This window comes from the organism of the source record quoted next, unplaced genomic scaffold (assembly GCF_019419815.1).
Source record: "Pyrus x bretschneideri cultivar Hongxiangsu unplaced genomic scaffold, Pyrus_bretschneideri_v1 Contig7, whole genome shotgun sequence".
NCBI lineage: Eukaryota > Viridiplantae > Streptophyta > Magnoliopsida > Rosales > Rosaceae > Pyrus > Pyrus x bretschneideri.
In genome coordinates this window covers 4,012,031-4,082,536 of record NW_025999809.1, presented here as the reverse complement: position 1 = coordinate 4,082,536, position 70,506 = coordinate 4,012,031, and the positions used below count along the sequence as shown (strand labels likewise).

The 70,506-nt window shown below is 38.3% G+C and overlaps 6 protein-coding genes and 1 pseudogene across 6 annotated transcripts; 4 read left to right on the top strand and 3 right to left on the bottom strand.

The window, feature by feature from the left end:
• Positions 1-30,453: 30,453 nt before the first annotated feature.
• LOC103961391 (probable glucan endo-1,3-beta-glucosidase A6) lies at positions 30,454-33,164 on the bottom strand. The gene is made up of 3 exons (XM_009373928.2): positions 32,870-33,164; positions 31,482-32,780; positions 30,454-30,837 (listed from the first exon to the last, which is right to left on the bottom strand). Exons 1-3 carry the CDS (start codon positions 32,922-32,924, stop codon positions 30,800-30,802), a joined length of 1,392 nt encoding a protein of 463 aa, XP_009372203.2. The 5' UTR covers positions 32,925-33,164; the 3' UTR covers positions 30,454-30,799.
• Positions 33,165-35,454: 2,290 nt separating this feature from the next.
• Positions 35,455-37,228, top strand: LOC103961390 (pentatricopeptide repeat-containing protein At3g25210, mitochondrial-like). The gene has a single exon (XM_048574249.1). The coding sequence runs from the start codon at positions 35,455-35,457 to the stop codon at positions 36,643-36,645; it is 1,191 nt and encodes a 396-aa protein (XP_048430206.1). The 3' UTR covers positions 36,646-37,228.
• Positions 37,229-39,208: 1,980 nt separating this feature from the next.
• On the top strand, positions 39,209-41,998 carry LOC103961388 (peptidyl-prolyl cis-trans isomerase FKBP15-2). The gene is made up of 6 exons (XM_009373927.3): positions 39,209-39,344; positions 39,447-39,490; positions 40,084-40,146; positions 40,806-40,896; positions 41,461-41,565; positions 41,695-41,998. Exons 1-6 carry the CDS (start codon positions 39,278-39,280, stop codon positions 41,772-41,774), a joined length of 450 nt encoding a protein of 149 aa, XP_009372202.2. The 5' UTR covers positions 39,209-39,277; the 3' UTR covers positions 41,775-41,998.
• Positions 41,999-43,137: 1,139 nt separating this feature from the next.
• Positions 43,138-44,453, top strand: LOC108868240 (annotated as a pseudogene).
• A 3,647-nt stretch (positions 44,454-48,100) lies between these two features.
• Positions 48,101-51,712, top strand: LOC103961387 (peptidyl-prolyl cis-trans isomerase FKBP62). The gene is made up of 13 exons (XM_009373926.3): positions 48,101-48,452; positions 48,552-48,638; positions 49,155-49,415; positions 49,510-49,584; positions 49,684-49,764; positions 49,856-50,050; positions 50,137-50,229; positions 50,309-50,484; positions 50,596-50,718; positions 50,804-50,950; positions 51,036-51,163; positions 51,258-51,378; positions 51,482-51,712. Exons 1-13 carry the CDS (start codon positions 48,272-48,274, stop codon positions 51,530-51,532), a joined length of 1,719 nt encoding a protein of 572 aa, XP_009372201.2. The 5' UTR covers positions 48,101-48,271; the 3' UTR covers positions 51,533-51,712.
• A 544-nt stretch (positions 51,713-52,256) lies between these two features.
• Positions 52,257-56,095, bottom strand: LOC103961386 (probable xyloglucan glycosyltransferase 6). Its single transcript, XM_009373925.3, has 5 exons — positions 55,171-56,095; positions 54,555-54,863; positions 53,717-54,007; positions 53,524-53,637; positions 52,257-53,336 (listed from the first exon to the last, which is right to left on the bottom strand). Exons 1-5 carry the CDS (start codon positions 55,894-55,896, stop codon positions 52,701-52,703), a joined length of 2,076 nt encoding a protein of 691 aa, XP_009372200.2. The 5' UTR covers positions 55,897-56,095; the 3' UTR covers positions 52,257-52,700.
• A 7,807-nt stretch (positions 56,096-63,902) lies between these two features.
• LOC103961385 (transcription factor bHLH62) lies at positions 63,903-67,531 on the bottom strand. The gene is made up of 8 exons (XM_009373924.3): positions 66,267-67,531; positions 65,715-65,942; positions 65,544-65,609; positions 65,301-65,369; positions 65,105-65,176; positions 64,813-65,016; positions 64,533-64,617; positions 63,903-64,429 (listed from the first exon to the last, which is right to left on the bottom strand). Exons 1-8 carry the CDS (start codon positions 67,212-67,214, stop codon positions 64,392-64,394), a joined length of 1,710 nt encoding a protein of 569 aa, XP_009372199.2. The 5' UTR covers positions 67,215-67,531; the 3' UTR covers positions 63,903-64,391.
• Between the last annotated feature and the right edge of the window lie 2,975 nt (positions 67,532-70,506).

Below are 70,506 nucleotides of genomic sequence, written 5' to 3'. Positions count from 1 at the left end.
ACACTCTCGCACTGAACAGCAATTAGTTTATCCTCTCAAACTGGAGAGCAGACCCAAATGGGTATTGAGGAATTAATTTACCCTCTCGCACTGGAAAGCCTTCCCATATGAGTGTTAGGGAACTAGTTTATCTTCTCGCATTGGATAGCAATTAGTTTACCCTATTGCACTGGATAGCTTACCTAGATGGGTGTTGGGGAATCAGTTTACCCTATCGCAATGGAGAACATACCCATATAAGTGTCGGAGAATTGGTTTACCCTCTCGCACTAGAGAGCTTACCCAAATTGGTGTTGGGGGATTGGTTTATCCTCTCACACTAGAGAGCATGGAAGTCGTTGTCGTAATAGCAATTGAGGAAAGCTAGACATCACCCACCTTTAATTTGTTGTTGCAAAAAATTTCCCCTTTAATTCGTCAAATTTAATTAGCGTTTTGATTTGGGATTTTGAATGGGGATTAGAATTTCTTTTTTGTCCATTTCTATTGATCTATATCTTCCAAAATAAAAAATAAAAAAAATCTGCTACTCTATTCGAGCACAACATTACAAAAACTTCTCTTTCTTCAAACTTGACACCAATTATAAATCAACCAGAGTGTGATTCGAAAAAACCTACTATTTTCGAAAAAACCTACTATTGTTAGGTAATATGTTGTTCTTTCAGGTATCTTCCAAATAGCAAAAAAAAAAAAACTAAAAATAGGTATCTCTTCGAGAGATTTTCAAGGTCCTAATTAGGTGTAATCTAGTGCGTGCGTGGTTTGCACGCTATTGATGAGATATTTATTTAAGCTTTAACCATGTTGTTGACACAGAGATAAGTGCTCAACCATTGACTAAATATTTGGCCTTTAAACAGTAGTGTGTTAAATAATTGTTGTATATACCTGTCAAGATCAACAATAAATACAACCGTATAAACAAACAGAAAAATTTGTTAAAAACCAATGTCTTTGACTCATCTGCGGCAAAACTCTAATAAATTCGTAGTCCCATCTATTCCATTAGTGAATACAAATACAAACTATTAGAGACATATTGAGAATACTAATCACGGGCATTTCAAACATGAAGTCATTCATCCTTTGTTTCCTCCTCATTACCTTGGTGGTGCTAAACTCCGAAGTCCAAGCTCAAAGAAAGCGCATTAATTATGGAGTTGTCGACCCATGCACAGCACCAGGAGGGCCACGTCATGGTTGTGAAGGTAAAGCCCAACCCGTGAAGCCCTATCACCGCAGTTGCTCAAATATGCTTTGGTGTCGCGATGGTAATTGATTAAGGGCCACGATCACAAGGGTTAAAGATGATAAAGGAGCTGAGTAGGAAGGTGAAGATGGTGGGAAAACATTGGCATTTTTATGTAGCAGCTCTCATGTACTTGTTTATATTCTAAAACAATAATAACGGCCTTTCAAGGTGAAATAAGATTTAAGGTGTATTATTTCTATTGTAAGCGAAAGTGTTACAGAAAAAGAAAAGTATTCTACTTCCTATAGTGTTTTGATTTGTAAATCACCATTCAATTTGTTTGTATTAGATGCAAATTCCCTAGTATAAGGATAATATCGGATGCTATAAGGACAATGTATCTTTGATTTTGATGATATGGCATGATCTCTCTTGTTGCTACTGAACTCTATGGACTTTGTTTATGGAAGCTTGACCCTGTAAAACTTTTTGTGTATAGCAAGACAAGGAAAAATCACACCGAATCTGGACATGTCTAATTATTACATGGCCCTTCATCATATTTAATTCAAACTGTATTCAATGTTTTTTGGGTTTTTATCACAAGTAGTCTCTGAAATTGACACGCCCCATCAAGATGGTCCCTAAAATTAAAATTCAATCGATGTAGTCCATAAAAATAGGTATTACAAATCAATATGGTCATTCTGTCACTATTCCGTTAAAAATTCAGTTATGTGCTGATGTGGCACATAATAGAAAGCGATGCAACCAGGCCTGTAACGTACTGATGTGGTCCTTCCATCACTATTTCGTTAAAAATTCTATTATGTCTAATTCTTACCCAGTTGATGAATTCGTTGGGTTTCTGACCTACGTGCTGAACGAAAACGGTGAAACCAAGCCGGAAATCTTGACGAGCTTTTCGCTTTGTTCAAGCGGAATCGATTTCGTCACCGAATTTGAGTTTATTTCGGTTTTTTTTTTTTTGTTGTCAAATTTGATCCCAATGGAGGCGTTGACAGAGCTAGTCGGCCTAATTTCATAGCACCCGGTGCAATTCACTCCAATTTTCTACGGCCTTCATTTTTCGTGAAACTTTGCTTGCTTAAAGAGTCTTGCAAAGCATTTAGCCACAAAATAACCATCGCTTAAGCACTCTAGTTCGAAAAAGGCTGATGATCACACGGAGTAATTTCGATCGTGAGCTTTGTCTTCTTGGGATGTCAAGCTGTTGAGTTCGTCGTTTGCTGTTGCACTCTGACCATCTGCTGCTTAGCTGGTGTTTGAGTATTCTATTTTTTGAGCTGTGTGGCTTACATCACAACATGATAAAGATCTATGGAATATGGAAATCGTCAACTAATCACATCAAAATGAGTAGTTGCGTGGAAATTCATAGGCACTTTGCCAGATTCCATTGAAAAGTAGACGAAGAAAGGTCTCAGAGAATTGGTTTATCCTCTCACACTAGAAAGCTTACCAGATGGGTGTCGGAGAATTGGTTTATCGCCTTGCATTAGAAAGCTTACCCAAATGGGTATAGGGGAATTCGTTTATCCTCTCGAACTAAAAGGTTCACCCAAACGGGTATCAGGGAATTGTTATATCATCTCGCACTTGAGAGCTTACCCTGATGCGTGTCAGAGAATTAGTTTGCCTTATCGCATTGGAGAGCAATTAGTTTACCCTCTCACATTAGAGAGCAATCATTTTACGTTCTCGCACTGAAGAGCAATTAGTTTATCCTCTCGCACTGGAGAGCAGGCCCAAATGGGTATTGAGGAATTAGTTTACCCTCTCGCACTGGAAAGCTTACCCATATGAGTGTTAGGGAACTAGTTTATCTTCTCGCACTGGATAGCAATTAGTTTACCCTATTGCACTGGATAGCTTACCTAGATGGGTGTCGGGGAATCAGTTTACCATATTGCAATGGAGAACATACCCATATAAGTGTCGGAGAATTGGTTTACCCTCTCGCACTAGAGAGCTTACCCAGATTGGTGTCGGGGGATTGGTTTATCCTCTCACACTAAAGAGCATGGAAGTCGTTGTCATAACAGCAATTGAGGAAAGCTGGACATCACCCACCTTTATTTTGTTGTTGCAAAAAATTTCCCCTTTAATTCATCAAATTTAATTAGGGTTTTGATTTGGGATTTTGAATGGGGATTAGAATTTCTTTTCATTTTTTTTAGTTCATTTCTATTGATCTATTTCTTCCAAAATAAAAAAAATAAAAAATAAAAAAAATCTGCTAATCTATTCGAGAACAACATTACATACACTTTCCTTTCTTCAAACTTGACACCAATTATAAATCAACCAGAGTGTGATTCGAAAAAACCTACTATTTTCGAAAAAACCTACTGTTGTTAGGTAATATGTTGTTCCTTCAGGTATCTTCCAAATAGCAAAAAAAAAAAAAAACTAAAAATAGGTATCTCTTCGAGAGATTTTCAAGGTCCTAATTAGGTGTAATCTAGTGCGTGCGTGGTTTGTGCGCTATTGATGAGATATTTATTTAAGCCTTAACCATGTCGTTGACACAGAGATAAGTGCTCAACCATTGACTAACTATTTGGCCTTTAAAGAGTAGTGTGTTAAATAATTGTTGTATATACCTGTCAAGATCAACAAGAAATACAACTGTATAAACAAATAGAAAAATTTGTTAAAAGCCAATGTCTTTGACTCATCTGTGGCAAAACTCTTATAAATTCGTAGTGCCATCTATTCCATTAGTGAATACAAATACAAACTATTAGAGACACTTTGAGAATAATAATCACAGGAATTTCAAACATGAAGTCATTCATCCTTTGTTTCCTCCTCATTACCTTGGTGGTGCTAAACTCCGAAGTCCAAGCTCAAAGAAAGCGCATTAATTATGGAGTTGTCGACCCATGCACAGCACCAGGAGGGCCACGTCGTGGTTGTGAAGGTAAAGCCCAACCCGTGAACCCCTATCACCGCGGTTGCTCAAATATGCTTTGGTGTCGCGATGGTAATTGATTAAGGGCCACGATCACAAGGGTTAAAGTTGATAAAGGAGCTGAGTAGGAAGGTGAAGATGGTGGGAAAACATTGGCATTTTGATGTAGCAGCTCTCATGTACTTGTTTATATTCTAAAACAATAATAAGGGCATTTCAAGGTGAAATAAGATTTAGGGTGTATTATTTTATTGTATGCGAAAGTGTTACAGAAAAAGAAAAGTATTCTACTTCCTATAGTGTTTTGATTTGTAAATCACCATTCAATTTGTTTGTATTAGATGCAAATTCCCTAGTATAAGGATAATATCGGATGCTATAAGGACAATGTATCTTTGATTTTGATGATAAAGCATGATCTCTCTCGTTGCTACTGAACTCTATGGACTTTGTTTATGGAAGCTTGACCCTATAAAACTTTTTGTGTACAGCAAGACAAGGAAAAATCACACCGAATCTGGACATGTCTAATTATTACATGGCCTTTCATCATATTTAATTCAAACTGTATTCAATGTTTTTAGGGTTTTTATCACAAGTAGTCTCTGAAATTGACACGCCCCATCAAGATGGTCCCTAAAATTGAAATTCAATCGATGTAGTCCATAAAAATAAGTATTGCAAATCAATATGGTCATTCTGTCACTATTCCGTTAAAAATTCAGTTATGTGCTGATGTGGCACATAACAGAAAGCGATGAAACCAAGCCTGTTACGTACTGATGTGGTCCTTCCGTCACTATTTCGTTAAAAATTCTATTATGTCTAATTCTTACCCAGTTGATGAATTCGTCGGGTTTCAGACCTACGTGCTTAACGAAAACGGTGAAACCAAGCCGGAAATCTTGACGAGTTTTTCGCTTTGTTCAAGCGGAATCGATTTCGTCACCGAATTTGAGTTTATTTCGATTTTTTTTTTGTTGTCAAATTTGATCCCAATGGAGGCGTTGACAGAGCTATTCAGCCTAATTTCATAGCACCCGGTGCAATTCACTCCAATTTTCTACGGCTTTCGTTTTTCGTGAAACTTTGCTTGCTTAAAGAGTCTTGCAAAACATTTAGCCACAAAATAACCATCGCTTAAGCACTCTAGTTCGAAAAAGGCTGATGATCACACGGAGTCATTTCCATCCTGAGCTTTGGCTTCTTGGGGTGTCAAGCTGTTAAGTTCGTCGTCTGCTGTTGCCCTCTGACCATCTGCTACTTAGCTAGTGTTTGAGTATTCGATTTTTTGAGCTGTGTGGCTTACATCACAACATGATAAAGATCTATGCAATATGGAAATCGTCAACTAATCACATCAAAATGAGTAGTTGCGTGGAAATTCATAGGCAGTTTGCCTCATTCCATTGAAAAGTAGACCAAGAAAGGCCTCAGAGAATTGGTTTATCCTCTCACACTAGAAAGCTTACCAGATGGGTGTCGGAGAATTGGTTTATCGCCTTGCATTACAGAGCTTACCCAGATGGGTGTAGGGGAATTCGTTTATCCTCTCGAACTAGAGCGTTCACCCAAACGGGTATCAGGGAATTGTTATATCATCTCGCACTTGAGAGTTTACCCTGATGGGTGTCAGAGAATTAGTTTGCCTTATCGCATTGGAGAGCAATTAGTTTACCCTCTCACATTGGAGAGCAATCATTTTACGCTCTCGCACTGAAGAGCAATTAGTTTATCCTCTCGCACTGGAGAGCAGACCCAAATGGGTATTGAGGAATTAGTTTACCCTCTCGCACTGGAAAGCTTACCCATATGAGTGTTAGGGAACTAGTTTATCTTCTCGCACTGGATAGCAATTAGTTTACCCTGTTGCACTAGATAGCTTACCTAGATGGGTGTCGGGGAATCAGTTTACCCTATCGCAATGGAGAACATACCCATATAAGTGTCGGAGAATTGGTTTACCCTCTCGCACTAGGGAGCTTACCCAGATTGGTGTCGGGGGATTAGTTTATCCTCTCACACTAAAGAGCTTGGAAGTCGTTGTGATAACAGCAATTGAGGAAAGCTGGACATCACCCACCTTTATTTTGTTGTTGCAAAAAATTTCCCCTTTAATTCATCAAATTTAATTAGGGTTTTGATTTGGGATTTTGAATGGGGATTAGAATTTCTGGTCATTTTTTTTTAGTTCATTTCTATTGATCTATTTCTTCCAAAATAAAAAAAATAAAAAATAAAAAAAATCTGCTAATCTATTCGAGAACAACATTACATACACTTCTCTTTCTTCAAACTTGACACCAATTATAAATCAACCAGAGTGTGATTCGAAAAAACCTACTATTTTCGAAAAAACCTACTATTGTTAGGTAATATGTTGTTCCTTCAGGTATCTTCCAAACAGCAAAAAAAAAAAACTAAAAATAGGTATCTCTTCGAGAGATTTTCAAGGTCCTAATTAGGTGTAATCTAGTGCGTGCGTGGTTTATGCGCTATTGATGAGATATTTATTTAAGCTTTAACCATGTCGTTGACACAGAGATAAGTGCTCAACCATTGACTAACTATTTGGCCTTTAAATAGTAGTGTGTTAAATAATTGTTGTATATACCTGTCAAGATCAACAAGAAATACAACCGTATAAACAAACAGAAAAATCTATTAAAAGCCAATGTCTTTGACTCATCTGTGGCAAAACTCTTATAAATTCGTAGTCCCATCTATTCCATTAGTGAATACAAATACAAACTATTAGAGACACATTAAGAATAATAATCACAGGAATTTCAAACATGAAGTCATTCATCCTTTGTTTCCTCCTCATTACCTTGGTGGTGCTAAACTCCGAAGTCCAAGCTCAAAGAAAGCGCATTAATTATGGAGTTGTCGACCCATGCACAACACCAGGAGGGCCACGTCGTGGTTGTGAAGGTAAAGCCCAACCCGTGAACCCCTATCACCGCGGTTGCTCAAATATGCTTTGGTGTCGCGATGGTAATTGATTAAGGGCCACGATCACAAGGGTTAAAGTTGATAAAGGAGCTGAGTAGGAGGGTGAAGATGGTGGGAAAACATTGGCATTTTGATGTAGCAGCTCTCATGTACTTGTTTATATTCTAAAACAATAATAAGGGCCTTTCAAGGTGAAATAAGATTTAGGGTGTATTATTTGTATTGTATGCGAAAGTGTTACAGAAAAAGAAAAGTATTCTACTTCCTATAGTGTTTTGATTTGTAAATCACCATTCAATTTGTTTGTATTAGATGCAAATTCCCTAGTATAAGGATAATATCGGATGCTTGATTTGTAAATCACCATATATTCCATTAGTGAATACAAATACAAACTATTAGAGACACATTGAGAATAATAATCACGGGCAATTCAAACATGAAGTCATTCATCCCTTGTTTCCTCCTCGTTACCTTGGTGGTGGAAAACTCTGAAGTCCAAGCTCAAAGAAACCGCTTTGATTATGGAGTCGTCGACCCATGTAAAGCACCAAAAGGGCCACGTTGTGGTTGTAATGGTAAAACCCAACTTGCAAACCCCTATAACCACGGTTTCTCAAAAATTCTTGGGTGTCGCGATGGTAATTGATTAAGGGCCACGATCACAAGGGCTAAAGATGATAAAGAAGCTAAGTAGGCAGGTGAAGATGGTGGGAAAACATTGGCATTTTGATGTAGTAGCTCTCATGTACTTGTTTATATTCTAAAACGATAATAAGGGCCTTTCAAGATGAAATAAACTTTCGGGTGTATTATTTGTATTGTATACGAAAACGTTATAGAAAAAGAAAAGTATTCTACTTCCTATAGTGTTTTGATTTGTAAATCACCATATATTCCATTAGTGAATACAAATACAAACTATTAGAGACACATTGAGAATAATAATCATGGGCAATTCAAACATGAAGTCATTCATCCTTTGTTTCCTCCTCGTTACCTTGATCGTGGAAAACTCTGAAGTCCTAGCTCAAAGAAACCACTTTGATTATGGAGTCGTCGACCCATGTAAAGCACCAAGAGGGCCACGTTGTGGTTGTAATGGTAAAACCCAACCTGCGAACCCCTATAACCGCGGTTTCTCAAAAATTCTTAGGTGTCGCGATGGTAATTGATTAAGGGCCACGATCACAAGGGCTAAAGATGATAAAGAAGTTAAGTAGGCAGGTGAAGATGGTGGGAAAACATTGGCATTTTGATGTAGTAGCTCTCATGTACTTGTTTATATTCTAAAACGATAATAAGGGCCTTTCAAGATGAAATAAACTTTCGGGTGTATTATTTGTATTGTATACGAAAACGTTATAGAAAAAGAAAAGTATTCTACTTCCTATAGTGTTTTGATTTTGATTTGTAAATCACCATTCAATTTGTTTGTATTAGATGCAAATTCCCTAGTATAAGGATAATCTCGGATTCTATAAAGACAATATATCTTTGATTTTGGTGATAAAACATGATCTCTCTTGTTGCTACTGAACTCTATGGACTTTGTTTATGGAAGATGTACCCTTTAAAACTTTTTTGTGTACAGCAAGACAAGTAAAAACCACACCGAATCTGGACACGTCTAATACTATATGGTCATTCATCATATTTAATTCAAAGTGTATTCAATGTTTTTAGGGTTTTTATCACAAATAGTCTATGAAATTGTCTCGCCCCATCAAGATGGTCCCTAAATTGAAATTCAATCGATGTAGTCCATAAAAATAGGTATTGCAAATCAATATGGTCATTCCGTCACAATTCCGTTAAAAATTCAGTTATATGCTGATGTGGCACATAACAGAAAGCGGTGAAACCAGGCCTGTTATGTGCTGATGTGGTCATTCCATCACTATTCCGTTAAATTTTTTGTTATGTCTAATTCCTACCCAGTTGGTGAATTCACTAGGCTTTTAGACCTAGGTAATGATTGAAATGGTAAAACCAGGCCAAAAATCCTGATGTGCTTTCCGCATTGTTCAAACGGAATTAATTTTATCACCGAATTTGAGTTTCTTTCGATTTTTGTTTTCGTTCTCAGATTCGATCTTAATGGAAGCATTTTCGTTCTCAGATTCAATCTCGATGGAGACGTTGATGGAGCTATGTAGCCTGATTGCATAGCACCCGGCACAATTCACTGAGAAGCCATTACCACTATTGCACATATCTTAGCTGAAGAAGATGAAAGATCATTCTTCTTCGCTTGCCCATGTGAAGTACCGTCTTCCTTTAGTTTCTTTGTCGTCTCCGCACTGTACCAAGGTAAGAAAAGATTAATTTTCTTTGTCTTCTTCTTGGGTGGTGCTGCTTCGAGACAGCCATCGAGGTGATGCAGGCTTTGTGGCAGGGGCCACGACTTGGGCTGCTCGACTTGGCCAAAGCCAATGGCTGGCTCAGTATGGGCAGAAGAAGTGGTATGGCATGGGCCATGGTCTGGGCTGCCACGTCTGTGCTACTTGCCAAGAAGAAGAAAACTACTTGAGTTTAATTTCTCAATTGCTATAGATGAAGTAATCGAATATGGTGTTGCCAAGATTGGAGCTACTGAAGATAAAGTGTCGAGTGAGCAAACTGCTGAGTGCGAAGTGGCTGGTGAAGGCAGGATAGCTACAGGAGAGCCCAAGGTCATCCAAGCTGCTAAATGAGTAGCCTGCTCTATTTAGCTTGTGTCAGATTTCTGTGACCTTCGTATAAGTTTATCAATTTGCTAGAAATTTAATAAACTCCTTTCGTTTTATGCCATCTTTGTTTTTCTTGAAACTTTGCTTGCCTAAAGCGTCTTGCAAAACATTTAGCCACAAAACCGTTGGTTGGGCACGCTGCTTCGAAAAAGGCTGACGATCACACAGAGTCACTACGACCGTGAGTTTTGGATTCTTGGGGTGTCAAGCTGTTAATTTCATCATCGGATGCTGCCCCCTGACCATTTGTTACTTAGCTGGTGTTTGAGTATTCAACCTTTTGAGTTGTGTGGTTTACATCACATCATGATAAAGATTAGTGGAATATGGAAATCGTTAACTAATCACATCAAAATGAGCAGTTGTGAGGAAATTCATGGGCAGTTTGCCCCATTCCATTGAAAAGTAAACCCAAAGTGGTGTCGAAGAATTGGTTTATCCTCCCGCACTGGAAAGCTTACCCAGATGGGTGTCAGAGAATTGGTTTAACCTCTTGCATTATAAAGCTTACCCAGATTGGTGTAGAGGAATTGGTTTACCCTATCGCATTAAAGAGCTCACCCAATGGGTATCAGGGAATTGGTTTATCCTTTTGCGCTTGAGAGCTTACCCGGATGGGTGTCGGAGAATTAGTTTACCTTATCGCATTGGAGATCAATTAGTTTACGCTCTCGCATGGGAAAGCAATTAGTTTACCCTTTCGCATTGAAGAGCGATTAGTTTATCATCTCGCACTAGAGAGCAAACCCAAATTGGTGTCAGGGAATTAGTTTACCCTCTTGCATTGGAGAGCTTACCCATATGGGTGTCGAGGAACTAGTTTACCTTCTCGCATTGGATAGCACTTAGTTTACCCTATTGCACTGGATAGCTTACCCAGATGGGTGTCGGGGAATCAGTTTACCCTAATCCAAAAAACCTACGATTGTTAGGTGATATGTTGTTCCTTAAGATATCTTCCAAATAGAAAAAAAAAATACTAAAACTAGTTATCTCGTCCAGAGATTTTCGAGGTCCTACTTAGGTGTAATCTAGTGCATGAATTGTTTGCGCGTTATTCATGAGATATTTATTTAAGCTTTAACCATGTCTTTGACACAGAGATAAGTGTTCAACCATTGAGTAACTCTTTGGCCTTCTAATAGTAGTGTGTTATATAATTATTGTATATATCTCTCAAGATCAACAACAATTACAACCGTATAAATAAACAGAAAAATCCATTAAAACCTAATGTCTTTGACTCATCCATGGGAAAACTCTCATAAATTCATAGTCCTATCTATTCCATTAGTGAATTCAAATACAAACTATTAGAGACACATTGAGAATAATAATCCCAGGAATTTCAAACATGAAGTCATTCATCCTTTGTTTCCTCATCATTACCTTGGTGGTGCTAAACTCTGAACTCCAAGTCCAAAGAGACCGCATTGATGATGGAGTCATCAACCCATGCAAAACACCAAAAAAGCCACATCATGGTTGTAACAGTAACACCCAACCCGCGAACCTCTATAATCGCGGTTGCTAAAAAATTCTTCGGTGTCGCGATGGTAGTTACTTATGGGCCACGATCACAAAGGTTAAAGATGGTAAAGGAGCTGAGATAGGAGGGTGAATATGGTGGGAAAACATTGGGATTTTGATGTAGCAGCTCTCATGTACTTGTTTATATTCTAAAATGATAATAAAGGCCTTTCAAGGTGAAATAACCTTTGGGGTGTATTATTTGTATTGTATACGAAAACGTTATAGAAAAAGGAAAGTATTCTACTTCCTATCGTGTTTTGATTTGTAAATCACCATTCAATTTGTTTGTATTAGATGCAAATTCCCTAGTATAAAGATAATCTCGGATGGTATAAGGACAATGTATATTTGATTTTGATGATATGGTATGATCTCTCTTGTTGCTACTAAGCTCTATGGACTTTGTTTATGGAAGCTGCACCCTGTAAAACTTTTTTGTGTATAACATGACAAGGAAAAATGACACCGAATCTGGACACGTTTAATTATTACATGGCCATTCATCATATTTAATTCAAAGTGTATTCAGTGTTTTTAGGGTTTTTATCACAAATAGTCTCTGAAATTGACTCGCCCCATCAAGATGTTCCCTAAAATTGAAATTCAATCGATGTAGTCCTTAAAAATAGGTATCGCAAATCAATATGGTCATTCAGTCACTATTTCGTTAAAAATTCAGTTATGTGCTACTGTGGCACATAACAGAAAGTGTTGAAACCAGGCATGTTATGTTCTGATGTGGTCATTCCGTCACTATTCCATTAAAAATTCTGTTGTGTCCAATTCCTACCCAGTTGAAGTCACTGGTTTTTAGACCAAGGTAATGAACGAAAACGGTGAAATTAGGCCAGAAATCCTGACGAGCTTTCCACATTATTCAAGCATAATCAATTATGTCACGGAATTTGAGTTTATTTCGATTTTTGTTTTTGTTCACAGAATCGATCTCAATGGAGGCATTGATGGAGCTATGCAGTCTGATTGCGTAGCACCCGGCGTAATTCACTGAAAAGCCATTACCACTACTGCACATAGCTTAGCTGAAGAAGATGAAAGATCATTCTTCCTCGCTTGTCCGTGCAAAGAACCGTCTTTTGTTAGTTTCTTTGTCTTCTTTGCGCCGTACCAAGGTAACAAAAGTTTAATTTTCTTTGTCTTCTTCTTGGGTGGTGCTGCTGCGGGGTAGCTGTCAGGGTGGTGAAGGCTTTGTGGCAAGGGCCACGACTTGGGCTGCTCGACTTGACCAAAGCCAAAGGCTGGCTCGACATGGGCAAAAGCAGTGGTGTGGCATGGGCCATGGTTTGGGCTGCCACGTCTGTGCTGCCTACCAAGAAAAAGAAAATGCTTAAGTTTCATTTCTCAACTGTCGTAGATGCAGTAATCGAAGATGATGCTGCCAAGATTAAAGATACTGAAGATGAAGTGTTGAGTGAGCAAATTGCTAAGTGCGAAGTGGCTACTGAAGGCATAATGGATGTAAGAAAGCCCAAGGTCATCCAAGCTGCTAAATTAGTAGTCTGCTCTGTTTAGCTTGTGTCAGATTTCTACGACCTTCATATAAGTTTATCAATTTGCTAGAAATTTAATAAACTCATTTCGCTTTACTCCATCTTTGTTTTTCTTGAAAGTTTGATCGCTTAAAGCATCTTGCAAAACATTTAGCCACAAAACCAACGGTTGGGCACGCTACTACGAAAAAGGCTAACGATCACACAAAGCCACTATGGTTGTGAGTTTTGGCTTCTTAGGGTGTCAAGCTATTGAGTTCATCGTCGGCTGCTGCCCCCTGAAGATTTGCTCCTTAGCTAGTGTTCGAGTATTTGATCTTTTGAGTTGTGAGGCTTACATCACAACATGATAAAGATCTGTGGAATATGAAAATCGTTAACTAATCACATCAAAATGAGTACTTGTGTGTAAATTCTTGGGCAGTTTTGCCCATTCCATTGAAGAGTAGACCCAGAGAGGTGTCAGAGAATTGGTTTATCCTATTGCACTACAAAGCTTACCCAGATGGGTGTCGAAGAATTGGTTTGTCCTCTTGCTTTAGAGAGCTTACCCAGATGGGTGTAAGGGAATTGGTTTACCCTCTCCCATTAGAGAGCTCACCCAAATAAGTATCAGAGAATTGGTTTATCCTCTCGCACTAGAGAGCTTACCCATATGGGTGTCGGAGAATTAGTTTACCTTATCGCATTGGAGAGCAATTAGTTTACCCTCTCGTATTAGAGAGCAATTAGTTTACCTTCTTGCACTGAAGGGCAATTAGTTTATCCTCTCGCACTGGAGAGCAAACCCAAATAGGTGTCAGGGAATTAGTTTACCCTCTCGCACTAGAAAGCAATTAGTTTACCTATTGCACTGGATAGTTTACCCAGATGGGTGTCGGGGAATCAGTTTACCCTATCGCAATGGAGAACAGACCCAAATAGATGTCAGAGAATTGTTTTACCCTCTCGTACTAGAGAGCTTACCCATATGGATGTCAAGGGAACTGGTTTATCCTCTCACACTAGAGAGCATGGAAGTCGTTGTCGTAACCGCAACTGAGGAAAACTGGACTACACTCACCTTTAATTTTTTGTCGTAAAAAATTTCCCCTTTAATTCGTCAACGTTAATTAGGGTTTCGATATAGGATTTTGAATGGGGATTAGAATTATTGACCTATTTCTACCAAAATAAAAAAAATAAAAAAATAAATCTGCTAGTCTATTCTAGAACAACATTACGTACACTTGTCTTTGTTCAAACTTGACACCAATTATAAATCATCCAAAGTGTGATTCGAAAAAACCTATTATTGTTAGGTGTAATCTACTACTTGCATTGTTTGCGTGCTATTGATGAGATATTTGTTTATGTTTTAACCATGTCGTTGACACAGAGATAAGTGCTCAACCATTGACTAACTATTTGGCCTTTAAATAGTACTGTGTCATATAATTGTTGCATGTACCTCTCAAGATCAACAACAAATACAACCATATAAACAAACATAAAAATCTGTTAAAACCCAATCTCTCTAACTCATCCGCGACAAAACTCATTTAAATTCGTAGTCACATCTATTCCATTAGTGAATACAAATACAAACTATTAGAGACACGTTGAGAATAATAATCATGAGCATTTCCAACATGAAGTCACTCATCCTTTGTTTCCTCCTCATTACCTTAGTGGTGCTAAACTCCGAAGTCTAAGCTCAAAGAAACCGCATTGATCATGAAGTCGTCAACCCATGCAAAAGACCAGGAGGGCCACATCCTGGTTGTAACAGTAACATGCAACCCGCGAACGCAGTTGCTCAAAAATTCATCAGGGTCGCTATGGTAATTGATTAAGGGCCACGATCACAGAGGTTAAAAATAATGAGGGAGTTGAGATAGGAGGGCAAAAATGGTGGGAAAACATTGGCATTTTGATGTAGGAACTCTCATGTACTTGTTTATATTCTAAAATGAAAATAAGGGCCTTTCAAGGTGAAATAACCTTTGGGGTATATTATTTGTATTATATACGAAAATGTTATAGAAAAAGAAAAGTATTCTACATCTTATAGTGTTTTGATTTGTAAATCACCATTCAATTTGTTTATATTAGATGCAAATTCCCTAGTATAAGGATAGTCCTGGATGCTATCAGGACAATGTATCTTTGATTTTGATGATATGGCATGATCTCTCTTACTGCTACTGAACTCTATGGACTTTGTTTATGGAAGTTGGACCCTATAAAACTTTTTTGTGTACAACAAGATAAGGAAAAATGACACCGAATTTGGACTCGTCTAATTATTACATGGTCATTCATCTTATTTAATTCAAAGTGTATTCAATGTTTTTAGGGTTTTTATCACAAATAGTCTCTAAAATTGACTCATCTCATTAAGGTGGTCCCTAAAATTTAAACTCAATCGATGTAGTCCCTAAAAATAAGTATCGCAAATCAATATGGTTCTTCCATCACTATTCCGTTAAAAATTCAATTATGTGCTGATGTGGCACATAGCATAAAGTGGTGAAACCAAACCTATTATGTGCTGATGTGGTCCTTATGTCACTATTTCGTTCAAAATTCCGTTATGTCCAATTCCTACTCAGTTGATGAATTCACCGGGTTTTCAAACCTAGGTAATGAACGAAAGTGGTGAAATCAAGTTAGAAATCCTGACGAACTTTTTGCATTGTTTAAGCGGAATCAATTTCATCATCGAATTTGAGTTTATTCTGATTTTTGTTTTTGTTCTCGGATTCGATCTCAATGGAGGCGTTGATGAAGCTATGCAACCCGATTGCGTAGTACCCGGCGCAATTCATCGAGAAACCATTACCACATTTGCACATAGCTTAGCAGAAGAAGATGAAAGATCATTCTACTTTGCTTGCGCGCACAAAGAACCGTCTTCCGTTAGTTTCTTTGTCTTCTCTGCGCCGTACCGAGGTAAGAAAAGCTTAATTTTCTTTGTCTTCTTCTTAGGTGGTGCAACGTAGAACAGTTGTTGAGGTGGTGCGGCACGTGAGCTAGCAAGGGCCAGGAGTCGACTCCACATGGGCCTCTCAACTTGGCCAGAGCCAAAGTCTGGCTTGGCATGGGCAGAAGAAGTGGTGTGTCGTGGGCCATGGTTTGGGCTGCCACATTTGTGTTTTTTGCCAAAAAGGGGGAAATAGCTTGAGTTTAATTTCTCAGCTGCAGTAGATGAAGTAATCGAAGATGGTGTTGCTAAGATCGGAGCTGCTGAAGATGAAGTGTCGAGTGAGCAAACTGTTGAGTGCGAATGGCTGTTAAAGGCACGATGGTTGCTAGAGAGCCCAAGGTCATCCAAGCTGCTAAATAAGTAGTCTGCTCTGTTTAGCTTGTGTTGGATTTTTTAGACCTTCGTATAAGTTTAACAATTTGCTAGAAATTTAACAAATTGCTAGAAATTTAACAAATTGCTTTCGCTTTACTCCATCTTTGTTTTTCTTAGAAGCGGATGTCTCCTGAAAACCTCCAGAGTTGTAGTAGCCGCTTCGGGGATTTCTACATGCACAAAGTTGGACTCATGACAGGAATGATACTTGGCAATGGTCTCGAGGGTAACTCGGCATACGCATGACTAATGATCCCTTGATCCACAGCGGTAGCACATGTCCAGTTCAGTGGAATCTGATTGAAAGGTAGCTTTTCCTTTGTTCTTGAAGTTTAGGGTCTTCGGGGCAAAGGGTCGGCGCTTCTGGGTCAAGTTTCCTCCATTAAATAGGCCTCTATTCGGTGGGGCTTGGGCCCATGGTGAAGTTTGCCACCCTTTTCCAAGGCCACATGGGATCTCTATCGGTTGTGGCTGTTCGACGTTGTTACGTGCGCTTCAGGCACGGCGTTCAAGTTGGTAAGTCGAGCCTGGTGATTCTTCATCAAAAGCTGGTTTTGCTTTTCATTAAGAAATAGAACATATATCAAATGCAAAAATTTGGTGAACTTTTATGCTCTATATTGTTGTTATAGGACAATATTGGTGGCATTGAAGGTCGAATAGGTCTTCTTTAGGAGATCATGTTCGGTTAAGTCTTCGTTACAGAACTTAAGCAATGATCGGATTCTACAAACTTCAAAGTTGTATTCATTCACAGACTTAAAGTCTTGGAAGCGTAAATGATACCAGTCGTGTCTTGCTTCAGGCCAAAAGATGTCTTTCTGGTGATGGAAACGATCCGCCAGAGCGAGCTAGAGGGTACGGGGATCCTCCTCTGTGAGGTACTCAGTCTGCAGTGCATCATGGATATGTCTTCGGATGAAGTCATGGCAGTAGCTTTCTAAGCTTCGTCGACGGGTGCATCGTCGATTGGTTCCTTAATGGTAGCTCTAAGACTCTTTGCAGTGAGATGGAGCTTCACGTCTTAAACCCATTTCAAGTAATTTCTTCCAAAGACTTCCAGAGCGGTGAAATTGAACTTGTTCAAGTTCGACAAGACAGAGGGTACACCAAAATGTGGATAGTCATATAGACATATATCGTAAAACATTCAGGTTCTATAGACATGTATTGGTTTAATTTATGGATGAAAGCTACAGGTTTCATGTGGTAAGTTTTGAATGAAAACTTCAGGTTTCAAAGGCATTGAATTCGAAACTACAGGTTCGATTTAGTTTATGAACGTTTAGTTCATATTTAGGGGTACCTGCAAGAACACAGCAATAAAGTGTAGTGGATTTGGGGATTGCTTCAGGAACTTAAGTGTGAGTGCTTCGGGACTACGAAAGATAGTCAGTGGTTCAAAGAGATGAAATAATTTATTGAATCGTTAATGCCAAAAAGTGAGCTTTAGGCCAATAATTTTGGATTAATTGTAAGATTAGTGGACTACTGGTCACTTTAATTAATTCAGTAGATTAAGACCATTCGAGGTCGATCGTAGAAGCAAAAATAATTATAACATTTGGGTTAAAATTATTTAGAATGCCAAAAATTAGCATTAGGTTCAAAAAACCATAGCCCAAGCATGGTGGGCATGGGTGCCGTGACTAGGGCAAAGCCCTATAAGGTTTATTGGGCTCGAGTTATGGCTGCAGGCCACGGGGCCGAGAGACAGTAAGCCCAGCAACAAGCTGCTGGCGTGGTTTGAGCCAAAAACTGGTGTGGAGGACGTGGGCCTAGCTCAGGAGCTGGCCCAAGGATGTTTGCGTAAAGCCCAACCATTGGCTGGCTTCAGTTTTTGGACCAAGGGAATAAGCCCAGCCTACTGGGTTGGCTTTGTGGTTGCGAGTCGGGGCTAAAACAAAGCCCAGCAAGCATGAAAGCTTTCTGGCATATCGGGCCAGGCTGCAAGGTTTCAGCCTAGCAAGGCTACAGGCCTGCTTAATGGGCTCGAGTCTTTAGGCTCGTGTGAAACTCAACCCAGGCTGAAGCCTGGTGGTCGCGTGCAAATGTAGCAAGCCTAAAGAGTCGCTGCGAGCGATTTATCCTAGAGTGATCCATGCAGTTGGTGTTGCAGCTCGGCCGCAAAAATTCCTAGTTTTTTCTTTATTTTTTTTTTTAGAATTCTAGGGTTAAAAACCCTAATTGCTTATAAATTAATTTCAATTCTTTGACTCACCATTCCACATAACATATATGCGTAATGCATGAACAATTATATATATTGACAAAATATATGAACATATATACGATATATATAATTGGAAGGAAAATATAAATATAGAGAGTTCATGCATCATGGGGAATGTTTTCATGCTTCAAGGTTTTTTCAAATATCTTAATTTATTTTAGAAGAACCTGATTGGCAGACAATCATGGAGAGCCCTTGAATTTGTAGAAGATAGCCTCCTCCTACGATGCGTCGATTCCTCAGTTTCTAGCAAGAGCGTGCTGATAACGTGTTGTAGGCCTAATTAACTGAGCGATCTAAGGAATAAAGAGAGGGGGCCGGCGGCAACAAGAAAGAAAGAGAGAGATTTAATTCTAAGATGTGCGTTGTATAACCCCCTTATGCCTTTATTTATAGTAGTAGGAAAGGTAGAATCCTTACCCTTATAGGATTACATCTCTTAATAGGTAATCAACTCCTAATAGGTAACCACAAGATACTCCTAGATATACTAGGATTTACACAATCACATTCCTAATCTGATAGGATTGCAACGTACCATAATTTCTTTTTTTTTTTTTTTTGTTTATGTTGATCTTCTTTTTCTTTTCTTTTCTTAAATCTGTTAATATCAAACTTGAAACCAATTATTAATCATCTAGAGTTTCATTCAAGAAAACCTATTATTGTTACATAATGATGAGAATGAATCTCGCATTGATGGAGAATGGATATTGCATAAGCTTATAAGTAATTGAGCTATTCTCCATATTGCCAATTGGTTTATAATGGAACCTCAACTTTTTTTCATGGTCACATAGCAGGTTGTTCCATGTTTGAAGTCAAAGGGCGTACATGCTCCACCTCAGCTTCCTTAAGATATATTCCAAATAGAAAAAAAAAACTAAATATAGTTATGACAAATCTTTGAGAGATTTTCAAGATTCTAATTACATGTTTATTGCGTGTTTATTGCGTGTATTGTATTCGAACTGTTGTTATACATATACCTCTTAAGATCAACAACAAATATACATGTAAAAACAAACATAAAAATCCGTTAAAACCCAATGTCTCCGACTAGTCCGTGGAAAAAAACTCATATAAATTGACTATTCCATCTATTCCATTAATGAATACAAATATAAACTATTAGAGACACATTAAAAATAAAAATCATGGGCATTTCAAACATGAAGTCATTCATCCTCTGCTTCCTCATTCTTGGCATGGTGGTGCTAAACTCCGGAGTTAAAGTTGAAAGGAACCACATTAACCTTGGAGTCCTCAACCTATGCAAAAGACCCAAGGGCCACACCCTGGTTGTAACACTAACCCCAAAAGTCCACCCCAACCCACAAACCACTATAACCGCGGTTGTCCAAAAATAAATTGGTGCGGCGATGGTAATTGATTAAGGGCCACAATCACAAAGGGTTAATGATGTTGGTAATCAACTCCTAATAGGAATATAAGAGATATTCCTAGATTCACTAGGATTTACACAATCACATTCCTAATCTAATATGATTGCAACACTCTCCCTTGAGTGTGTAAATACTCAAGTAAATGGCACATCAGGTCTTCAATGATGAAGTAAGTACAGTTGATGAAGTTGTCGGCACGATGAGCGAATGCGATCCTTAGATCAACGGAAGAATGCATAAAAAGTAAAACTCACGAAACCTCGCTATGGTAAAACACAAGGTGGGAGAAAAACCTATAGACAAAGAAGAAAAGTGAGAAGTTACATTAAGTCAAAACTATACGTCTTCTGGAGCAAGTAGAAGAACTCACAAGGGTATGATCAACTCAGGATGGATGCCTCGTTATAACCTAGTAAGGTAGCAAAAACCCAGTGGGAAAAATGCTCCTAATTGTAGGGAAAAATAGTACATTAAGATCAAGTGAGTATACTTCTGGATACTACCCCTAAGTTTGACATAACTTCCAAATGAGAACTGCAAACATTGCATATAATAGTTAGGCATACTAATTCCTCAAACAAGCTTCTGGAAGATTGACTTTGGTAATGACGTCATGTAGAGGTTGGCAAGGTTGTCTGGGATCGGCTTGCATGACTTCAATCTCCTGATCCTCTACTGATGTAGATGTAGACGCAATATGTCTTGGCATTGATTTTGTTAATGTATCATGTCTTGGTTGGGTGGATACATGCGGCATAATCTTCATGGATCGTCTTTGGGACTCAACGATAGATGAAAACACAGCAAGTATTTCGAATATGCTTAACAAGAACTCCTAACCATGTCTTACTTGTGGCATAGTAAAGTGAGGTGAGTCTTGGAACGATTCGAAGATTTCGCAACTAAAGTCATATTGTGGACCTCCAAGATATTGCGATATCCCTAACGGTAAAGACATAACCATTCGGGGATTTTACCTTGTGCAAGTTTGATAAGTAATCTGCGTCAATATAATAAGAAGGCAAGCATCATTTCGAGGATAAAGGGGGTAGGATCCACTCGAGATGAGTTAGGATTTGCCCTCGTAGTACCTTTAGGGTATGATAGGAGCATATTTATGCGACTTAATTGGCTTGTTCTCATGCATTTACATTGTGTTTCTTTAGTTATTTTAGTCCTTTATGCCATTTTCGTGTGTTTCTAGGTTCATATGGCTAAGGAAGCAAAAAGGTGCATTTTGGAGCAAAATTGGGCTTGGAATGGATAGCATATGCTTGGAGCAAAAGGAATGGACGAAATTGAAGACCTAAAGATCTTATGTTTGAGCAACATCAAGGACTCCTACCTATTCTAGGTCACAAAACAATGTCCCTTGCAACATTAAAGCCCTTGCCGTGTGTCCCTTGGTGTTTCCCTTCCTTGCCGTGCAAGGAAGGGCCTTGTTTCCTGTTTTAAACCACTTAAACACCTTCCTTTTTCATATCAAGCTCAGCCATAACTCACATACCCTTTTATATTCCAAAGTTCTTGCCTAATTTCAGAAATAAATAACATCCCCCTTACACACAAACCCCTAGCTGTGCATAACATTGGATTTCCAGCAACTTCCCTTGTTTGCCGTGGCTTCCCCTTCCACTTTCCAGCCTTCCCACTTCATCATTGCAGCCATATTCTTCCATTCCCACTTCAATCATTCACCCTAGTTGGCAGCCACATGCTTTCCCATTTCAATATCATTCTTCCAAAATCATTGCAGCCACATTCTCCCTTCATTGTCGTGGCTTTCCCACTCCATTCCAGCTTTCCACCAACTTAGCTGCACCCTACATGCATTAAGTAGTCATTCTTTTCATATTGCAGCCACTATCATGCATATATTCCCCCCTTAAGCTGTCACACGTTCCCATTCATCACCCAAAAACCATCTCTTTGCCATGCATCTCCACATTCCAGCTTTCCCCCTTCATTATTGCAGCCACCAACCAACCTAGTTGTCATTCCACATGCATTCCCTCCTTAATCATTCAGCCACATTCTCTCACATTCTCTCCCATTCTCTCCCTATAAAACCATGCAATCCCATCACACATCCACACCATTCCACACCTCCATTCACCACAGAAATTCTTCCATAATCTCCAACAGGACAAGCTTTGCCGTGCATCCCCTTCCATTTTCCAGCACCCCCCATCCCTCCAAAACACTATCCTACCATCACACATCCATTCCTCCATACAAATACCACTCCAAAACCTATCCTTAGACCTTGTGCCACAACAAAGAGGAGGAGAAGAGGGCCTAAACGTTCATACAATTCAAGTTTGAGTTGTTGGAATTTTTAGGTGTTTTCTCTCCTTGATTTCAATGGTTAAATTTACTTATCTTTGTCTTGTACGTATGAGGAACTAAACCCCCCATTAGCTAGGGGGTGATTCGAAACCATGTTTATGCTTGCAATATGAATTGATTACCTTTGGTTGGAATTTCATGAGTTGTGGATTCAATTTGTTTAACTGTTTGATTGATAACTTATTTATGTATGTTTATTGAGAGTGCACGCTTAATTTTCATGCATGAATATGACGCTAAAATATAAGTGAGTTTCACCTAATAGTTATGAACTTATATTCACAAGTAGTGGAGGTTGCTTATAAACAATCGCGTTAAATGAATTCTTGGCACTAGTTTCATGCTCATCATAGTAACGAATGCCTCGTCAACACTTATAGTTTTCATGATGCTTAATGATCTTTGATTGTATCTTTATTGTGCTTTTCACGTAAAGGACTTTTGGAGAATGTTGTGAATTGCGTTGCGCTAATCCATTCAATTCATTAACTTAAGGAGAACTTGACGGTTAATTTAAGCGGACCTAATTAACCCGGGGTGTTGAGTTTCATAATTCATCGAAAGACCAACCGAAAATCATCTTGTATGCAAGTGTAACATGTGTGGAGAAGAACCTTCTAGCTAGCATTCATCCATATTTTCATCACATTCATATTTACATTCTGCCCTTAATTGCAATCTGTGCATTTTAGTTTAATTTCGTCAAAACCTCAATCCCCCCCCCCCCCATATTTTGTTTAGTCTTAGTTATTACAATCTATCTTATTTTGTGTTTTTAAGTATTTGGAGTCTTGTGGACTTATTTTGAGTTTTTGTTAAGTAAGTTAAGTGTTTTAAAGGTTAGTTTTATTTATTTGAGTCAGTTTAAAGTGTTTAGCACCCCTAGTTAATCCCCGGTTAGAACGATCCCTACTTACATCATTACTACAATTGTCACAAATAGGGTTTAATTTGTGTGTCACGTTCGTATCGCATCAGGGTACATCTTTAATACCAATTCAATGGTTGCGTGTAGGCGCAATGCTGCATTTTTACCAATAGATCAACAGCGAAGGAGATGTCCTATCTAATACAATGAGCTAAGTACAATGAAGCACAAAGTTGAACTTAGATATGGAATTTCGGATTCCATAACCTCTTCAAAGTTCTCATTTGCATATAACATATGAACGACCATATGTATACTCAAAGGCAACACATTCAGGGTGTAGTTCGACTGGTAGACCAAGTTATCATCAAAACAACGCTTGAACTTTAGGTCAAGGTATAAACGAGTTTTCCTAAGACCCTTCTAGAGTCTTAGTGAGATTTGTGTCAACGACACAAGCTCTAACTTTAGTAATTCGGAATAAGACTTCATAGTTTAACACGCAAAGGCATTCATTCATATCCCTGACTGATTAAATAATTACTTAAACGGGTATACCACATCTGTCGGAGTATAAGTGAACGCCTCAAACAAGTTAAGAAGGTGTTCCGTGGTTTTGGAACTATTTGAACCAGTCCATGTAATTCTTTGGGAACTTACATGTAAATCTCCGTATTTATATCCCCATGGAGAAACACTAACCACATTTCATAATGTTGTTATCAATCATAGGACGTTTAAGAGAAACCTTGATCCGTAAGGCGTGCATCATATCGCACTATTTCATTCATCTCGTAACGCTTCCTTTCCCACTTGTAACACAACGAGATTACCTTGGGCAATGTAGGAACAACAGGTCCAATACACACTTTGGTAAGGAATTTGACCTAGATTGTTATTTTGGTTGTCCAATTAGTTTTACATTGTCACTTAATCAACGGAACACGGTTCGATATCGTCGCTTTTCATTTATGTCGGTACCTACCATATAAGTGAAAACATCATCGATGATAATCTCATTTCAATTCCATTAAGCTCATCTAAACTAGTATATTGGACCAAGAACTTCAAGTCTCGGGAGTATTCCGGATTAATCTCATGAGATGGAAATGATTTGAGATAGCGATCAAGTATGGATTCATTGTTATGCCTATCTTCCTCTTCTAGGGAAGTGAATCCTAGCAATCAAGTGTTATGTCATGCTCCAAGACAAGACATATAAATTGGTTATCCGCCGGTGTACCAAACCGTCCAGCAGAGGCGTCTAAACCGTCCAACAGGGGCAGCACACCCTCCAGGGATGTTGACTCAACATCCATTAAGTACGTCTATCCTTGCAAGTATGTTTGCAGCTGGTACATGATCTCATCACTTTAGCTAGATCAGAGGAATGCGTCTGGAGCAACATTCTGAAAACTAGAATTCATTTCACTTGATTAACACACTTGTGCGGTATAGGGATCAAGATGAGACATAGTGGGCAACGTCCACGCAAATTCACACCGTTCTCCAGGAACGTTGACATTCTTATCTCCCCTTAATGGCGGGAACACTGTCTCATTAAAGTGACAACCCATAAATTAGCAGTAAAGAGATCATGTGCAAGGGCTCTAAAAGAGCTAGTGTGAAGGAGAATCATAATCGACAAAGATTCACATCCTTCTTTGAGAACCCATGTTGGTACGTTGCGACAACGCAACTTGGCACATGGAATGCTCACCCAAATGCGTAAATACAAAAAACATTAGGTTCGTACCCAGTAACTAACTATAACATCATATAGGTTAGGTGGCAATTGGCCTCAAGGCGGACCAACATAACTACGTACAAGATTGCATAGCCTTAGGAAGAAACGGAAAACTTGATACATTTACCAAAATCCGGGCGATCATTTAAATTGCGCTTTATGATTGCTAAGTGAGGCTATTTGGGGTGAACATAGGATTTCGAAGTTCAATTATAAACCCAAAAGACATGCAATACTTAATTGAAAACTGTCGATATAAATTCTCTAGCATTATCCAGTCTCCCAGACTTTATGAGATAAGTAAGGTGGTGAACCCTTAATCGGCTAGGAGGCTTAGTAGCAATGTGTGTGGACAAACATGTGACCAGTTTGTTGATTCATCAACCAAAATCATAAGTATTTATATGGTCCGCATTTTGGTTGGATTAGTCCATATAAGTTCCCTTGAATCCACTGTGAAAAAGGGGTGATTTCGTATCTTTGCGAGGAATGATATAGAAAATCAATTTCCCTAATGAGCAAGCTTGGCAAAGTGTGTTTGTAGGCATAATATCCTTACTTTGGGTAAGGAGATGCGTCATAGCATCATTGTTTGACATAAGTGTCCCAAAAGGTCGTGCCAAAGTAAGTAAACTGCTCAATCACCTAGCTCTAGGCCGGCCACATATGATGTATTACCAGTTGGGAGACAACCCATTAGCCCCAAATCAAATCTTCGGGCTCATTTTTGGAGGTGGTGCAAAGATATTTCATTCTATTTTCTTTAGTGGTTTCATTTATGATCATTGTCATCTCGAATATCCTTAAAAACTCAATGATATGGAGAATTTAAGGTCCCTTAAATGGTAATTCAGTGTCATTCATACAACAAGGAGCATGCCAATGCTCTTAATCAGGTTTGATAGACCTGAAGTTGCTGTTAGAGATGTGATTTAGGTGTAAAGTTAGTTTGCGTAATATCGCAATCATCCAGACAATTAACTTTCCCACATTCCTACCTAATCACGTGTTTAATTGAATTGGGTCACATGTATTAAGAAACATGATTCAATTAACTAATATTCGAGGACAATATCAATAAGATTATCCATAAGTAAAACATACACCAAACTTGAATCCAAGAACATGGAAAAATGTTCACAAAGTAAATGGTTTACTAAGGGGATTCAGCCAACAAGGCTATCCATGTCAAAATTCTGCTCTTCCACCGGTGTTCAATGGAGCAAAATTAGTCTCACATATTGACTACTAGAATGGTACTCCTCAATGACATTGGTAGGGGCACGAACAGGTGCATAACCAATGATCTATTCCATCAAGACAGAAGTAGATTCTGCAGGGTTAAGGTTTAGGAATACTATCCCATATTCTTGAAGTTTTAGGTCTTAGTTGCCAAGAATCATGCTTCGGGCATGATCCCACACCTTGGCAGGCCCTGATTCTACCATAGATTTATGGTAGTAATCAAATCCAAGAATTTAGTAAACTTACGCTTTCTACACTGCTACTTCAGGGGCAAGTTCGAAATATGGAAGGACGAGAAAAGTATTCCCCAATCAAAATTCGATCGGATTTATAAACTTAAGAATTGTACTCATTCATAGACGTAATCATGGTGTGCTTCAGGTAATGTCTTTCATGATTAGACAGTATGTAGGAGCGAGCCAAAAAGCCATGGAATCCTCGTTCGGGAGGGACTTCCATTTGTAATGCTTCGGGCATAAGTCTTCCAATAAAGATCATGGCAAAGGCTTATTCAGCTCTTTCATGCCATTGTTGGCTTCAATGGTTTCTTAGCTACTTGATAGTTAAGTGGAGCTTAACGTCTTTTACCCCACATAAAGTGGTTTCTATAAGAAACATTCAAATCAAGAAAATCAAACTTGTGACGGTTCGACAATCCACTGAATTAAAGGGAACAAGATTGTGATTGGTGTTATGGGAATGAATCGTCCATAAGCATCAAAGTTAGAACATTCGAGTTCTAAGACATGGTTTTCATGAAATATGTTGGGTTTTTATGGGTGTATTTGTTTTTTGAAAACTTCGAGTTTCAAAGGCACTAAATTTGAAATTACAAGTTCAATTAGTTTATGAACATTTAGTTCATAAAAAAGAGATTCCTGCAAGAACACAAAATGCAATATGCTGATTTAAGTGTAGTGGATTTGAGTTTCTTCAGGAACTCAAGTGTGAGTGCTTCAGGACTACGAAAGTGAGTCAACGTCTCAAAGAAGAGAAATAAATTATTGAATCGTTAATATCCAAAAATGAGCTTCAAGCCAATAATTTTAGGTTAATTATCAGATTAATAGACTGCTAATCACTTTTAATTAATTTAATAGATCGGGACGAAACACCTTAAAATAATAAAAAGCTTTAGGCCATATTTTTAGGCTAGATGGTTGCAGGCCATACAAAAAGAAACACCTTAAAATTAGCTAAGGCCGTGAAATCGTGCACCAAAAATATTTTTATTTTTATTTTTATGGGTGCAGGCCGAAAAAAAACAAGCCGAAAAATGGCTTTGGGCCGAGAAACAAGGGCAGCCCAGCATTGAAATTACTGGCTGCTGCTTTAGGCAAGGCCATGCAGTATTAGGCTGCGGGCTGGGCTTGTGTAAGGCTACTGTAGACAACCCAACAATATGCAAAAATAAGCATGCAGGCTTGCTGCAGTCACGGGCCAAGAGGAACAGCCCAGCAGCAGAGGAGAAAAAAAACCAGGCTGGATTGGTTGGGCCGAGTTCACGGGGGAAGCCCAGCACAAGCTGGCTTGGTCTGGCGCGATCTGGATCGTGAGAAAGCCGAGCGAAAAAAGTATTGGCTATGTGTGCTTAGAAGGGCAGTAGGCCCATGCAGGTCAAAGGCCTAAGGCCTGGTTCACATGCGCAGCAAAGTTGCTACTGTTTCAAGGTGGCGTCAAGTCGGCGCAGCTAGTTCTCTTTTTCTTCTTCTTTCTTTTTTTCAGATTTTAGTATTAGGGTTTTCAAAACCCAAAAATAATTATGCTTCTATTTTATTTCGTTTCTTTGACTCACAAATTCCACGTAGCAAAAACTTCGTAATGCAATATATATCGGAAAGTAAATATAAATGTATGGGGTTCATGCATCATGGGAAATATTTTCATTCTTCATGGTCATTTCAAATATCTCACTTTATTTTAAGCGTACCTAATTGGTAGAAAATGATAAAAGCCTTTGATTTTGTTGAAGATCTTTTTCGGAAAGCCAAAATTGCATCTCCAATGTGTTGTATCATGTTCAACACAGAAAAATTAAATTGAATCAATAGCATGTAGATTAATTCAATAAAATAATAAATTAATCATAAAAATAATGATTAAAATGTAATACTCCCCCAATTAAATATTGAACTCTATTTAGCGCAGCGTCAAGGGCGTACTGAAAACGTGTTGTAAGCATAATTTACTGAACAATTATGAAAGTCATAGAGATAGGGGTGCATAATTTACTGAACAATTATGAAAGTCATAGAGATAGGGGTGCGGCAATAGTAAAGAGAAGAAATAGATGTGTAATTGTGGGTGTGTTATATTCCACCTTATTGTGCCTTTATTTATAGTAGTAAGGAAGGTTAATTCCTTAACCTTTTAAAATTACAACTCTTAATAGGTAATCAACTCCTAATAGGAATATAAAAGATATTTCTAGATTCACTAAGATTTACACAATTACATTCCTAATCTAATAAGACTGCAACATGGGTGTATTATTTGTATACAAAAACGTTATTGAAAATCGAAAGAAAATTATTTTACTTCTAGTAATAATTTTATTTTGCGAGTTTGTTTTTAACGTGAATATGTTAGCCGTTGATTCAAAATTTTTTTTCTAATACGGTTTAGATTTGTGAATCACCATCCAATTTGTTCCTATTAGATGCAAAATCCTGAGTACAATGTTAATCTCAAATATTGTCAGGATCATGTATCTTTGACTTCAATGATAAGACGGAATCTCGCTTGTTGCGATTGAACTCCATGAACTTTGTTTATGGAAGCTGAAGTCTGCAAAACTCTTTTTGTATGCTTAAAGGCCCAGCAAGACAAGGAAAAAGGATGTAGCCCGGAAGGCATTCACAAGAAGAAAAGGGATGTGTTATCCACATACTTCATTTTACTTCTTACACATCTTTTGTTAATTTATGTTCGATGATCTTCTTCAATTCATCCGATCCGACAATCAAAAATTAGAAGGGTGTGAGAAGTAAAAAGAATGTACGGATATCACACTTCAAAGAAAAACGACTTTTCATCCCCTAGATTATTTACCTTCTTTTATTTTTTTAAAGGTTTATGCTAATCAAAATGTATTGAGCGATGACCATGTGGTAGACACAATCTTATGTCATCTCTGAAAGAGTTCCAATGTCATAATCCAAATAGCACTCAAAGGAACGTTGAATTGAAGAAGTGGCAATTAACATCATGCAGCAGCAGAAATGCACTTTGGGTGAGCATTCATGATGTGTTGTGAAGAAACATAAAAGTGAGAGAGACGTATCTACACTACGTACGCCACCACAACAGTGTTCAGAATTGATAAGCACTGTCATGTGTTTCAACTTTCTTACATGAAGTTGCTTCGCAAATTTAGGACACCCCATAATAGCATACTCGGTTGCACCAATAGAAGATGGTACGGCTATCGGTTGCACCAGTAGAAGGTGGTACGCCTCCGTGCTGTAAAAAAAGGTTTAAAACCACTAGCCCTAGACTAAATTCTAGTAAAATTAGAGATTGATCAAAATTGAACCAAAAATCGGGATGGTATTCGATTGCAACAGAGAAAAAGTGTTGTCTCTAGAGCTCAATCATCTCGTGTCGACGTCACCAATCACGTGTGAGATCACATTAGGAACAATAGTGTTATGGACACAAAGAGATGTTTGTTGAAAAATTTAATATTATTTTTATTATATGAAATTAATTAATTAAATGAAAATTAAAAATGATGCCTTTCAGTAAAAATGTGTCTATCCTAATAAAAAGTTGTAACTTTTGACTTTTCAAGAATGATCACATGCTTTCAAAAAAGGTATCTCAAATTCTATAAATAAGGAAGCCTCCCTATAAACATAAGATAACTTTTCATTTTTTAACACAATCATACATAGAATGCACTTAATATTAGAGAGTCTCATTAAATCCATATGAGACAATATTCAATACAATCGGGTTCATTGGAGCCTTGTGATTTGGAGTACTACTATTACAAAAACGTGATCGTTGTATCTTTGGAGATAAGCGCCGGTCAACCATGAGTACCATGCAGAGGAGTAAACTTATCTTAAAAACAAAGTGTCCAACACTCTGTATTTTCAGGTTTTCTTAATTCATTATGTCAAGTTCATTATGCATTACTTTGATATATAATTACACGTATTCTTTGTTAATTTTTCATATAATTTAATATAGCAAATAGACCCTAATTTTTCCAACAATATTTGACTTATAGAGCGAGAAAATATTCTCTCTTTTTACAAAGGGGTCTCGCTCTCGCATCCAGAAAAGGTAACGGAGCAGATCACAGCATGACAAGCACTAGAGCTGCACTCAGAGAGGCCCAAGCAAAAAGTGTGAAAAAACATAAAGTAGGAAAGGGACATCTCCATATAGCCGTTGCCGTTAAAAAAATTGCAATAAATTACGAATCATAAGGGAACGTACAAGGACAAAGAACGACAATGATCACAGAGGAACGAAACAATAGCCGTTGGATAGAAGCCTGCAGAAACTACAACTTCACTACATGGAATTGCATCAAAATGTGGATCAGTTGGGATGTTCTAAACTTCTAGTTACCGAAAAGAGACCGTCGATAAATTTATCTAAATCACGAATAGAACAAATGTTAAGAATGGAAGGGGAGCCTAAAATAACTGCTCCGAGAAGAACAGCACAGTTTATTCACCCTGATACGGAGGAAAAGAGACAGGTGTGCGCGGCTGTTGCATACCTTCCTCGCTCATAGTTTGGCACCAGGGAACTTGCAGGATCCATAACCTGAAAAGAGAGAGAGATGAAGAACCCATAAGGAGACGCAGAGTGTAATTGCACCACAAAGAACTTGTAATGATAATTGGTGTTCATATTTCATATCCCCCTATCAAGCTATCCTATCAAAGCTAATGATGCCACCATACTATAACAATCACCGAACAAAAGAGTAGCTTTTTTAGTCTCCATTTTGTTGGCGGAGAGGTCCTGAGTTTGAATCTCATGAATTAGCGTTGACATAGAAAAAAGATTAGTAGAGCAATTATCGAACAATTCTTATACAACTATAAAACAAAGGTTTTTCTACAATGCGGGATAAATACCGCCAAATGTGAGTGACCGGTCGATCAGTACAATGCACCCGGTGAACCAAACATTCACATCCCTAAACTATCTCGTATTGGTGAATTTCCGCTACAAAACAATATAATACCGTATTGCCATCCAATGTTGGAGAATTCCTGTCAAGTTAGCTATAGCAATGTGCTTTTCCAATAAACTTAATTTCGAGTACCCCATCATAATTTAGATCAGATTAGACTATGTTGGAATTAAACGATAACAATTATGATAATAATTAACAATTGGATCACTAGAACAACTAATTAATGAAGCAAAAAAAGAAAAGAGAAAAGAGAAAATTGACTTACTTGGATCCTTGATGGTTTGAGTAGCGAGCCCGCCGAAGTAACAGCTCCCACCAGCCTTCCTAAACTGAGCCCAATACGCGCTAAACGCATAGCTCGCGTGCCAAAACAACGAATCCGGTTTAAAGCACTTCCCTCCGGGTTGAATCGGGTCACAGGTTTTATTCCCCTGCGAGCAGGCGTACGAAAGAGCCGACGCCACCGCGCTCCTATTCGCCCCCTTCGCCACGATGCACCAAATCGGCCCCTCATATGGCTTGTTATTCTTCGCCGCCGGCAACGGCGGATACTCCGACAAGGGCGTCTTCCCGCTCAAGTCAATCGGGTACACATGCGACCCGTTCGGGTATAGCAACCCGAAATTCCGCTCCGTGCTGGGACCCGGTTTGGTGTTCTCGTTGAATAGAGCGAAGATGAAGCTCGGGAGCACTACACCCGGTCGGGCCGGCGTCCCGACCGGCGGTTTGGCGTTGAATTTTTTTACAACGTTTCGGTTGTAAGTGGCGGCGTTGCGGATGTTAGCGCCAATCTGATCGTAGTCGCCACTGCTGGGCCAGCCCGTTTCGGCGATCCAAATCCGAGTATCTGGGTACCCGAGTCTTTTCATCGCGAAAATCAAAGCGTCCACCATTTGATCGAAGAGGTTGTGGTAAGTTAAGCCGGAAACCGGGTCAGTGACTGTAATGTTCTTGGATTCGAACAGAGCGTAGGCCAAATCGATGTTGGTCGGGTCGGAGGACCAGGGGAAATACGTGTAGACATCGACGAAGAAGAAAGACTTGGTTTTGTTGATAAATTTCAACATGGGTTTGAGGACCAAACCCGAAACATCGGACCGAAACGTGCCGTTCGACGGCGGAAACGACGATTCGAGGACGTCCATGGCCAATGGGGTTCCGACTTTCACTTTTGTGATTCGGTGGGTCTTCAGAGCGGCTTTGATTTTCCGCATTGCCGGCACGAGATTATACCAGACTTGTTTATCGGGTTGGCTGAGGATTTCGTTTCCAACGAGGAGGTACCGAATCAGAGTCTCCGGGTAAAAGGGGACGAGATTGGTGCGGACCCAATGGTCGGCGAGCGTCTGATTGGAGGAGATGTTGTTGATGAGCTCGTTGGGGACCATGATGGAGACCTGGAGGTCGGTGTTACGGAGGGCGGTGAGGATTTTGGGGTTGGCGTCGTAGAGCTTGACTCGCTTGGCCTTGAGAGACTGGATGAGCTTCACGGACTGCGACGGTGGTGGGAGGTTGTTGCCCAGCTGGCCGTAGTTCACACCCACCTTGGGGGCGAGCTCCGCACCTGAAAAAAAATCAAAAGGGGTGAGAGAAAAATACCAAATGAAAAAAAACCCATGTCGCCATTTTTGAGATTTTGGGGAAGAAACTTACTGGAAATGGAAACTGAAAGGCAGAGGATGAGCAGGGGGAGAAAACCCAGCTCCATTTTTTGTGGATTTTGAGCTGCCAGAGTGACTAAAAGATGAGCTTTTGCTAATTGTGTGAGTTTTGGAGCAGAAATAAGTGATCTGGAGCTCAAAGATTGGATCTTTGAGGAAAAAAATAAGAGAGAAAATGAAGGAACTAGGGCACAGAGCTGCTGGCTATTGGACCCCTTTGTATAAAAGGAAGGAGTGCGATGTAGTAGGTGTTTGAGGAGTGAACGAAGATTAGGAATAACTTTATAGAAAAGATAAAGAAAAGAAGAAAGGGGTGAGAGAGAGAGAGAGAGAGAGTGAGAGTAAAGGTTACAGTAGCTGTGTTACTGTTTTTGGGGTTTATTATTAAGTTAATGAGACTTACTATTTTGCTTGGTTTCCATGAAGGTGAGGAAAGGTGGAATAAAATGGCGACTCATATGGCAAAAAGGTCTAATTGGATACGGACGAAAAGTACAGTTAGCCGTTTGAGTGTTGGCAGCTTCAAAAATTTCCAGCTCAGAGGGCTTCTCCTGCCACTTACAGAATATAGCTTACATATGAAGAAAATATTGGGTAGGGCTATGAGCTTTAACATGTCTCCCTTATCAAAACGTGCTAGTATTCCCTCACTTCCTATTCTCTTCCTCTTTCGTTCTCTCTTCTCACTTTTTTTTCTTTTTTTTTTTTGTCTTTTTTCTCTTTATAAAAAATGAATACAAATAGTTGATATGGCTTAATCGTAATTGTATAATTAAAAAAGAAAGAAAAAATGATAGAATTTAGAAGAGAAGAGAACTATACTCCTATCAAAACACTATAATCACTCAATTGAAAAAGAAGACGTCTTGGACTTGCAGAGAGATCTTGAGGACGAGATAGGTTTAGGCTGTTCTATGCACTATTGCTCCTTGTTCACCAACTAATGAGAAATTCTAAGGTTGTGACAGTGATAGCAGTATGTTCAGGGATCTAAACCTTATATAGTGACAAGTTAATGTTATCCACATATATTTTTCTACCTTCCACGCTTCTTGTTAATTTTGCTCATTGATCTTCTTTATTGATTCCACCCAACGACCGAAAATTGAAAAAGTTGTGCGAAAGGTTAATAGGTGTGTATAAATCACCTCCCTAATGCTTAATGCTTCTAGAATCTTACCTACTTACGGATTCAACAAACCCTAGCGAACCTATAACTAAAATATTATAGTCCATAGTATTACTTTCTTTACAAGAATCCCTTATTCCCTTGGTAATTAAAACCGATCATCACTATTACTTGAGACACAAAAAAATAGCTTACCAAATAGAAATCCAACTCTAATCTTTCTCAGATATAACCATCTAAATCAATTAGGGTTTAGCTTTTACGGTTTAATTCGAACATTCTCCCATTAAAAAGTTAAATCTTAAATTAATCAAGTTCGAGTTTAAGATCAAGCAAAAATGTAAAAGTTTATTGCATGCTTCAAAGACAAAGATTTATAACTGTACAAGATAGCTATAACCTAGATTTTATAAGACAACATAATCAAAACGTTGTTCTATCCGTTTATGTAAATTATTTACTATTTGTCTTTTCCCTATTACCCAAAAAAATCAATGCCCGAGTCCACTTTGGGTCACCAATGTCCAATTAATACTTCTTTTTATATCTTTACGATAAAAAGACCAGGGAATTTGGTAAGAAAACGGGAACGCACCGTCGGAACAAGTTGCCCATACGGCCACACCAATGTATTAAAAATTGGGCATTGGATTTTCAATCGAAGAGGAATTCTAAAGGAGCTCTCTTAAAGTGAAATTTTTTATAAATTTTTTGTCATCTCACAGTTTAACGTTAATTTTTGTGTCAATATTATAAAAGATTATGTCAAAAACATGAAGTGACAGAGAATTTATGAAGAATCATAATTTTGAGAAAATCTCTTTAACATATCTCTTTAATTGAAGCCATTATAACAGTCAAATGTATAACTTCATGTTCTTGATATTACAATTTAATGATATTTTTATTATTGTACTTTTCTGTGTAAGTGGAAGTAAATTTTAACAAAGTATCGAGTATCAACGCTGTAAATGAAAGTAAAGAAACAAACAATTTCAAAATGAGAACATAAGAGATTAATACGGTTCAACGTAAAACACATCCACGACCGAATTACGGCGAGAAATTTCACTAAACAAACGAGTATTACAAAAAAGTGTTTAACTCTCACAATCCAAATTCTACTAATTACAAAACCCCAAACTAAACTAGTAGAGAACGCAAAACAAAGAAAGGAGATTCTCTCCCATTATTCTCTAACCCTAAAAAACGCAAATTAACTCTCACAGATTTGTACTCAAATAACCCACACCTGACCGGCCCGGTTCTACTCGAAGTCATTAATTTGACCCTAGTGGACATTCGACCCAGCCCAATACTCCTCCAATTACATTAGCCCAGACCAAAAGCACTCTTTCTAGTTTCTAACCCAGTAGCTCGTCCCTGTTTCCCACATTACTGAATAGTGAATGCTCCCCATTATTACACTCTTCCTCCCTCGCTCTGTCATGATGCCGGTGACCTTACACCGCCTTCTCACCGGCGTCACCGCCACTATCAGAAACCCTAATGTTCGCCTTCTTCCACGCCCACCTCTCCCCTATCGCCACGTACATCCCCACCCCTCATTTCCGTCCTCACATCCGTCACTCTATCTCAACCACCGCCTCCTGTCCTCCGCACCCGCCGAAAACCCTATCCCTCCAAACCCGCTCCGAACCCGAACCCCACTTGAAAAGCACTTCGAGACGTGGGTCCAGAAGCTCAAACCCGGGTTCGGGCCACTCGAAGTGAACGAGGCCCTGAAAGCCCAATCGGACGCGGATCTCGCCCTCGACATTTTCCGGTGGACCGCCCAGCAGCGGAACTACAAGCACAACCACGCCACCTACCTCACCATGATCAGAATCTTGCTCGACGGCAGACGCTACCGCCACGCCGAAACCCTAGTCGAAGAGGTAATCGCCGGAGCCTGTGAAATTAGCGTGCCCCTTTACAATTCCATGATTCGATTTTGCTGCGGAAGAAAGCTGCTTTTCAATCGTGCTTTTGATATTTATAAGAAAATGTTGAATTCCGAAAATTGTAAACCGAATCTTGAAACTTATGCATTGCTGCTGAACTCGTTGCTTAGGAGGTTTAATAATATGCATGTTTGCTATGTGTACTTGCGCGCCGTGCGGTCTTTGTCGAAGCAGATGAAGGCGTGCGGTGTGATTCCAGATACTTTTGTGTTGAATATGATCATAAAGGCGTATTCGAAGTGTTTGCAGGTTGATGATGCAATGCAGGTTTTTCGCGAAATGGGGTTGTACGGGTGTGAGCCGAATTCATATACTTATGGCTACATAGCTAAGGGGTTGTGTGAGAAGGGGAGGGTTGCTCAGGGTTTAGGGTTTTACAAGGAAATGAGAGGAAAAGGGTTGGTGCCTAGCAGTAGTACGTATGTGATTGTGATTTGCAGTCTTGCTATGGGACCGAAGTATGATGATGCGACTGAGGTTGTGCTTGATATGTTGAGTAATGCTATGTCTCCTGATTTGTTAACTTACAAAACGTTGTTGGAAGGGTTGTGCCGGGATGGAAAGGGTGTCGAGGCATTTGATTTACTAGAGGATTTCCGGAGGAAGGATAGTATGATGAATGAAAGGACTTACAAGACTTTGTTAAATGCTTTGCATTTTGTAAATGGAGAGTAGTCCAATTCTTGTGCTCTGAGTTCAGCTCAAGACTTCTGTGCCTTTTCCTTGGTTGGATTCGTATATGAGATAGGGAATCTCATATGGTCGATGCTGAGAGGATGTAGTAATGCGACCATGCCACTATCAGCCTGAAGATGTCTAGCATGTATGTTCTGCTACACATTTAGGCGGTTCTTTTTCATTACTTCTGAGGATGAGTTGGGATTGCTGAGAACGTTTAAGTTCTGCCTTTCAAGGATACGTTAGAGTCGAAGTGTAATTTGGAGGATAGCAGAGTTTACATGTATGCTGGAGCTGCATGGTAAACATGTCAACTTCCAAGGAGTCGGAACTAAGTGAACTCTTTCTCAGGGACTCGGGGGAAGTGATCTTGCAGACCGATGCTACCACGATTTGCGGGTTATATTGCATGGCTTGAACATATTGTTGTCCAGATTTGTATCCCAGGAGAAGAAGCTTGTAAGTTGATTTCCGTTTTCTTATCTGACTGGATGAGTTTTCAAAACAATGATATAGTGGATGTTAAACATGCAAACTGATTTTCAGCGATTTATTAATAAAATACATAACATTCGTTCCAGGCTTTTACTTGATCTTTATTGAGACTTGGCCACGGCAATCCCTACCTTGGGCGGATTCTTGGGTGTAGCTTTTACTTGATCTTTATTGACGCTTGGCATTGTCTTGTAATTTAATTTCAAACTTTCAATGGTTGAAACTTTAGAAATGAGTTCCACACTGTTTGGTTTATCTTTTGTATAGATGATGATTTGTTAAACTGAGTTTTAAATAATTTTGATGTTATTTGGTTCAAAATTGAGATTTATTTACAAGATTGAACTTGATAAAGTTGGGCAAACTCGCATGAACCCAAACGCATACCAAACCCGAATGAGGAATGTAGGTTTAAAGTTGCGTTGACGATCTAACTCGTCAAACCCGTCCAAGATGCACCTCTAGACTCATATAAAGGGTGAGTTCAATACCTAATAATTATGAAATGAGACGTAAAATATGACTTCAGAAAATCAAAACATCTACCATCTTGGAAATAATGATTTGTCCATGAATATTACCATATGTCGATTGTGACATCCCATATCGTCCAGGAAAGTGATCTTTATATGTATATTTCTCATCTCTACTTAGCACGAGACTTTTTGGGAGTTTACTGGCTTCGGGTTCTATAGGAACTCTGAAGTTAAGCGAGTAGGCGCGAGAGCACTCCCATGATGGGTGACCCACTGGGAAGTTCTCGTGTGAGTTCCTAGAAACAAAACTGTGAGGGCGTAGTCGGGGCCCAAAGCGGACAATATCGTGCTACGGTGGTGAAGCGGGCCCGGGAAGTGCCCCCCTCGGGTCGGGATGTGACAATTTGGTATCAGAGCCTAACTCTGGCTGTGGTGTGCTGACGAAGACGTCAGGCCCATAAGGGAGGTAGATTGTGACATCCCACATCGTCCAGGGGAGTGATCCTTATATGTATATTTCTCATCTCTACCTAACACGAGGTTTTTTGGGAGCTCACTGGCTTCGGGTTTCATGGGAACTCCAAAGTTAAGCGAGTAGTGCGCAAGTAGCGCGCGAGAGCACTGCCATAATAGGTGATCCACTGGGAAGTTCTCTTGTGAGTTCCCAGAAACAAAACTGTGAGGGCGTAGTCTGGGCCCAAAACAAACAATATCGTATTACGATGATGGAGCGAGCCCGGGAAGTGGCCCCCCCCAGGCGGGGATGTGACAACGATATTCTAGTATCACATAATAATAGCTATTTTTATGATAACTAAATTTATACAAGTCATGATTTCTCTTGGAGAGATCAAATCAACTATAATTAGCCTTTATTTTATTTTATTTTTGATAAAACAAGAAGAAAAAACATAGACAACCTAACATAAACCGTCGGAACAAATATATCTCATTTTACAAACTCCAAGCACATCATCCCTAAGAGCAGACACAATCCAAGCAGGAGGATCATGGAAAACAAGGCTCTACTTCGTCATTTGATTAGCAACATAATTTCGCTTCCTGAAAACATGGTTCACCTGATATCTGACCAAACTATCCATCATTGTCTTACAACTAGTCACAATTATATAAAAGGGATGAAAGTTATTAGATAAATTTTGCTTGAGCAAAGTAACAGCAGATAGAGAGTACATCTTAATAATGAGAGTAATTATAATTAGCCTTTAAAAATGGAAAATGATTTTCAATTTTTCACACAAATTTTTTCATGTTGTTTTTTCACAGAGAAAATATATGAGGAAGTTTTAACAAAAAGTATGCGGTACTGTTCATTTTAAGAAAAAAGTACATTTTTACACTAAAAAATCAAATCTAGTACTATTTATTTTACCCTTTATTTTGTCATTATCTTTAAAACTCAAAGTTTTCAAACTTTTTCCATTAGTTTTCCTGTATATAATCATTGGTGTGGTAAATCCGTAAATGAATGAGTAAAAAAGGAAAAAATATTTACAAAGTGGACCATTGACTGCCACATAAGCCAAAAATATGTCGACGTATTCACAACCAATAGAATCCACATTTGAGACCCATTTATAGCCCCGAGGGCCGAGACCCACTCCTCGGACAGACTCGGACTGAGCGAGATCGCGAAAATGAGCACCGCTGCTGCAATGAGACCCGTTGCCATTCTCTTCTTCTTGCTGTCTCTCTCCAGCTCCGGTAGGTCTTAAATCACTCACGGAATCCTACGAATTCCTGATTCCATATGGGCTCAAAACTTTCAATTTCATTTGCTAACTTGTTTTTGCTTTCGAACTCTAGTTTTTGCGGCCAAGGAGGTCAAAGAGTTGCAGATTGGCGTCAAGGTAAATTGCCCTTTTCGTTTTTTGTTTCATTTATCTGTTTTCCGAGTCCAATTTGTAATCGGAAACGATGTTTTTATGTCGAAATTGTGGATGATTTGCGGGAGCTGATTGATTTGTGGTGATTTGTGTGTGGGGCAACTGCTTGGTTGAGTTTAAAGTTTCTTACTTGATGAGTCGTTGAATTATGATCTTTTCTTTACAAAGCGGTATTCTAATCTACTCCAATCTGCGGAGGTTTGCGCGTCCTCGCCAACTGGCCTAACTCACATATGCAAGTTACGATCTTTTTTAATAGCATGCTATGTTTAAGACCTTTGGGTTATTTTTTGCCCCGGTTACTTTCGTTGATCAGCTTGGTTTGGATTTGGGTCATTTTCTTTGAAGGGTTGATTGTTCCTATCATTATTCTATGGAGTGCTTTGATTTGCCTGACTCTTGGGTTTGATTTTTTAAGATTTTATTGTTATTTCTTTGTTTTTCTCTGCTCGTGTATTGAACCTTGGACGAAGAGGGGTTTGCTAGACTTGGTTGGAAGTTGGAGCTCATCCTTCCTTCACCTTTATTGATACTTGGAACTTGATTTTATTTTGCAGTATAAGCCGGAATCTTGTGAAGTTAAGGCTCGTAAAGGTGATACAGTCAGGGTACACTATCGGGTAAGTTGAATCTATGGAACAGCTGACGGTGATATGTATGATGGTATATGCATATAAATACTTTCTTGTAATCAGAATCAGATTAGCATTTTGTTATTAAATGTGATTACCAAACATAGCATACTTTTTGTTTTTCTTAAGAAAGGTCAAGCTTTGCAATCATATTCTTTGCTTTAGAAACCTGACAAATCTTGTTATTTCATCATTTATTGGATCTATTCTTATGTAAATTATGCTGCCTATGTATCCGTTGAAGTGAAACCTAATAGCATCTGGTTGAGACTGATGTTAACGTACGTTGTGGGTATTAGTTTGGTATTTTCCACCAGTCTATTCTATCAGCCAGATCCCCCCTACCCCTGCCCGTATTCGGTGTGAATATGGGGTAAACCAACTGATGTTTGCAAATCCTCTGCAAGATCTCTTGAGAATGTTCAGGTTCTGACAGACTTTGTGTCACATAATACGCTTTGACATTCAACTCTCAGTTTCAGTTCATCAGAAGCTTTTTCTTAATTGCTTGTACTCTTTTTCATTCAATATATGAATTCTACCCGCATTCAAGTGGTTGTCTTACCATAAGTCAGATTTTTTAGCCAATTTCTCATCCTATGATGAAGACCGAAAAGACTAATAGTTTTTGTCTTTAACCTTTGCAGGGGAAACTCACTGATGGAACTGTATTTGATTCTAGTTTTGAAAGGGGCGATCCAATCTCTTTTGAGCTTGGGAGTGGTCAAGTTATAAAAGGTTCATGGTGCACTATTTAGTTCGTGTCCATATTCTAATGTAGTTTTCTTACTCTTGTAAAAGTACCTTATGCTGGAATACATAGCAGGTTGTAGGCAAACCCATAGCTTGACAATTGTTCATATAGGAAGCATTTGTTTATTCTATATATCTAAGCCTATGCATAAGTAACCAATTTCAGATAATTACATTCATTAGTTGTTTCTACTGGCTATAATAGTTTAATGAACACTTCAGCTTGTCAATATTCTAACCTGCTTCGTCTACTAATGACGGGCTTACTATGACTGTTTTCTAAAACTTTACTGAATGTACTTTTGGATTAAAGTATGTTCAACTCGTGGTCTTAATAACTTGGGTTCCTTTCAATTTTAAATTGGTGATGGGTATGCTGCATGTAATGGCATTGTAGCCTTTTACTAGAACCATACATGTAGCTTAACTGCACTCTGAATATTTTGGTTAAGATCTCCAGAGGTGGACATATGTATTGTTATTGAAAACTTGGTATAATATTACCTTCAGAATTCAATTTCAGCATATGAAAGGATTTCTTCTTTGCAGGATGGGACCAAGGATTGTTGGGAACGTGCGTAGGTGAGAAGCGGAAGTTGAAAATACCTGCAAAACTTGGTTATGGGGAGCAAGGTTCCCCACCAACCATCCCAGGTAATGAATTTATTCCAATCCGCATGTGTCCATACCTCTTTTAATGTGAAACATGTGTAAAAGCAGTAAGATCCGCTATTTCGGAAATTAAAATCTCAAACGAGTGAGGTTGTTTTTTGAACGTTGCAGGTGGTGCAACACTGATATTCGACACCGAGCTGGTGGAAGTTCTGGGGAGAAATTCAAAAGCTGAAGATGAAGAGCTGTAGGTGGGGAGTGGTTCCTTTCTTAGTTTTCTTGAAGGAGTTCCTTGTATCCACAACCCAGTGGAGCCAAAACGTTATTTTGCTTTTTGTCTTTACTTTATAATCAGGGTATTGTGTCTGTGACTTCACTATTGACCAAAAAAAAAGTGGCTTCACTTGTCAAGGCATGATACGTTGTAAGATTGTTAATGTTCATGAAAGCTTAAGAGATTTTTTTTGATATTTCACTACCATATTGTTAGGAAGATGATTTGTACACTCTTTTTAGCTTCTCACAAGCCCATCTTTAGTTTTGGACGTCACATTGAGTAAATCAAACATAAACAACGGTCAGAATTAAACATGAGTGCGAGAGGTTAAAAACGGTGTGTATTTTCCTATTGTTTGGTTTCATGTTGTAACCTGTTAATTATACCCTACCAATTAAGAGAGAACAGAGGGAATAAATAATGGGTTGCACATGGGTTACACGGTAGAACCTTTCCTAGGCATGCTTTTGGCAAAGCCTGTCTCTTCAACCCAACTGCCTGTAGAGGTTTAAATGACTCGAAACAAACCGATTGCTGAAGTTCAGTCCAGATGGTATTATTAGTGCTTAAGTTTAACTGAAGATTGATGTTGCCATTTAGTACTACGGTCTAGTGGAATTCCTCTTCATTTGTAAGTAAGTGAGATGTCTTAGGTTCGATTTTCGCTAAAAACAAATTTGAACCACATTATTACTAGCTCATTATGAGACTAAGCACATCCCCCTCCCTTTTAGTATAAATAATATTGTTTGTTAAAATTAAAAATTAAAAAAAACTCAGGATTGATATTAACACTGAAAGGATTACAATCCCAAAAGAAATTCAATATTTTGAAATAATTGCATGATCTAAAAATGATCATTCGTTTTGAAGGGATTATTCATTTTGAGCTTATATGATCCAAATTTTTTTTTAGAATAACTATATATTTTATACTAATGGTAGGAGAGAGTTTGGCTAAGCTGCACGAAATGATCCAAAAATTAGCTAAGTCTAACTCGAACTGTTGGAGCTGCCTTTGCCTTTGCCTATCCAGTCAGGATGTTTGGTCGAATTTAGTATCCTTGTTATTCGATGGGGATTTTTCCTATCTTTGATCGGATCAAGACACCTTATCTAATCGGGATTGGGATCATGAAATCAGAATTCTAACCAAGCCAAACTACTCAATTGCTTGGAAGCCAAGTTAAGGCCTAGGGTTTATTTTTTGTCAAATGACCATTATAATTTCTTACATAAAAGCGCAAAAGAAGAAGCCAAAAACTCTAGTTCGTAGGTTTTTCTTTTCTCTTTTACTCCCTCGTATAGTACATTGATTTTCAATTGGAAAACTAGGAATGTTCAAGAAGAAGAGAAAGCCAGACGACATCAACAACCAAGGCCGTTGGCAGACACCCCCTTTTGATATCATGGAGAATGTTGTACAGCGCCTGAACATAAGTGATCGGATTCGCTTATTCATCGTCTGCAAGTCTTGGAGTTCGATTGCTATGCAAACAGACATCCGTAGTGGTCCGCAATTCCCGTGGTTAGCACTCACTCAACAGAGTTCAGAATACTTAGACTTGTCCATCCCATCTGAGGGTAAGGTTATCAAATTAGCGTTGCAAAAGAGAAATCGAGGGTGGTACAATAGTTCCTCCAAAGGTTGGTTAATTATGGTCAAGGAAAAAGTACTAAACTCTAAAGTATTTCTACTAAACCCTATTTCAGGAGCCAGACACAAGCTTCCATCCTTGATCGCAATTCCATCTTTCCTAGGCTTTTGTCAAAGAGGATAAAACGCCACGAGGTGGAGAAGCTGACTATTTTCTTCAGAAAATTGCATTATCTAGTTCAGATATCTCAGAATGCACAGTGGCAGCAATGTTCTCTTCGATGGAATTGGGATTGTGCAGGCCAGGAGAAAAAAGATGGACCATACTGAATTATAAAATTGACCAGCCCTTAGATATATTGTTTTCGTCGAGTGGCAAGCTATACCCCTTGGTTAAAAATCATAAGATTGAGAATGAGAATGGCAGTCTTATAGCTCGCACCATAAGACTTCGAGATGGTTACGAGGTGGAATTGAAGTTGGTTTATGACAAAGAAGAAGAATGGCAACGTTTTAACGCGGATCCTCGCTATCAACGTTTTAGTATTGGTGTTTACTTCAACAACAGACACGAGTCATATTTGATAGAGTCAACAACCCACAACGAAGTCCTGTTGATCCATCAGATGAAGGATTCTATCATATTTGGTCAGTATGATGCAAATAAATTTGTGAGAACTATTCGTATGTTTTAGAATCAACAACCAACGATGAAGTCTTGTTGATACATCAGTTCAAGGATGTTTTCACGACGTTTATATGAAAGATCATGGAAATGATGATTATGCGAGGACTAATGATTTTTGTAGTTTACAAGATTGACCCAGAGAATGACGCTCCAGCCTTAGGGTACAAAGTTTAGGGCACCAGATAGTGTTCATAGGAAAGAAAGGTTCTTCCTTGATCTTTCTGGCGAGTGATTTCAAAGGCTTGAAAGGCACCTGTATTTACTTTGAAGCAAATGGAATCCTCCATTTTGATTCTTCTCAACAACCTCTTGGATTACTGATTGTGTTAAATGAGAGTGGCAACATCAACACAGTGTGGACTAATTAAGTTGGTTCAGTCCAAGTTTATGGTAGCTTAACTAGAGATGATGAGATGGTGAGTTATTTGCTAATTGAGAATTCATTCCTTTTGTTTTAGTACATCAATTACTATTCATAAATCAGTTCCCTTTCTTTTTCTTTGTGAATGCTTCAAAGAGCATTTCCATCCATTTTGGTGGATTTGGATCTAGGACTATACTTATGACAGTTATTATTTACTTAAATAGTAAATTGTCATGACTGTTAATATTCACTTTCCGTTCATTGTACAAAGTAACTAACATGACTGTTACTATTTATAATGATTTATTTTAATGTATAATTCAATTATTTAGTAATTATTAAACATATGAGATTGTTTTAGAATACAATTGGAGGTTGAAAGAAAATTATGAAGCTTGAATTGTCCCTTGATTTATGCTTATGGCGCATTTACGTCAGGGAGTAGGACAAGAGTAATGGGAATTACACTCCTCTCCGGTTATTCAAGTGTTTACCAACACTTGAGGGAATGAAATGTATTTGGGACCCATCTATTACGGGGAACCGGTCTCTCAAACAATAGGTGGGATTTGAATTCCGGGAGAAAGCCTCCATCTTGAATCCCTTTTTCCTACCCAAAATACCCTTATCTCGCCTCCCTTCCACCTCTTTCTCTACTTCTCTGTGTCTCTGTGGGCAGTGACCAATATCAAAGGAGAAGAAAAATCAGAAGGGAGGAAGAAGAAGAAGAAGATGGAGAAAAGAGATGGAGAAGCTGAAAAGAATTGGGGAATGGGGTGTGGTGCGGTCTTCACGAGAAAGAAAAAACAATTGGCAAATGGGGAAGAAGAACCAGAAGAGAACAAGAAGAAGAATCAGAAGAGAACAAGAAGAATCAAAAGGGAGCAAGAAGAAGAAGGGAGGCTGAAAAGAGTTGAGGGATGGCTGAAAAGAATTGAGCGACGGGGTGCAGTTTGGGCTTCAGGAGGAAGAGAAATAATTGAGGGATGGGGAAGCAGAGCAAGGAGGGCTCTCAGTTGGCTTTTTTAATATTAACTACACAAATATCTTCTTGACATTTCAAAAAAAAAAAAAAATTGATAAACCGTACAAACTCATATTACAGATATTTCACAAAGTTTTATTAAAAAAAATATATATATATATATATAAAATATAAAAACTATACACTTGGAATATGGGCAATTTAGTAATTACATTAGTTTTCACTCCGATTCATGTATTTAAGTAAACAGCTTATATAAATAAATATGATTCCTACTCCGATTCCAAGAAATTTTAGTAAACTGTTTCAACAAGAATCTGATTCTGATTCCACCCCATTTCAATTCCCCATCAATTCAATTCCTTCTCAATTTAATTCCCCTCATTTTGATTACGGATTAGTAAACGAGTTTGGTGGATTTGGATCTAGGACTATACTTATGACAGTTATTACTTAAATAGTAAACTGTCATGACTGTTAATATTCACTTTTCGTTCATTGTGTAAAGTAACTAACATGACTGTTACTATTTATAATGATTTATTTAATGTATAATTCAATTATTTGGTAATTATTAAACATATGAGATTGTTTTAGAATACGATTGGAGGTTGAAAGAAAATTACGGAGCTTGAATTGTCCTTTGATTTATGCTTAGTTCAATTATATTGTTCCTTTTTTAATGGTTTCTTGAATTATGTTGTTTTTATTAACGCCTTCTTCTTGAAGTATGGTGCTAGGCTTTTTTATAAGCTTTGTTGAATTATGTTTAATAAAAACGCTTTGTTCAATTATGTTTCTTTTCATAAATTAATGGAATAATTAAAATTAAATTTTATTCTCAAATTAAAGGGCAAGCCTTGTGGTACATCTTTAAAAGATTTATTCTCCTTGTCACTTCCCTTCGATGCTGCCTCCAAAATGCTTGTGTGTTAAAAAATGCGTTGTTATCAACCTTCAAGGACACGATTCCAGATCACTTTTATCAATTTCAAGTTGCACTGCATCCTCAACTTGACTTTTATAAAATGCATCTCTCTCCTTGTCAACCTCATCTCTTTAGCCTTTATCTCTCCATATTTCTCTCTCCTTGTAGAACAATTTGTTCCAAGAATTTTGCACTTGAACTAGGGGGATTGTCACCCCTATTCCTTCTTGCTCTAGCTGCTTTTTCCCAATTGGCCTTGGTTGCAATTCCTTCTTCGATGAATCATGTAGCAGCGTCCTGTTTGAAATAACATTGGAAGCATTCTTAATAATTCGGTATTTTGGATAATTTTTCACAACTTCCCAACATTCGTAATGGTTGAACCTCTGGTGGATTTTGCATCAAGTAAAACAAATAAAGTGGAAAAAAAAAAAGTTATTCTCTTAAAAAATAAAATTATGTTCTAATAAAAAGAAATAGAAAATTGTTACCTGATTCTCAAGATTTGTGCCACTTTGATAATTTTCCGCCGCTTTCGTATGAGCGTCTCTCTATTTGCCTAATGCAAAACTCAAAACTTTCATCCTACAAGTAAGTGCGCCTTCCTTACGACTATTGCCATATCGACTGACATAATCTTTATGAATTTTCTTCCATATATTAGCACACCTTTGCTCATTGCCCATGATTGGACAATGGGTAATGACTTTCCAACGCCCACCCAAGAAAACATCTTCGGCGGTCGACCGTGCGGTTCCGGCTTCGACTCCACCTTCGATGGAAATGCCATTTTTGTAAGCACAAACAAAATAGGAATGAGAAAATAAAAGATTGTATAGAACATGGTGTGGTAAGAAATTTTTTTTTTTTAGTATTTATAGAAAAAATTTATAAGTAATCGTGGGGATTTAAAAACTTGATTGATTTGCGATTTAAAAATTTTAAATCTTATGACTAAACTGGACAAAGAGATCTAAAAAGAGGGTCGCAGGAGAGGGAGAAAGAGGAGAAAAGAGAAAAAAAAAAGTAAGAGATGATTGAAGAAAAGAGAAAGAAGAGAGGGGATTGAACGAGATAGAGAGGAAGAGGAGTGAGAGAAATAAACGAGAGAACGAAGAGAGTGGATTGGAGGAGAGACGAAAAAGATAAAAAAAAAAAAAAAAAAAAAAGAGGAGAGAGAGAAGAAAAGAGAAAGCCATAGATTTGGAGTGAGAGGGGAGGAGGGAGAGGAAGAAAAAAAATGAGTGAGTTTCAATTTAAAAACTCATTTTTTATGTTTTTAGAGAATAAAATATATTTTTTAGTTAGTTTTGAGTTTATTTTTTTTAAAATAATCTTACCAAATAAGTTTTTAAGGTCTAAAACCTGATAATTATTTTTGAGTTTGAAAAGTTGAATTTAAGTAAAGTACCAAACAAACTCTGAATGATTGCGAATAAAAGTAGAAGATTTAAACAATTATGAAAATTAAAGGGTGTGCTATTTCTACGTCTCACACATCTTTTTAATTTTTTTAACTATTAATTTAAATGAATTGAAGAAAATCAATGATAAAAATTAATAAAAATTGTGTAAGAATAAAAAAGCAAGTGTAAAGTAACACTTAAATACACGGCGCTCACAAAATTGTATCCCATAAATAGGAGGACATGTCCACGCTGAATGATTAATCCGAGCCGTCAGATTAAACTCCGGAGCATGATTAGCAACAAATCGACAAAGCACCAAAGCATCTCACAAGTCTCGCGCTGCAACCCAAAACCCTTGCAGAAGGCTCTAGAACTCGAAAAGTTAACACCATAAAAGCCTCGTCTTCCTCACTCCCACACTTACCCAATTTTCTTCAATCTCAGAATCTTGTAATACGCAGTCGAAACCGTTGAATTTATCATCTCGCCTTCTCGAGAAAATGGACGAGGACTTCGACATGCCGGCGGCGGAGGAGTTGAACGAGGACTTCGATCTCCCTGGTGAGGGGCCGGCACTCAAGGTCGGCGAGGAGAAGGAGATCGGAAACCAGGGCTTGAAGAAGAAGCTCCTCAAGGAAGGCGAAGGCTGGGACAACCCCAAGAATGGCGACGAGGTCGAAGGTTGGCGCTTTTATCTGTTTTTTTTGGAAATTTTGGATTTTTGGAATTGTTTTTGGTGCTTTTGGATTGGGATTGATTGGGGGTTTTTGTGGGTTGTAGTTCATTATACTGGGACATTGCTGGACGGGACTAAGTTCGATTCGAGCCGGGACAGGGGGACACCGTTCAAGTTCACTCTCGGACAAGGTGAGGGCTTTTTGGTATTGTTTCAGCTTCAATCTGATGAAATTTATGAACTTGATTAAGTTTTTGGCTGATTCGGATTAGTTGGTGTGTTAATTTTGCACAAATGTACAGTTCCTTTGGACTTGAATTTTATTGTTAGCATATACCGATGCAATTTTAGTAGAAGTGATGACAAGTAGAGGCATATCTTTGATTGGGGAAAACTTTCATGCAACGGGGTTTTCACTGCAATGGTATCTCAAACTAATCACTCAATGTCATGTGCAAAAGTTAAAGCATGTGGCATTGCGTGATCAGTATGGGATACAATTACAGTGGCATCCCCGTTACAGGTCCCTCCTTTTTGATCTGTTAAAAAGATGGAATTGTGTTTCAGTAGTAGCATTGATCTTCAATATGATGTTCCTTGTTAAGCTTGCTTTATCAATTTGTTTTTTTTGATCTTATGATATTATAAGATCATCGTTCAGGGTAAGCTCTCTCTTACTGAGTGAATCTTGTGATGCTGTGGTGCAGGGCAAGTGATTAAGGGATGGGATGAAGGTATTAGAACAATGAAGAAGGGCGAGGATGCCCTTTTTACCATTCCCCCTGAGTTGGCTTATGGCGAGTCTGGATCACCTCCAACGATCCCACCCAGCGCTACATTGCAATTTGATGTTGAATTGCTATCGTGGACCAGTATCAATGACATATGCAAGGATGGTGGTATAATCAAGAAGATCCTGAAAGAGGGAGAAAAGTGGGAGAACCCAAAAGACCTCGATGAAGTTATAGGTAAAAGCTTCTCTTTGACATTTGTTGTTGTTTGCTCGTGCACTATCTGTTGCCTTTGTTTGTTAACTTCGTTCCCTCCCTGTTTGTTATGCAGTTAATTTTGAGGCGCAGCTTGAAGATAAAACACTTGTTGCAAAATATCAAGCTGTGGAATTCACTGTCAAAGATGGTATCCTTTCTCATGTTATATATCAATTCATTTGTTTTATTTTTTAATAGAGAATTTGGCTGTTTAATGGACTTGTTATCTTCTAATTATTGTAATTAGGTTACTTCTGTCCTGCAATATCAAAGGCTGTTAAAACAATGAAGAAGGGGGAGAAGGTACTATTAACGGTGAAATCACAATGTGAGTTGCCTTTAGCCATCATACTTATTTTATTGAAATTCGAAAATAACAATAGTTAAAAACGTATATCTTACCTTTATGTTGGTTACAGATGGATATGGGGACAAGGGAAAGCCTGCCTCTGGCTCTGAGGGTGCAGTTCCTCCAAACACAACTCTTCAAATCACTTTAGAGTTGGTATCATGGAGAACTGTGTCTGAAGTGACAGATGATAAGAAGGTTATTAAGAAGATCTTGAAAGAAGGGGAGGGATATGAGCGTCCAAATGAAGGGGCTGTTGTTAAATGTAAGTGTTTGTTCATTGGGATGAGTACCTTGCAATCTATAGCATGTTAGAATTTTATTAAATTGTTCCTTGATTTTGTGTGGTAGTGAAATTGACTGGGAAGCTGCAAGATGGGAAGGAATTTTTGAAGAAAGGTCATGTTGAAGGAGAAGACCTGTTCGAGTTTAAGACAGATGAAGGTATACTTGCGTGCTTTTGTTTACATTTCTTTGTGTATTTGGCCTTCAGTGGTGCTGAACCATTGTTTGTATTGGACAGAGCAAGTGATTGACGGGCTTGATAGAGCTGTACGGACAATGAAGAAGGGTGAGGTAGCACTCCTGACTATTGCACCAGAGTATGCATTTGGCTCCTTGGAGTCCCAGCAGGAGTTGGCTGTGGTACCTCCTAATTCAACTGTCAACTATGAGGTTGAGCTTGTATCTTTTGAGAAGGTAGGTTGATAATGCCGCTCAGATTACATTGTGCACCATGTATCCCTTGGTATCAAATTATTGTGATAGTGTTTTGTTTTCTAACAATTTTTGAGTCTTTACAACCCTCAGGATAAGGAATCATGGGATATGAATACTGAGGAAAAAATTGAAGCTGCGGGTAAGAAGAAGGAAGAAGGGAATGCTTTGTTTAAGGCGGGTAAATATGCAAGAGCTTCCAAGAGATATGAGAAGGTAGGATGAAAAACATATTGGCTCAAGAATCTGATGGTTTGTCATTTGTTCTTATGCTTACTCAAGCTTACCTTATTCCATGCAGGCTGTGAAGTACATCGACTACGATACCAGCTTTGGTGAAGAGGAGAAAAAACAGGCCAAGGTGTTGAAGGTTGCTTGCAATCTTAACGATGGAGCTTGCAAGCTGAAGCTGAAAGATTATAAACAGGCTGAAAAATTGTGCACCAAGGTTTGGAATATGAATTTATGAAATGCTTGCAACTCCCCTGTTTATTGTTGGCTTTTACAGTGACCAACTGTCGATATGTACACAGGTGTTGGAACTTGAGGGTAGGAATGTGAAGGCTCTGTACCGAAGGGCTCAGGCATATATTCAGCTGGCAGATTTGGATTTGGCTGAGCTTGACATCAAGAAAGCTCTTGAAATAGACCCTAACAACAGGTTTGTGCACCTTGTGTCTGGATTCTCGTTCCCGCTCTCAATTTGTTTCTTGGAGAAGTGAAAATGCTTACGCATTGTTTCTTTGTTGAAACAGGGATGTGAAGCTGGAGTACAAGACACTGAAGGAGAAGATGAAAGAATACAATAAAAAAGAGGCCAAGTTCTACGGCAACATGTTTGCCAAATTGACTAAGTCGGACTCTCCTGATAGCAATGTAAGCATCCTTCTGGTCACCTAGTGGTGTTTTTTTTCTTTTCGTGCTTTCAGGGTTTAAACGTCTGATGTCGTTTGGTGGTTCATGTTTTTTGGCTCTGCAGAAAGAAGCGGCTAAAGATGCCGAACCCATGAGCGTAGACAGCAAGGCATAAAGGGATTGCATCGCCCTCGACTTCATATTGTGTCATTAAGGAGTAAATCCCTAGTTTTTTGAGCTGTAGGACTACTCGGTCTTGGCACAAAGTTGTAATTGATTTGCTTTCTTCACCTGGATTGTGGACATGGGATTTTATTGGTAATTTTCAAGAGTATTAAGGGCATTCTCCCCCAAATTGAACACCTGCTCTAACTTATATTGCTTCGGATAGAATCTATTATTTTAGCTCGTAACATTTTTCCTGGAGATTTTACATAATTCCGATGAACTTGATGAATTTTGACATGCTTTGCCCATCCGCGTCTCGTTCTGTGTCCCAAAATGGCATGTACAAAGAGGGTAGTACTTTGCTTGGACGAATGCCGGTCACCAAGCGGCATCAGTCGATCGGGAAATGAGTAGGTCAGATGTTTGATTGTGCCTCCATTACCGGAATTCTTTGCCTCCGGTGTAACCGGAATTTGGTCATCAGAAATTGTGGGTGGGGTGTGGTGGTGGGTTAGGAGATGAGTAGATCAGATGTTCGATTGCCTTCATTGTTACCGGAGGTGGAGAAAGACGGAGTTGAGGTCGTTTTAATAGCCATACAACATACACTGAGCTGATGCGTGGCGCAATTCGCGACATTGACATGGCTGCATTGATTAGAAAGCCTGCGGTGATAGCATTTTTATTCAGTGTTTCACACTGGAAGTAGTACAAGAAGTCTGGAAACAAAATTTCAAACAGATAACGCAACGCCTATTATATCATACACAATTTGTTTACAACAAAAATAAAGAAAAACAAATGTGATGATCTAACAATTTGCCTACAAATCGGACGAGCCAATGAATCCACTCCTACAAATCATGTTGAGGGTCTTTTCCCCTTGCCTAAATCAATGAGACAACTTTCAATAAATGTCGCTTCACAACAGCAACAATGGTACATACAGTTTTGCATTAAGAAACTCTGGTTATGGTCTACAATACGTGTAAGAACCGACGGGGTTGCTTACATTTGGGGAGCCGACCGCCAGAAACAGCAGGGTACTAAAAGTGACAGCCCTTTCTTCAGTGTGCCCGAGATAGACTTCAAAGCTCCGATCAAAATGACCTGCACGCACCCCATGGGACATTCCGGGGAAGAGCTCAACACTACTCAAAAGCATTGCTCGGAAGTTAACTCACCTGCTCTCCTATCAAATCAAGACCAACAACTAGAAAGGTGATCCCTTGAAACAGCAGGAAGTAGAAGTGAATTCCTTGGGCAGAGAGCAAGCTTCTTGCTGAAGCAGTCAATAGTACAAAGGCAATTACAAGTTCTTTTCTGTATAAACGGTTTCTTCTCTTTTTCCCACTTTTTTTAGTTGTCTCTAGCTTAGTCAGCTCCTCAAGCCCCGATTCTGAGGCTGACCTATGAAGACCGGTAGTTGGCACCAGAGGCACAGACCCCCTTTCAAAAGCAATTAGATCTGTTTCCGATGATCTTCCCAGTTTCTTTGTCACTATCCACTCATAAGAACTCCCAAACTGAAACAATCCTGATATCATGGCATTAAATTTGGTCACTGACATGGTATTCTCAAACAGAAGGTAGGGGACGATAAATGGGAAAGAACGTGGTGCAGGAAGAATATTCAAGACAGACATAATTCCGGGAACATAACAAACAACCCATGCTGGTAGCTGAGCTTCTGGCAGGAACATTGTCAGTGGAAGAATGATGCAAAATAGAGTGAATGAATAAAACGGCAGTATGAGCTTCCGCAAGAGGAAGAAGAGAAATATCAAATTCGCTTTCTTGGTCACACTCACCTGGAATATGAAAATACTAAAGGTTACATTCATGTGTACTTAAATTGGAAAGAACCCTTACATTAAACAGCCAAATAATTCCTGACGAGATTTAGATGACCATGCGAGTCTCTTTTTGTTATAACTCCGAGGTCTCTTTTTTCATACTGTTATAATAAAATAATTAACAGAAAATGAACTTCTATACCCTTGAACGGAGTATGTCAAAGAAACACATGCGGAATAACTGCATTGGACCAGAATGCCAGCGATGTTGCTGTTTCTTGTATGCACCGTAGGACTCTGGAAGTTCACAAACGCACTGCAAAAGCAGCAAGTTCAGCAAACAATACAAGTTTCATATTGTGCAAAGAAACTCCGACCGTGAAAACTACACACACCTTGACATCATTCAGATATATGAACTTCCACCCGCACAGATGAGCGCGAACTGCAACATCCATGTCCTCGACGGTCGTTCGTTCCAACCAACCACCGCAATCCTCAAGGGCCTTAATCCTCCACACACCAGCTGTACCGTTAAAACCAAAGAAGTTGATAAACACACCATTGACCTGTTGTTCAACCTCAAAGTGGAAAGATAAGTTTATATTCTGCAGTCTAGTAAGCAAGTTCTCATCCTTGTTTACAAAAGACCACCTTGTCTGGACCAATCCTAGATCATCATTCCCCTTCAAGACAAATATAAAACCAATTTTCAGTCCAGTAAACAACAAGCCTAGGCGACGAAATTGAAAAACTACATAATCCCAGGTCAAGAGGTAGTTAGTATTCCCACTGCCCCACATTGGCGACATTATTACAAGAAGAGCTAAGTTGGACATAAACTGATATTTTTGCTTACAGTTGTGTATGAAAATGAGATACGGATCAGGTTATTTAAAAAACATATGATATGCATATGCCATGTGTGTGATTGAAATATTCACAACCCAGATATGATGACCAATACCAAAGTGTCAAAGTATGAGCCTGAGAATGATGGCGAGCTCCTAATTGCATACTTTGGACATCATTAAAGAAGATTGTAAACCATGACTTAGTGGATGCAGAAAACATGGATATATATACACTGTTTTTCAAGTGTTGTGAGCATAATCATTTACATAAGCTGAGATGTAATGAATGGTCCCATTCTATGCATGTAAACCCTATATTTATCCGAAACATTCAACTGTTTATCAGAATAGTGTGGTCTAGTAGGGATTGAAAAGTTACCTTGAAATAAGGAATGGTTTTCTTCAAGAATCCAGGTTCCGGCTGAAAATCTGAATCAAATATGGCCACAAATTCATAATTTTTAACATAATCGCAGCTCATAGCAGATTTCAGATTCCCTGCCTTATACCCTGTGCGTATAAGCCGATGTCTGTACAATATGGGAACACCCCGTTGTTGCCACTTGTTTACTTCTGCCTTAATAAGTTGTTGAACCTCTATATCATCAGAATCGTCCAAAACCTGTACAAGCATTCTCTCATTCGGCCAGTCCTGAATACAAACTGCGGCAATCGATTGATGGTAAACCTGTTCATCACCCAATACGAGCACATATCAGTACCCAAATGAGTGACAAAGGGGGTTTCTACGAAGAGCATGCGAAATACTTTTTGCCTATCAATGCAGCATTATATCTGAAACGGTAACAAATGATGCCAAGTTCTTATTTTTAACATCTAACAATATGAAGGGACTTTCTAGCTCATGAATTGTATCAAAAAAGGATAAAAATTGAAGCTTGATTCTAACTTGCATGGCTAAAAACATAACTGAAGCACAACAAAGAAAATCGAAACGGTGTCGTTTCAGGGACGAGAAACCTACATCATCTTACCTCCCTCTCATTGCACATAGGAATCTGCAGCAACACCATCGGATAATCCTCCAAATTAACTTTCTCAGCATTTCCCTCCTCCACATTGGACGACGAAGGCGACGACGTCGTTTTGTACTCCATGACCGCCTTGGGCTTGACTCTCCGAAACTTGATCCAGAAGCATCCGAGCACCAAAACGACGCGATCCACCGACTGAATCAGGAAGAGCACGATGCAGACATTGGTGAAGCTCTGCAGCGGCGGCGCCAAGTAATTGACTCGAACGTGGAGCCAATTGGCGTACACGAGCTCCGCCAGCTCCCCCGATCTCACGGACGGCGGACTGAAATGCCATCCCTTGAAGTAAGCCACAAGCTCAAAGCAGAGCAGCAGCAGCACGACGATCAGGAAAACTTTGATCGCGCGGTAGAGGCGGGAGGAGGCCGAGTCGGCGGGCGAATCGGGGGAGGTGACGCGGCGATTGGCGGTCCGGAGAAGGACGAGGAAGGAGTTGGCCACGGAGGCGAGGGAGGCGGCGATTTGCTGGAATTTGAGGCGGCAGACCCAGGACAACTGGCGGGCGCTCCGGGACCGGTCTTTTCCGACCGTACGATCGGGGCGGGGGCTGTGGATATCGACGGTGAGGAGTTGGCTGGATTCATCGGAGGAGAGGAGGAGGTCGTGGTTGCTCTGTCTCTGCTTGTTCCACCATTCTTGAAACTCGTGGTTTTGAGCTCGAGACATTAATTTAAGTAATTCAAATTAAATTAAATAATAATTAATATAAATATATATACTTCTTCTTCTTCTTCGCCGTCGTCGTCTTCGCAGATCTCTGTAATTTTTGTGTGTGTAAAATTGTGACTCCGTGATGTGTGTGGCGCTGAAGGAGGAGCGGGAGCTTTTTTGCGCTAAATTTAGTAAGGGACTTTCCGCTCGGACATTTTTGTTTGATTTTTCGAACTTCCCACATTTTTGTATTTTATATTTGCCTAAATTTAAAGAATAAATTGTAGTAATGATTCTTTAATTTAAACTCAATTGAAGTAATGATCTCTTAACTAAAAATCTATTACCATTTATCTATTAACTCATCAAAACGTGCAGTTATGGTTCTCAACTAAAAATTCATTAACAATGATCCCTCAACTTTAATCCAACTGGAGAAATGGTCCCTCAACTTTAATTCAATTGGAGAAATGGCCTCTCAACTTTAACCCAATTGTAGCAATGGTTCTTCCAACATAATTCATTTTAATAAAATTCTAATGAAGTTGATGAACATGACTATAACTATACATTTTGATGAGTTAAGAAATTAATAGTAATAGATTTTTAATTAAAAAACTATTATTTCAATTTGATTAAAGTTGAAATATAAGTACTACAATTTACTCAAATTTAAAAGCTGTGGTGTGTTGTTTGTTGCGAGTGCGAGTAAGCCAACGTGACTTTTCACTTTTATTTTCATATCTACATTTTTGCTTATTGGGAGCAAACTCGGGATCTCGACTATAAAAGTGAATATTTTTATTCTACAAGGTTTTTTCGACATGTGTACCAATTATTGGATGGTGAATTTTTAACATTGTCACGCTCTATCGTTGTCGTTGGTGCTAGTAACCTAACATTTTTATGCCACCTTGATAGCAACTATCAAATGCAAGTGATTAAGTGAAGCCCAAAAAAGAAAAGAAATAGTGATTAAGTGAAGCTTACATATTCATGTAAGTTTTACTTGTAGCAGAAAGGTGATATTCCATGCGACAATGTTTACTAAAACAGCCCCATCATTAGGGGTGGGTTCAAAAAACTGAAAATCGAAAAAAATGGAACCAAATACTTAACTAAAACCGAAAACAGAAATAAAAACGGAATTAAAAAAGAAAAAATCAATCCGAACCGAACTTAATCGAACCTTATTGGTTCGGTTTCGGTTTTGGAGGTTTGGAAACCGAATTCTAACCAAATCGAACCGAATCCCTTTACACTTTATGAATGTATGCCCATGACGTTTCTTTTGTAAAACTTTGTTGTCAAGTTTGAAACCAAACCTAGGGCTTTTTTAAGGAGCATACTTGGTTCAATTGAGGATATTTGATTGGTTATAGAGGAAAGTTTTGAAAGGCTTTGGAACTTAGAAGAGCTTCTCTATTTGTTTGCTTTTGAATAGATACAGTGATCATTTTTCTTCGCAATTGAGGTTGTTGATAGAATATAATTAGTTTATATGTATAACTACCTTCCCACTTTCCTACTTTTTCTATTTTTTTATTATAAGTCTATCAATGCAAGCCTCCTTTCTAAATTCCATATTAAAAAAGAAAAAAAAAAGATCAAGTTTTATAAAATAAAATAAAAAACCGAAACCGAAACTGAACAAACAAAACCAAACAAAAAAAAAAACGGAAAGAAAATTGAACCGAACCCACCCCTACCCACCACACCTCCTCCTCCCACCGCCTCCCATCTTCTCCTCTTCCTCCCACAAACCGCACCACCCCTCCGCCTTACTCCCCCACCCCGGCTCTCTTCCTTAGCACCCCCTGCCTTTTTTCCTTCCACTCCATTTTGCTTACCTTCTCCTCCTTCTCACCTCTCTCCCATTTTGCTACCTTTTTCTCTTTTCCGTTTTTCCCTTTTACTGGGTTGTTGTGCCCCCATCCCTCACACGATGGTAGCGTATCCCATCTTTCTAAAGATGGTGGCCTCCCCTATCTCTCCTCAGATGGTGGTTCGGGAGCTTGATTTCCCACTTTTGGTTATCCTCCAATTTCTCCATCTTGCTATTGTGTACCAGATTTCTGTTGCCTCAAATAAACCTCAATGCCGTAACCCATTCTATAGATCCAGACCCCAAGACTATCCTTTGTGGTCAATTTGCCCACTTTCAATTGAGAAGTCTGACCGAGCTTCTATGTCTACTGCCCACCAATAGAGCAAATCGCCGCTCATTCAGTTGAAGGTGTGTGAAACTAGACACTTAGGGTTTGCATGTGGAGCTTTGCCCTGCCTCATTCTTTGGTTCTGAATTCATGTCCTACGTCACGAGCATTGGAACTGTGTTCTTACTGGTCCCCAAGCAGTGGTTATAGCTGTGAGGTTTGGCTACTCCCTTCGGTCTACAGATTTATTAGTGATAATTTTGAATTTTGTTTTAAGTTTTATGATGTTGTTGGTATGTGGTTTAGCATTGTTTTTTGTTTTGTTGGGGTTTTGTAAGTTTGTTTAAGGAACGATGCAGGGGTGAACAATTGTTGTTTTGTGGTGCAAAAATGACGATGTGGGTGTTGGCCGCTTCTGGTTTCTAGGTAACTGCAGCGGGTCATCCCTCACCTTTGGGCTCCTACTGCTTGAGCCCTCGTGGAGTATTTGTTTTTGGGTCAAAACTATTTCATGTTTTTTTTCTTTTATGTACTATTTGTAATTGTTGCAAGGGAACCTTTACTTATGTTTTGTTTGCATAAGTGGCGTCTTCTTTATGTATGCCGGTCCGTTCTAAAGCTACGTACGATGTAATCTATCCGTTTGGACTTTGTTTTATGAATGTTCTCTACCTTCTGACTAAAAAGAGAGGTGATACAGTACAAAAATGTTGTCATCTTAATATCATACATTTCTTAATAGTGTACCTAATGTGAAAACGCATAATCCAGTCATATTATGACATAAATTATTAATGGAAGCAAGTTAGGCACTCTACTTTAGACATAACACAAAGGCTAAAAAAAAGAGTATTTGAAGGGTTAAAATTAGTATGGCTAACCCATTGTGTGACTTAACTAAAATTTTTCGTCTCTTATTATAAATATATATTGTTGTCTAAAAAACAATTTAAATCGCTGGCCTTTCTCACACCATGTAAAGGCATTAACGTAAATTACTAGCACCATTATCATCATTCTTAGAAATCTCTCAGAATTTTGATGGTTGTAAACGTATTGTTTTACCTTTTCTCTTAATCGATTGGAAATAATTTGCTTTAAGGATCGTTTGATAACCATTTTATTTTCAGTTTTAGTTTTAGTTTTCACTTTTTATTTTATTTTATTTTTTTTAAATTGAAACTTGAAATCTTATTAAGTAACTACTTTTAGTTACAGTTTTAAAAAGAATTAAAAACCGAAAACTACTTTCTTAAGTTTTTAAAATTTGGTCTTGAATAGTCACTTAGTACTATGCTCTAATAATATTCCTCTTCACTTATAAGTGAGAGGTCTTAGGTTCGATTCTTGCCAAAGGCAAATTTGAACCGCCTCTTCACTTATAAGTGAGAGGTCTTAGGTTCGATTCTTGCCAAAGGCAAATTTGAACCGCATTATTGCTAGCTGATTGTGAGGCTAAGCTTACCCCCTCCCCCTTAGCATAGATAATATCGGTTGTTCAAAAAAAAAAAAAAATGGACTTGAGTTTTCACTTTTTGGTTTTTAGTTTTAATTTTTTTACAAACTGAAAGTAGTTACCAAATAAGATGGTCTCACAGTGAATGAACTAGTTGTTTCTGTTTGTGCTTTTCTACCCCAAAGTTTTGTTTGGTTGTTGTTGTTAGTTGTTATTTCGGTGAAAGGAGGAAACCTTCTTATCCTGGAATGGTTTGTCTGCTTTGAAGATCATTTTCTGCCTTTTCACTTTTAAAATTTTAGGAAGTTGTTGGAAAATAAAATCAGTCATTTGTCCAATTGGTTCGATTCACTAATTGACCAACTGATGTCTTATCTAGTTACGAATTATGTGTCTGCTTAATTGTTTGAACAAACAATATGTCATTTGTCTCTTTGACAACAATGGCTCCGTATTAGAATGCGTAACTCATAAAGCAATTGATCTACTTGACAGGGCGGGAAGCGAATGCAGATGAAGATGCACAGTTTGATGCGTCTCTCATCTTGATTAAAAAGTGGTGAATTTACTATGCTCCTCATTGAGTCCAAGCTCCCATTTTTCATTCGATCCTTCATTAATATAGCCTCATATCTACGTGGTTACAGTAGTTTTAAATATCGCTTCATTTAAAAAAACCTGCATTGGGCATAAAGCACAATTAACTAAGCTAAAACCAAGACCCAAATAAGCTTTGTTTCTTCACATGTACCAAATGAACTCACTAGATTGACTTAGGCCTGGTTAGGTACTGAGGTGATTTTGAAAAAAGCTGGTATCAAAAAAAGTTAGGAGCTGTTTTTGTGTTTGGTAAACATTCAATTTCAACTTTTTTTCACAGTTTTGGATGAAAAAAAGCTAAAAACAAGAAGTTGCAAAATCCAGATTTGAAAAAACCGTTTTTTTTTCACATCTATTTTACATAAAAGTTTACCAAACACTATAATACTGTTTTTTTTTTTTCAAAAGCACTTTTATAAAAAAGTTTACCAAACACTCTGCTGCTTTATTTCACAGCTGTTTATTCTCACAGCACAGCAGAAGCAGTTTTTTTTCAAAGCACAATAATACTAAACCAGCCTTTACAATGCTCAAGTCCGATCAAATTGGGCCTGAGCCCTAAATGAAGTATCTAACATGATTCATAGGCCAGGCCGAACTTGTTTGGGTTTGTCAGCCCAACTAGACACGAGTTGCAACCTTATAACCCTACTTCTGATAGGGCCTAAATTTCAGATTGTTTTTTTTTTTTTTTGAGTTGTTCATTTGGGTAATGCCTGCCTAATCATATTTGGGATGAATGCAATGAGTCCCACAGTATATGAATTCTACTACTTACAATCTTCAATTTAAAGTTGGAATTCAGTTCGGATTGCAATGAGATTGTTTTACTTGATTTGTTGTATAGGGTTTTAATTTGGATTTGTATTAACAAGGTAGAGCTAGTTACGCACCCACAATAAGAGTTTGACTCTCGCTATTCTCTTCTCTTCTCTTAAATCACTACATATTGTTAAGAGTTTGACATTCACTCTTCTCTTCTCTTTTCTTCTTTGTAAACTGAGTTATATGCTAGTTGGTTAGATCAGTGTGTCCGTCTCGTTGCACTCAAATTCAAAGCTCTTTTGCATAAATTAGAGTATATTAGAATATCGCTTTTGCTAACAAAATTTTTGTAGAAGTGCCAAGGAAAGTAAAATATTTTTACATACACACAAAGTAAAAGCAAGTAAAAAAGTTGATAGCATAAGTAGGACAAGAAAAGGAAGTCAATGGTATTTTTTTTCAAAAAAAAAAAAAAAAAAAAGTTTGAAGTTCTCCAAGAGTTTCTTGTTTGACATTTGGGGCTCAACACTTTGCCCATGACAAAAAAAACCGTCCACCATTAAGAGAAGGAAAATGAGGTGCGATTGTGACACTTAAATCTATATACTTTCCGAGCTAGATTTTATGAAAAGGAAATGGCATAAGATGCTTTTGATTTCGTTGATTAATGTGTAATTTGCAACAAGAAGCAATAACCTCTGTAGAATGCATGGGAAAAAAAAGAGACAAACACGCTTACAGTTGGAGAGCATGAAATTATAATGCATATGCAAGTGTTTGGTGAAGCAAATGATGACTGTCAATTTCTTTCTTTCTCCCAAAAAAAGCAAAAACAACACAACCAAACCAAAGGTAAAAAAACTCTAATGAGAAATGAGTGATTTTAATAGTGACAACTTGGTTAGTAGGGCACCTACCCTAATACTTATGGGTCACCCTGCATAATTGACCTTAAGCCACCCATTGTCCTTGAGACTTGAAATCTCTCCAAACATTCTTTCTAGCTCTAGGTGAGGAGTTAGCTGGGTAGGGTCTCTCATTTCTCTTTGGTTTGGTTGCAATTTGCAAAATCCAAAGGGTAAGCTAGATGTATCTCGCGGAGACCCGAAGCCTTTCCCTTCCATTATGGACATAGATTTGGGCATTTGATTATGACATACCACCCATATATTTTTTTTCCAACAACGAGCTCAGTACAAATATTGTGAGATTTACTTGCATTAACAATTGGCAATAATTATGTATGCGTGCGCAAGAGTCGTGTTAGTGACACTCAGCTATCTACATGGACAAAAACATATGCACAACACGCATGTGGATGGCAGTTAGTCGTTGATGTATTGTGAGACTCCTTGATAACAACTAACAGATAGTTTCAACGACGTCATTCATTCAATTGATGAATTTTGAGATCAACTTGTATTTAGAAAATAAACTTTATGTCTAATAAATACTTATCACGTGGTGAATTGATTAATTCTAAGATCTACTTGTACCAACCATTAACAACCAACCATACATGTGTAGGCTCACTAGGCTGCTCATTATAGAACGAAGTCCCAAGCCTAAAAAAGAGTTGTGCGAGCAATACTTGCCCATGCGTGGGAAAATTATAAATAGAACAATAACAATGTGCGAGTGACATTTAGGACTTTTGAGAACTACTTACATTAATGTTTGACAGTCAACTAAGCCCGCATATAGTATGAGTGATTATCAATTGTTGATATGTGAAACTTACATAGATTAATTGATAACCAACTTCAAGTTCATGCATGAGAGTATCTCCTTAGCACTTCTCATACAACAAAACTATGCGCGACTTTTGCATGAGATTGTAGTTCACAAATATTGAACCAAGCAATTGTCAAGGTTTAGAATTCTAAAGTTTCTTTTTTAGAATTCGAAGTTCCTTTTAGAATGCTAAGTCTTAACATTAAGAACATTGAAATTGGGTGCCAGTGCAGCCTAAACTGGCCAAGTCCATGTCTTATTCTCATTTTCTGAGTTGTCTATCTCAACCTCATTAGCAAAACATGAGGAACAAAAGATTAATCAGAAAAGACCACCACAAGCAAGCAAGCATCCGAAGAAACAACTTCAAAAGTGGATCAAAGAAGCTGACAAAGAAAAATGCAAAAAGATAACAAAAACAAATATCAATCGCATACACGTCTCCATGCAATTGGCCTTGAATTTCATGGAGACAAAACTGTCAGGCTATTATTTTCTAATTGTAATTATTTATTTGCCTATCATTGCAAATTATATATAATATGTCATGTAACTGTTCAGAATGCTATGCACCAGAAACCACCAAAGCATCTTTTTCATCTGGTAATTATATTACACTAATCTGCAGACAAATAATAGACCCCTCAATTAAAATAAATGATTAAGGCTGCAATGCACTGATCTTTTGCTCAACCCTAAACTAGGATTTTTACTAACCACCTCTTAGAGAAGAAAGATTAGGATAATTTTAAAGGGCATCTTTCCAAACCTGAACTCCACTACACAACCCTTTTTCTTTATTTTTTAATTACACAATAAATTTAAAAAGTGGTTGAAGATTATAAAGCTCCTTTGGTTCATTGGGCCTAGTCAGAATCTCACCACTGCCAACCTGGGATTCTTTTGATGTTCTTTGTATTGTTGTATATTGTAAAAATAAAAAAATTTAAAAAAAAAAATCTAAACAATTTTTAATGGAGTGGTTCTAACTTGTAAGTTCTAACCTCTCTGCTCATTTTTTTTTATTTTTTATTCAGAGCAGTAAAAAGGGAACAGAAGCTTCTGTTTTTGGATAATCTGTGAAAATTACAGGAGCACAAAATGTGGCAGAAATCATGGCTGACCCCAGCTCAAGATTATAACCAATTGTCTTAATCATTCAAATTAGACTTTCTTAGAGAGCAAGTGACCCCACTCCTACAGCTAGTTGCAACCCAAGTTTAATTAGAATCAAATCCAAAAGATTATGCAAATTTCACTGTGATCAATTGACATGACTTTTGTGGAAAATTACAAAATTCTCATTGAAATGATGACAAAGCTCTTCCCTCTAATAAATTAATTAGCATTGTTATCTTACAGAAATTGCTTCTGGGATTTTACAGTGGATAAAACAGCTCTCCCCAAAAGAGGAAAAAAATTGGAACAAGAAATTACATTGAGTAAACGAAGATGAAAGGAAGACAGAAAAATTAATGGCTCTCCAATAGGAGAAAATCTTGTGGTTGGGATGCGCGACGACTTCATCTTTAAGACACCTCTCATAAAAGTATGAGATTTTCTTATATGAAATTCCATCCGACTCCAAGCAATCCCAATCACTGTGAAAGCTGCTCTAATCATGCAGCCCTACCAAATATTTCTCTTTGAATAGAATAGACGTCAAGGGTTTGGTACCAAGCAATGGATAAAAGGCTCGGTATCAGCACAGTGCATGCAAATCTTCAAATGTTTTTTATATCTTGTATTTACAATAACATCCCCTCTGTCCACATTATTATGGACTGACAAAATGGCGATCAGAGCTCAATTTTCATGTGCGATACTTGATTTGAACCTGCATCATGTATAAAAGAAAAATTGCCATCATATGAATTTGTGTTTTACAATTTTATACGTAGGAATGTGAGGAATTGTATTTTTGGTTTATTTTTCCTTACCAAGCAATTCTGATTCTCTGGTTGGATTTTGGCCAAAACCCATCTGAACAATGGTATGCAGATCATCTTCACCAAATGCTGGAAACTGGTAAAAGTAAACCAGAAAGAGTTGGATAATTTTTTTTTTTTACCGGACAATTAATATATTTCTTAAACAACCTAACCTGTAGAAAGGAGAACTCGAACTTATGTGTAAAAGGATAGTCAACTAATCTAACCAACTGACCGAACCCTCGACAAACTTAAAATATTGTGGAAGTAAAACAGTAAAATTAATTACCTGAGGAATGCCTTCACTACTAAAACCACTGAGAGGAGGTAATTGCATCCCAAGGCTTTGGCACGGTGAGGTATTATCCAAGGGGTCCACTGCCCCATTAGAAAGTGCTGGATTTTGCTGGCGTTGGTGTCCATAAATGGCTTGTGCCGAGGAATCTGATGGGAATATTGGATGCTGTGGCAAGCCATTGTTTTGTTGAAATATCTAAAACCAAAAAGGAAAGAAAAACAATTCAGAAAAGTTGGAAAATATTCATTTAATTATGTTTTTAGAGATTAAATTATGAACCTACCTCTTTTGACATTAGGGTTTCCATGTTGAAATCCAGTCTGGTGTTCACAGAAGACAACTTCATGGAGAGAAACTGCATACAAAGAACATGGAAATATACCCGATTAGGGAAATGACATGGAATCTGCATTCTGCAATCCAAATTTACAATTAGATATCTGTGTTGACTTTTTGATAAGTAAAATGTCAATTTTTACCTCGACTTGGCGTTGTAATGACTGCACGTAATTTATAATCTCATCAAGCATAAGTGCTTTTCCAGTCACCTAAAAAAAAGCCAAAAAAATATCGAAGTCACGTTAGTAAAAGTGGCACATTCATGCACTTCAGAAAGTTAAATGCTTTTCGTACATTAGGGTTATGCCCCTTCACCCTAATTAATTAATATATCTGTAAATTAAAGTGGCTTAGAATATTGCAGCTTTGTATTTAACGCATACCTTGTTGCACCCAGGCACAAGATCTTGAAGAAGCTTCATCCTTTCACTAATCTTCTCTCTTCTTACCTATCAAAATTGCACCAAAAAAACCCATGTCACAACAAAGCTAGAAATTAAAATGGAGGAAATTAATTTAAATTAAATTAAAACTACACAACCCATATTTCTTACCCTTTCAGCAAGGCTGTGGCTGTCAGTGGCTTGGCCCCTTCTTGCTCTTACATGAATATAATCCTTGGGAGGCTCAGGTGGCTTTGGACCAGTCTTGGTTTGCTTCTCATCAGAACTGGTGCTTCCCTTTGCATCCTCCTCAGCTTTCACAGACCCATTTTGGTCATTCCCATTGTTTTCACTTGGCTTGCTTCTCTTTGCATTAGAATTTTCGTTAACTTCAGCCCCCTGAATGCAATTAACAAAAAGTTAATTGCTTTAACTAAAATGATGCACAAACTCAAAATCTAAAATTTCTATTTAGGCCTAATGATCACGTCAGTGCGCCCGCCCTTTGCACTTTGAGCACAAATCTTGCTCTCCGGGTTGAGAATTGAAAAAAGTTAGTTGCTTTATAATAATTAAAATGATGTAGAAAATGAGTTTATGTCAGTTGATTGCGTCAATGTGCTCCGCTCGTTTCTTTTTCCACTCAAATTCGAATCTCAGCCGTATAATTTAGAATATCTTCTCGTCAAAGAAAAAATTATAGAAAATGGGTATTGTATGTACCTTTGTGGAAGTTGGAGATGGGGATATTGGAGGAGGATTATGGTCCTTTGCTTTTCCTTTGGAAGCTGATTTTCTTTTCCTAGAATTCATATCCATGGAATTGGTCTCCCCGTTTGGTTTCTGCTCAGAAATCGTCGATTCCTCTCGGGAATTGGGGAGTTCACTCCGATCCTGCAGCAGAGCACGCATCTTTTCCTGCATACTCGTCTGAGATCCGAGTGCCTTAATCGACGAACTGCTCGAAACCCGAGGAAGCTTGCCGCCATTTCCCGCTGCGGGATGGGATCTAAACGGCGGTTGTTCAGTACTGTTGTTATTATTCGTTCCCAGCTGTGATGTTCTGCCATTGAAGCTCCTGCTTCCGAAACATGAAAACTTCGCCGCCCTCTCGGCGAATCCAGGGTCGGCAGAGAAATCCGCCATGCTGGAATTCAAGGCCATGGAGTTTGCTAAATTGGGTTGCTTTTCTTTCTTCAAATGGTGATCCGGAACGGGCAGGTTTAACTTGGGCGGCGAGTTCAACGGGGTGCTGTAGCATGAAGTGTTGGCACTTGCATTTCCATTTCTACCCATGTAAGAATTTTGAATTCCCAGCAACAACTGGGAATGTGACGAGAGATCGTTGGAGTTTCCGATGCTTCCGAGCTTTCCGATCAGTTCCCTGATCACGAAGCTCTCGTTGGAGATGTTGGAGTTGGACGCCGCCGGAGATGACACCATTGAACTCAGGGCTGATTTGAAGTGGATGTTCTGGTCGGTTGACTTGTTGTCCCAGTTGGGATTGTAGAAGCAGTCCGGGGACTGCTCCAAAGAGCAATTTTGGTCCACGGCAGCGGCCTGGATGTCCACGGCGGTCGAGAATGAAGACCGCCATGCCGGCATTGAGGATGCTTGTTCTAAGAGAAGCGGTGATGGGATTCCGGCATTTAGGAAAAAATCATTCTCCATGATCGCCAAATTGTCAATTGGTAACCAAAGACTGAAACTTTATAATGCTGCAGCTGAAAAGATTGTTTTTTTTTTCTTCCGGTTTTTCGGAAAGGCGACGAGGTGGTTTCGGAAAGAGAAGCAGAGGAAGTGAAAATTTGGGTGTGGAGAGAAGAATGTGGGGTTTGGATATATATGATTGTGGGAAGAGAGAAGGAGAGTAATGAGTGAATGGTTTGGTGTGTAAAAAGCTTAAGCAAAAAGCAGAGAGAGAAAAAAAGGAAGAGAAACAGAAAGAAAAAGAGAAAGGGAAGGAGGCGAAGGGGAAGGGGGTGGGTTTGTGGGGGTGAAGAAGTTAAATAGGGGAAAGAGGGATAGGAAAAAGACGAAGGTTGGTTTGACTTTTTGTGCTATGGTTTTTAAGTTGGGAGTGTTTAGACAGAACGTCGTCTTAAAACTACTCTAATTTACGAAGATTTACGCAATAAAAGAATATTGTCATTGTAAATTTGTCTACATAATATTGTATTATTTGCACGAAATGTTATCGTAATTGTAGTCATGCTATATAATATGTCCTCCTAATTTATGTATTCGTTACAACAATATATATACACCAAAGAATATGAGAAATAAATCAGTATCAAATGAGTTATTCACAAAATTTAAACTTAAAAACTCTTATTATGGAACTGAAATACTATCAGACGATGGTACTAAAGTGACACGTGTTTGAGTGTTTGGTTTGAAGGTTGTTAAAGGGAGGGGTAAATGGTAATTTTACTTCGTCTGCCTCCGCAAAAGGCGGGAAGGAGGATGGTTGCCGGGCCTTGGACGTAATTGTCCCCACTTCCCCTCTCGATGTAAGCAAATCCGCGTCCACTGCCCCTGGAACAAGGGCCTGGGAACCACTGCCAGTCTCTCCCCGCCTTCTACTTTTTCTTCGGTTTTTGTTTTCTAATTTTATAAAATTTCATTACTCATGTATTTGTTTTTTAGGAAATTGGTTGAGACGGGAGAATTCTATTCATATCGGGACATAAAACGTGACTCGAACTCAAGAACGAAGCCAGAAATTTAATTAAGAGGGGGCACCTTAAAAAATTTGAGCTCTTTTTTTGGACAAATAAAGCTTGTTCTTTTACAAATGCTGAAAAAATAAATTACAAAATGCCTAATTTTATTACTCTATTGTCTAATTTTGTCTTCAATTGTTGACAATCTAATGCTCATTTGTACTAATTAAATAAATACATGCAACTCAAGAAGGTTTAGACATTAGTGCGTGAGAAAAATATACAAGACGGATGGATATTTAAAAACTAAAAGAAGATTTTCATTATTTTAATATGATTAATTGAATAATCTGCAAAGCAAAAAAAATGGAAATGATTAATTGAATAATTTGTAATGAAAACAAATGGGATGAGAGGGGGTATGTGCCCCCACTAGGCCTTCCTTCCCTCCGTCCATGCTCCAACTTTAGTCATCAATTGGAGCAGTGTTCTAACTAATATAATAGTAGAGATTTAGAGACCTCTTAAATCACTGGAAAAAACTCTGAATGAGTCAAGGGCTCGGCCACTAAGATAACAGAGTGATTTTGGACGCATCCTGATCACTGTGTAAGAAATTTCTAGCGGCTTTAAGCATGCAGTTGTAGAACCGTGAGACATGAGGAAGAAGATGAATTGTCCTCATGAAAAAAATTGAGTCGAACAACGTCGTGTATTATATTTTTCTAATGGTTTTGTTTGTTTTGACTTTGTGGTTTAGTGAAATTCAAGGATGGGTTTTTAAAATCGACTTTAATGTTTCTAAAACAACCCAATCAACTATTATTTGTAGCCCTCCTCTTTGCCTTTATTTTTTCTGTCAAACAATTCAAACCAAATTTCTTTGTACTTTCTTCTATAAATTTCAAATTCTTTACTGGTTATTGTGCTCTTTACCACCCACTTAGTTGTATTATACACTTCTTTTGATTCTCTCAATTAAATTTAACGGGTCTTTTAGTTTTTTGCAGATTTTAATTTTAATTTTTTTCAATACATATATGAAAGATCATCTCTCACAAAAAATTATAGCTCTGCCACACGAAATTAAATGAATGCAAAAATTTTGATACAAAGTGAAGACAAAACTTTTGGTAGGTAGAATAATACACACGCATGTAATCACGTACATAAACCATGATAATCATTTTGGGTTGGACCATTTTGGGGTACTATTAATCATGGCTTGGATTCTGAAGGATTTTTGGCTTTTCCATTTCCAACTTTGTTGAAAGCACTCAGAGTTTTTATTTTTTTATGATTTCCTCTCCAACCAAATTGGTTTCATAATGCTAGAATTCTAAGTCAAATGCAATAGTTGTCTAACATTAGGCATATTAAGCTGGAAAATATTCTTAAATTACACCGTCATCTTTCAAGATAAAACGTAAAACATGAATTCTCCAAAAAATATTATAATACCTTCGTACATTGCACCAATACCTTACAAGATAAAACGTCAAGCTCGAATTCTCTTATCTTATGGTAGACTTTCATGTCTCCTTATACTTAATCAAATTATTAAAAGAAAAGAATTTAGCACACTCTTGATGTAATTATCCGAATCTATAGAGAGAATCCCCTGTAATCAGGTATGGATGCCAATTGGACCATATTAGTTAATCTTTGGTTGTGATTGGGGGGCTATTTTGGTACCTAAAAATAGGAAAATTCATCATCTGTGACATATGTGTTGGACCTGCTAATTTCTCGCAGTTTAAAATAATGTAAATTTTAAAGGGGGAAGGGGTTAATTTCAATGTAGATATTCTCCAATTCCCTCCTCTTTTTTTTTTTATTCTTCCTCTTCCTCTCCCTTTGTTAATGTAATTTTTAAGAAACCAAATTTTTTAATCTGCAATCATTTGGGTCAACACAAGGGATTGTTTGGGTTAAAAATAAAATTGAATTAACTATTTTTTTGTATTGAACAGTTACATTGGCATTTACTTTCTTGATGAAAGGTTAAATTAATTTTGTCCCAGTTCATGCTTAACCAAAATTTTTTTAGAGCAAAAGTTGCGGTAGGAGAAGAACCGGAGAAGGAAGGAGAAGCACTTCTGCTTCTCCTCCTCTCCTATGCTCCGCTCTCTCTTCATTTTTCTACTCATTGTGGTCAATAATAGTTCCTTTGTGGTGGTTAAGTTTAAGTTTAAATTTGCTTATATTTGAGATCTCCATCACTTATTTTTGTTCTTTTTTTTTTTTTTTTCACTTCAATCCAAAATCCTCCTTTGTTGGTTTGGCAAGAGATGAGG

Coding starts and splice junctions, on each gene's coding strand:
- LOC103961385 (XM_009373924.3), bottom strand. CDS start 67,214: ATGGAGAATGATTTTTTCCTAAATGCCGGAATCCCATCACCGCTTCTC. Junction 65,017..65,104: donor AAACCCTAATGTCAAAAGAG/GTAGGTTCATAA, acceptor TTTTGGTTTTAG/ATATTTCAACAAAACAATGG. Junction 64,430..64,532: donor CAGAGAATCAGAATTGCTTG/GTAAGGAAAAAT, acceptor TACATGATGCAG/GTTCAAATCAAGTATCGCAC.
- LOC103961388 (XM_009373927.3), top strand. CDS start 39,278: ATGAGCACCGCTGCTGCAATGAGACCCGTTGCCATTCTCTTCTTCTTG. Junction 39,491..40,083: donor AGTTGCAGATTGGCGTCAAG/GTAAATTGCCCT, acceptor TTTATTTTGCAG/TATAAGCCGGAATCTTGTGA. Junction 40,897..41,460: donor GAGTGGTCAAGTTATAAAAG/GTTCATGGTGCA, acceptor TCTTCTTTGCAG/GATGGGACCAAGGATTGTTG.
- LOC103961391 (XM_009373928.2), bottom strand. CDS start 32,924: ATGGAGCTGGGTTTTCTCCCCCTGCTCATCCTCTGCCTTTCAGTTTCC. Junction 32,781..32,869: donor CCTTTCAGTTTCCATTTCCA/GTAAGTTTCTTC, acceptor ATTTTTTTTCAG/GTGCGGAGCTCGCCCCCAAG. Junction 30,838..31,481: donor TCAAACCATCAAGGATCCAA/GTAAGTCAATTT, acceptor CTCTCTTTTCAG/GTTATGGATCCTGCAAGTTC.
- LOC103961386 (XM_009373925.3), bottom strand. CDS start 55,896: ATGTCTCGAGCTCAAAACCACGAGTTTCAAGAATGGTGGAACAAGCAG. Junction 53,638..53,716: donor TATATCTGAATGATGTCAAG/GTGTGTGTAGTT, acceptor CTGCTTTTGCAG/TGCGTTTGTGAACTTCCAGA. Junction 53,337..53,523: donor TTGACATACTCCGTTCAAGG/GTATAGAAGTTC, acceptor TTCATATTCCAG/GTGAGTGTGACCAAGAAAGC.
- LOC103961390 (XM_048574249.1), top strand. CDS start 35,455: ATGATGCCGGTGACCTTACACCGCCTTCTCACCGGCGTCACCGCCACT.
- LOC103961387 (XM_009373926.3), top strand. CDS start 48,272: ATGGACGAGGACTTCGACATGCCGGCGGCGGAGGAGTTGAACGAGGAC. Junction 49,765..49,855: donor ATTAACGGTGAAATCACAAT/GTGAGTTGCCTT, acceptor TGTTGGTTACAG/ATGGATATGGGGACAAGGGA. Junction 51,164..51,257: donor GAAATAGACCCTAACAACAG/GTTTGTGCACCT, acceptor TTGTTGAAACAG/GGATGTGAAGCTGGAGTACA.